Source organism: Pipistrellus hanaki (genome assembly GCF_964339955.1).
Source record: "Pipistrellus hanaki genome assembly, chromosome: 1".
NCBI classification, from domain to species: domain Eukaryota; kingdom Metazoa; phylum Chordata; class Mammalia; order Chiroptera; family Vespertilionidae; genus Pipistrellus; species Pipistrellus hanaki.
Window position 1 is genome coordinate 66,021,065 of NC_140503.1, and position 72,089 is coordinate 66,093,153.

A 72,089-nucleotide genomic window follows, 5' to 3' on the forward strand; every position below is an offset into this window, starting at 1 on the left:
GATCCAAACCAACAAAGAAAACACTCTCTGATTTATTAGTATCCCATTTTTGAATGTGTCAAGAAAATCCCCAACCCAAACGTCCTAATTTCCCTTTTGTTATTCTTGTTATGTATCCATTTCAAAGCATAGTTATCACCTCCCTTGGATTGTAAATCTCCTTGAGGGCAAGAGCCCATATCTGACCACTCATAGGTACCCACACAGTGATGGGAAAGCAGTGGAAGCTCTGAGGGGTCAATAAATACTTGTTGACTCACTGACTCTATAAATATAAATGGCAAAATAACCAGACATTCTGCTAGCACATGCTTTGCTCCCTCTTGGTAAGTAAGCCTGTCTCTTTGGTAGCATTGATTCTCTTAGGTCACCAGGGTTCCATTTAGGGAATTAGAGCTGCCATGTGCTAGCTGGTGCCCTGGTGGCCTGAACGAGTTTGAGTCTCCCCCGATGAAGGACATTTCCCCTGAGAGTGGCTCTGAATCTTGTTGAATGCTTAACCCAACCTTTATTTCCCCCCACAGCATTTTCCCTCTGAGACGAAAGATTCCTCTACCTTTAGGCCTCTTAGCCTTTTCACGAGGCAGAAACTCTCAAGTCAGAAACAAATAAAAATGCACTTTATTTGCCATTTTCTTGCTATTTTAATTTTTAAAAGAAAGCATCTCTCAATTACAGTGAATGCCAACAGGAAATTCACAATTTTCCTTGCAGCATTTTTTTTTTTTTTAATAAGTGAGCAGCTTTCCAACAGATCCAGCTGTCAACAGTGCCCTCCTACTGTTTAACTCACATTCAGAATTCATTTCCATGTGCACCACAATACAAAAAATGTTGAAAGCGTTAAAGCAGCATGTAGGACACTCTCTAGGTGTTTCTTCCTGGGGCCCAGGCTCCCAAAGCTTTTCTGTTTTGCCTAGTGCTCTCTACAAAACAATGACCCTTTGTGCAATTTTAGAAAACCTACAATGGGATAAAGTTAATGGATGATTTCGTTCCATCCAGCAGGGAATCTCTGTCTTGGATCCTGAGGAATCCGGTTTCTTTTGTTGTGCAGGGAGTTAAAATTGCAAGCAGAGTCTTAAGAAGTGGTTAGAGTCTCTGGACTCCAAAGATGCGAAATTCCCAATCCCCATGACAGAACTGAGATGCTTATGAATTTGAGAGATTTATGAACAGTTCTTATCGTGGCTTAAAACACAAGCCATCTGTAAGTTGTGAGAAAGGTAATGCCATGCTCTGATAATACCACTGCACCCTGATTACAAATGCCCTCAAAGTTCTTGCTTTTTTCTGCTTGCCTCATTTGGAAGTCATCCACACTGGCTGCAGAGCCAGAAGAATACAGCCACTCCCACTGGCACATCCTCTCTCATCCTGCTGGGGAATTATGCTACCTGCTTCCTCTACCTGAACATTTCCTTGGCTCCTGACCCAGTTTTAGTCCTCGGATACTGTGGTTCCTTGCTTTCTGACACTCTGCATTACTTCATTTGCACACTTGTTTCTTATCAGAATGGCCTGCCCCCTCCTTCTCCTTTGAGTCCTCAGCCACAGATGATGCTCTGTGGTTACCTCTCAACATCATTGATCTATTGAACTTCTTTGTGTTTAATCATTACTCATTATTGAGCACTTCCTGTGGGCCAGGCACTGTACTGGGTGCTTTTCATGTTGTTCTTATTTAATGTACGGATACAAAATTCCAGGCCCCTTGAAACATAGGAACTCCTCAGCCCCAAGGTGTCAGAGCAAGTGAGAGGCAGAGCCAGGAGTCAAAGCCCAATATTTCTGGAGCTAGAATTCATGTTTCAGCACAGTGCTGCATGGCCTATGGACACTTTCAAAACTGTGTTCTCTACTGTTTGCTCATTGAATGTACACACACACACACACACACACTCATGCATGTTCATGACCTGTATATCTGTATATGTAACAATATTTATCATTTTGCTATAGATAGCTATTAATGTGTTTATGTTCTTCTCTAAACTGCTAATTTCAGAGAGCAGAGATTCAATCTTATTTATCTTTATGTTCTTTCTCATATACTCAGAGCCTGGCACCAAGTAATTACTCAATAAGTGGTAATGATGATATTGGTTTGGTGGAGAAATTAATAGGAAATAAATTTTACTTTATAGAAGTTTATTCAAGTTTCCATCACTATTGTGGTATTATGGCTTGCAATTTTGGCACTCCTAAGAGGAATATTTACAGACTACTAGGGCAATTTACAATTATTCTCTCTTTATGAACAATAATAGCTAATCAATTGCATATTAAAATAAATGGTTGTATGACTAGGATGGTTAAAATATTTCTATATTGCAAAGACCAGTACAATAGAAACAAATAAATATCATTTTTAGCAGCACTTTTAGCAAATAATATGAAGTGAGTTTTTACTTCAGAAGGCAGTGCTGTTTATGAAAGTCAAGAGTCAGACCAATGTTTCTACCACCCATTTTCTCTGCCTTTTTGACTTGGCTTTGACTAGGTATTTGACATAAATGTTGATGAATTGTCTGAAGTGGATAATATAGTATTTATTTAAGAAGATACTACTATTAAGGCAAGGTGGCATGTAAGTTTAGTACAAAGGGCAATTGTATTTCTAATCCCAATCTCCTCTATGATTGTGCTCTCGGTCACAGGACATGACAGGACAGTGATGATGGCCAGTACAAACCATCCCTCCAGGGAAAAGCATGACAGTGAGGGAGTGTCACTGGCATGATTTTCATTTTTACAAAAGTCACAGACTTCTTTTTTTTTTTAAAACATATTTTATTGATTTTGTACAGAGAGGATGGGAGAGAGATAGAGAGTTAAAAACATCGATGAGAGAGAGTCATCAATCAGCTGCCTCCTGCACACCCCCTACTGGGGATATGCCCGCAACCAAGGTACATGCCCTTGACCGGAATCGAACCCGGGCCCCTTCAGTCCCCAAGCCAACGCTCTATCCATTGAGCCAAACCGGTTTCGGCAAAGAGTCACAGACTTCTTAAATGTACCATGAGGTGCCCATTTTATCTGAATTAGTATTCTTCCTAAATTTTTAGGTTGCTCTTTGTTCTAATTTCCATCTCCAGGTTTTCTCACTCTCTTGTTTTTTCATGCTAAATTTATGTGTAAAAAAAAGAGCCCCAAATCCAAAATAATAGATGGAGGATGGGAAAACGCAGGATGATTACTGAGAGGCTGCATCGTATATTATACAAAGACAGAGTCTCAGCGATTTATTTGGCTGTGTCTGGGTGCTTGCTTAGGGAGCTAGAGATCCAGTCTTTCATTCTATCAACAGCTCTTGCTGTCAATTAATTAGAATATATATTCCTATTTATTCAAGGCTGTGCGATGCCTTCTTTATGTACATTACAAAAATTTCCACGAAACTGCATCGGTCCTCAGTGGTAACATGCAACCCGCCCGGAATTTGACCATTTCTTTTCCAATCTACATATTGTATGCTTGCCAATCTATGCAGGTGCTTTTTGGATTGGAAAGATATTGCTGCTTTTAATGATATTTTAAAATGTTGGGAGTGTGGATTTAAACTTGATCTCTTTACAAACCTGGGTAAGTAAAACCCTTTGAACAGATCAGGAAAGGAGGCCAGCTGTGATTTGCCTATAATACGCAAACCAAATGGTTGTATTTCTTTCACAGTGCATCTTCCCCAGTGGATATAGCTATCACACAGAAAATAAGGCCCCGTGTCCACTTGTGAGATAATCTAGATGGTTTGAAAATAGAAGTGCTAAACCTATTATCTTCATCCTCAAATCTGATTTCTGAAGCTCAGCTAATGCCATTTCAACACTCTGTTGCTTCAGTTAGAACTCTTAAAGTCATCCTTGACTTATGTCCCTTATTTTCCATGTCCAATTGATCATCAGACCTGTCCGTTCTCCCTGAGAAGTGTCCTCTGGCTAAAGTCCTTTTTTATCATCCTCAGGGCCACTGGCTTAGACCCTCATCATTTTTGTTTGGAGTATTAATACAGCCTTCTATCTGAGTCCGCTGGCATCTGTCTTCCTCCCTTCAGGTCCATTCTTCACATAGACACCAGAATGATCTGCCCGAAAACAATTCTCATCAAGTTACCTCTCCTCTTAAAGACCTCAGCGGGAGTCCAGTTGTCCACAGGGTGAACTCTAATCTCCTGAGCTGGGCCTGCAAGGCTTTGGCAATTGGGCAGGGACTGGCTTCTCCAGTTACAGTTCTTGCTGTTTCCTGTGTGGCCTCTCCTCTCTGGCTCTATTCCTAAACACTCACATCAAGCTCATATTAATTAATTCTATTAATTGATGCCTTGCCTGTGTTGCTGGCCTGCTATTTAGGGTGTTTCTTTTTTCTTCACCACTTGACAAACTCCTATCTTTTAAAAATATGCCTCTCTCTCTCTCTCTCTCTCTCTCTCTCTCTCTCTCTCTCTCGCTCTCTCTCTCTCTCTCCTCATCCTGGGATATTTTTCCATAGATTTTTTTTTTTTTGTCAGAGAGACTGGAAGCGGGGGTGGGGGGGGAGAGAGAGAGAGAGAGAGAGAGAGAGAGAGAGAGAGAGAGAGAGAGAAATATTGATATGAGAGAGAAACATCAATCGGTTGCCTCCCACATGTGCCCCACCAGGGTCTAGGTATATGTGCCCTTGACCAAAATCAAACCTAAAACCCTCAGTCTATGGGCTTCTAACTACTGAATCAAACTGGCTAGGGCTAAATATCACCTCCTCTTGAAGTCTTTTCTGACACCGGCAAAGTGATTCTTACCCTGCTCTAGACTTCCTCATCATGCCAACGATACTTCTATTACAACATTTATTGCTCTGTATTTTACCTATGTGTTAGGTCTGATTATAAACTCTTTGAGGGGAGGACTCTCATACCTGATTCATATTTGAATTACCCAAATACAATAACATTTAATGAATGCTGCAGGAATGAATTAAATACTTTGTAGTGATTTGTAACCAAACCAAATGATATTTTTATTGTAAGTGCTTCTACAATAAATGATATATGCTTTCCAAAATATTCAATCTTCCGCAAAAACAAAGATAGACAAACAATAAAAAAGGCTCATTGGGCAGACCACTCAAAACCTCATGTGCTTTGTAATCACAGCACAAATCATAACAATCCTATGTGGTATCTGAGCTAAGTTGGGTCTCCCTGGCTGTCCTGAGTGTGGCTGGATATGAACACGATAGGTCTCAATAACAAACAGTAATAATAAAGAGGAGATGCTAAGAACACTTGGGTTAACTAAGGAGAGTTACTGAGATAATGCAAGCGGAAATGGAGTCTGAGCCTTTGGGGCCTTGCAACCTGCCACCAGCCTCCTGGGGGAGGGGAAGCACTTGTTTGGGGAGGCAGCCTGGAGTGCAAATGTTCATTTGCAATGTTCTGAGCATAGGCACTGCAGCCTTACAAGGGTTGCTGCAGCAAATCCAGCAGCGGCACTGGGGACCTCTTTCTTTCCTGCAGAAATTTATAATTGCCCCCTTGCTATATTATAGGTGTCTCTAATAACTTGCATATTAAAACAATTTGGCTTCCACATTGTGCTGACATTCCCTGCTTATTAATTATGTTCCCCTCTTTATCAATTACTTATAAGCTAAATCACATTGTAGACATGAGCAGTCTAGCACAGCAGACAGAGTTCATATATTTACATTGTTTAACTGTCTAATGCCTATACCCCACCTTTCCAATGAAATGCTGGAGCTAATTCTTTGAAGAGAAGATGCATGAAATACTGAAAGAATTTCACTTTTTTTCAGCTTTTGATATACATTTCTGAGTAGCAGATGCAATTTTTTCTGTTTTAGGCTCTGCCCATCTTTGGCTGCGCTATCGAAACTACACCTCTCTGTCTTTCTTCCCAAGTGGCTTCTGGGCAGTTTTGGCCAGCGGTAGACACAGGTGGAAGGCTGGGCAGTAGTAGAGGAGAAGCCAGATGTTTCTCTGCCCAGCTCTTTGCCCTGGCTGCCACTCTGGCAGTGGCTACCTTCTTTTTAGTTCTAGTTCTTGTGGGATTGCCCTCCTTCCAGGGTTCCAGTTCTCACCGGGTGATCCTCCGCTGGGATTCCTGTAGGAACATCACCTCCCCCACTTTGTCCCCTAGAGGTGGGAGACACTCCCTGATTTGCTTCATTGTTCCTCTGGCTTCAGCTCTCCCATGACAAGGTTACTATTTTCTTGTATTCAGTTTCCTTGGCATAAAAGCTCTAAAGTGTATTTCCCCGATTGTCCTCTGATAGGATGCTAAAAACAATACAAAGGAAAATCAGATCTACTACAGGCTCCCAATGCCTAACTTGTAGAATAGAATAAAAATCACCTTGTCTGTATCCGTCTGTAAGAAAGCCATGGCCACCTATAACCCCAATATGTCACTGGGACTGTTAAATGAGGTCCTGCTGATAATTCCTCAGATACCGTCAAGGCCCGCAAACTGCTTCCGGTGCCTTGACTGCGTACTTGGACTCTGACATTCTTATCCTGTGCAGGGGAGGCTAGGACGCTCTGTAGCTGATGGTACTTGAAGACCCAGCTCCAGCAACTGTGTCCAAGATTATGACATTTAATGACTCCTTCCCCAAATTTTCTTTTCAGTAGACAATTAACTGGGGAAAGGAATTCAAATATCTTGAAATTCCAATATTTCTTTTGCCTTTATTCCTGATCAATTTGTAAGAAATAATAACAAAAACTTTAATTAAACCTGAAAATGAGCAAGATCCAAATCCTTTGAAAATAGCTATAATAAAAAGTCCACCCCAATTAAAACGGGAATTGGCTCCATCGATATACCTTGTGCTAGTACCTCCTGCAAAAAGTGATTTTTTTGTTTGTTTATTTCCAGGAGAATAGGAGGATGGAATGTTCGTCATAACCCCTTCCCCCCAACATCTGCTATTGCAAGGAATCCAACTTTTATTGTTGAAAAGGGCACTGAAGCCCCAATCCTCCAGGCTGACAAAGGAAAGAATAATAAGGCAGCTTTTTTTTTAGTCAGGATTAAGTTGTGTTGGTTGATGAGTTTGGAAAGACAATATTATACTTGGCTTCTGAATAAATACTGCAGAGACCTCTTTTAAATTCTCTAGTAATTTTTTGTAATCCCTCACAAGTAGTAAGGGATTGCTGTGAGGCAGACAGGAGAGGAGCCCACAAATAAGACATCTGTTATTGTTATATCAATGATGATATATGCCCAACTCTGAAATAACAACGTTTAATAAGAAATGGAACCTTATCCAAAATGAGATCTCACTCACTTCCACGACTTCATTTGCTACATTAATAAGAGTAAACTGAAGTTTATAATTGAGTGATCTTATCTATTAGCATTAGTAATATATCACAAGTTTAGGGCTTTCTATTTTAGATGAATGGAATTTAAAATGTTGGAAAGTTCTGTGATAACATATAGTGTGCGTGGACAGATGAGGTTGGTGACACATTGAACACACAGGAATATATTAGGGCTATTCGCCTTCTGTTCTATATTTTTAAAGGAAATTTGCACCTCCCCCAATGTTTTGGTTTATTTATTACAAGTTTAAGATATTTTTACAATTTATTAAAACAAGCATGAAAGAATGTTGAGGTTTATAATGCTTTCATAAGATATTTAATATGATGGACCTTAATATTGAAAACGAATTCTAGAGAGATAATTTATTGCTTCAATCTAACACACTTTTTCAACATACAGGTGAAAAACAAATTCTGAACGTACAGGTGAAAATCAAATTCTGAACTCATATGTCACCATATGTTTGAAGAATTTTGGGGAACCCCAAAGTACAACTTTTGTGATCGAATAAGCAGTTATTTGCCAGCACCAGATTTATATGTTAATCAAAAGAATAGTAAACTGGCTCCTTTAAAATGCTTCCCAATGATATTTAGAATCTCTTGTTTTTTGCTTATCTTTCTACTGATTTCCTTTGACTCCTATACAAACAAACATCAGCTGAGCCCTTGATTTTGGAAGGGGGCACACTTTCCCCCGTCCTCCCCTGCCCCCCACCCCCATGCTCAGCCATGTAATACGCACAGAACAGGCCTTGCTCTGCTCTCCTGTGCATTTTCAGCTCAAACTCAGTTTCATCCTCTTCCAGCCTTTGCTGAAACTGGTGACTACTGAAGCCAAAGTTAGAATGTGTGAATTTGCTTAGAAAGTGGGTGTTAGAGCCAAGTAGGAAACAGCTAGACCTCTCAACATTTGCCTCCACTGACGGCAACAGACTTTTGGAACCTCCCTCTTTCTTGGGCTTCCATCACTCTTCTCTCTCAGCTCTTCTACAATACTTCTTTGGCTGATCTCTGACCTTACCTTCTCAGTTTACTATATTGACTCTCATTCCTCTTCCCTGTCTTTGATGTAGGGGTTTCCAGGTCCCTGTCCTGATCATCTTCTATATTCACTTATGATGCTTTACTTTTAAATATGTTTTTATTTATTTCAGAGAGAGAGAAGGAGAGATTGAAATATCCATGATGAAAGTGAGTCATTGATTGGCTGCGTCTTGCACACCCACTACTGGGGATAAAGCCCACAACCCAGGCATGTGCCCTAGTCCATGAATCAAATTGTGACTTCCTAGGTCATGGGTTGATGCTCAACCACTGAGCAACACTGACATGGCTACGATACTTTGAGCTGTAATTGAGGTATAATGTCCACATAAGAATTGTGTATGTATGTGTGAGGAGGGGTTGAGGGTTCATGAATATATATCCTATATAATAAAAGCCTAATATACCCTCTTCTTTGTAAAAAAATCAATAATATATATATATATATATATATATATATATATATATATATATATGTATATAATTTTTTAAAAAAGAAAAGGTGATTCCTCTACAGCTCATGTGCAGATGATCTCTGCATTGTGTCCACTGGGCTAGGGTCATGTCCCTTTGGCCCAGGGGGGGCACGCCCCCAAGGCTGGAAGCCAGCCAGTGTTTTGGCTGCCAGGCTGGAGGTGTGGACCAGGCTGCCACTTCGTGCTGGTGCATGCACAAGTGGCCACCCTATCCCTAGCTGCTTGGTGCTTGCGCCCAAAGGCCCAGAATGGCCAGGGGCGTCTGGGACCCTGGCAGTGCAGGGACTATGCACGGGTCTACAGGCTAGGAGCAGCCTGAGTCCCGAGGATGTTCCCGGGACCCAAGCTGCCTGGTGTCTTCATATGCAAATTAACCTGGTATCTTTGTCAGGTTAATTTGCATGCTCACTCCTGATTGGCTGGTGGGTGTCATGGAGGCACAGTCAATTTGCATCTTTTAAATTTTATTAGTGTAGAGTGTTTCTTAATTAATATTAAACAGTAATTAGCTTAACTTTTATTCAAGGCCTTTAACCATCACTGAGAAGATTCCAGATATATATGATATAAAGGTATCTGATTGCTCTTCAATAGAATCATTATCAATCTTTACCCTGTCCAGTCCTATTAGACCTATAGATATATGTTAGTGCTGAGACCTTTTATTTCTAAGCTCAGTCCTCCACAATCCCTGGGCTCAAATCTTGAGACTGAAAAAACATTAAGAGATTAACCTCACCAGGGAGTGAGATCTAGAATTAGTCCTGCTTCTGTACGATCTCTAAGACTTGCTATTCTAAGATTAGTTCTGGTCCTTATGCAGCCCCTAAAAGGAAGGCTTCCCTTCATTTTTCTGTGCACATCTAGTGACTACAAATAGATATCTTCATGGGCTTTCAGACAAGTGTGTCAGGACCCTGCTGGCACTGGCTTTCTGCCCTAGATTCCAGACTACTGGCAGGCATACCTTGCATACTTCTTGCCAGCCAACATTCCCAGGAACTAGACTTTGTCTTTGTTATCTGTATCTCCTGACAGGTTCTGATCCTCAAATGGACAAAACCTAAAAATGCAGAACTGTCTTACACTAAACCTGAGATGTCACTAAAGTCTGATATCATGCTTCAGTGATTGTCTTTATTGGCCAGATGAACCCTATGAATACGATCCTAATTTGCCCTGCTGGGTAGTTCCTTCAGTGGCCAGCTCTACTATAAGGTCAGTGTTCCAGCTTCAATATCAATCTGTTTCTCTCTTTTTTGCCCACAATCCACTGAAGTCTTAGTATGCTTCATAGTCCAGGCCACACACATTTGATAATTTTCCCTGATATCTTCAGGCTAGGTCAGTCTTAATGAGTCAAAATCATGAACTATTAAAAGAGGGTCTGATGACTCATATCCCCTCAAAAATAGTGCTTATTGAATATCTAATAGGTATTTCTCATTCAGTGTGAAGAGACACAACTAGAAGACCTTGTTTTTGTCCTGAATATGTTTACAATATAATTGGACACTCATATTTATTTGTGTATGTGCGTGCATGTGTGCGCGCATATGTGTGTGTGTGTGTGTGTGTGTGTGTGCATGCAATATAAATATTAAGTGAATTAACCCAACCAAAAGTGCCAGAAGAATTCAGATAAGATAGAGTCTGGTGCCCTCAGTTTACACACAGTGAAAGGGTTTCTAAGGCAAGGTTAAAACTCATGGGATCTAACAAAAGTTTATACTCACACGTTCACCTGGGCTCCCTCATGAGAATTTCAAGCTATGATGGGTGAGTACCACGAGACTTTCTAGTAATAGGTTTCCCAGTTAAGTTGGAATTTCAGGTAAACAAGTAAGTTTTAAAATATACTTACATATCAATTACAAATTATATTTGTTATTTACCTGAAATTCAAGTTTAACTGAACTTTAACTGGACATCCCTCCAACCCTCCAAATTCAACTCTATTAGTGCTGCGTAAATCACACCATATAGACAACTGCTCAAGTGTAAAGAATGTGCTCTTTGAGGCTAAAGGAAGTAAACTTTTATTAGCAAGCCACGTCTTGTCAGAACTGGAAAGAAGCTTAAAGGTCACCCCATCCTCATTTTATCAATGAGTAGACTAAAGATCTTACACTAACTCATGGTGCTTATAAAGAGGTAAGACTTGAAGTCAGAGTTCCATTGGCCTTTTTTAATGCCAAATCCATCGCAATTAGAGCGAGTGCAAAGTTTAGAAATCAACCTGAGGTTTGCGGGTGAAAGAAACATGGCTATCTTGTGTCTTTAGGGGCTGTATACATATTTTGGCCAAAATGAGGATTTTATGCTAATCTGGTTTCTGTGACAATGCTTTACATAGAATAAGCATACCATTAGGCTTGTTGATAATAATACATCTCTCTCTCACACACACTAGTATAATCATAAATACATGCACACATATTCCTTTTTAGGATTTGAGAAAATGTGTTGAAATCTCCCACATGAATTATTGGATATGCTTGGTAAATATAACATTAACTCAAGTCAAATAATTTTTTATATTCTTGGAGTTTATAGTAGCTAATAGAGAAACTAGGGCAGTATAACATCCAAATTAGGGTAAAGAAAATATTTAGAAGCTAGACTAGTCAAACTTGTTGCCACTAGCAACACATGGTTATTTAGCACGTGAAAGGTCTTTAGTCATGAGATGTGCTGTAATTAAAATTAGCACACTAGATTTCAGACTTAGATAAAAGTAAAAAATATCACAATAATTTTAACATTATTTGCATTTTAAATATGTTTGAGATATTGGATTAAATGAAATATACTATTAATATTTACCTGTTTTTTTAACTTTTTTATTATAGCTACTAAAACACTTAAAACTACAGAAGTGCATCAGATTATATTTCTATTATAAAGTAATGTTTCAAAGAATTCATTATTTGAATAGGAAAAAAATAGTTTAGGATACACACACACCACACACACACACACACACACACACACACATACACATCTTGCCTTCTTTCTAGGATAGTATTTAACTTATTTATTTGCTTCATGAAATTTTTAAAAATTGCTTTAGAAAGTGTGAACCATCATGAAAAGATAAATACCTTTATAATCATTGTTAAGAAAGAAAATAATTGGCTATTGGGATTTTCTTTTCAGAACTCAGCAAACATTTACTAGACGCAGGCTGCTTAGCTCTTTGGGGTAAGTCAATTAAATGCCTCGGTTTCCTCATCTGCAACAAGAGCTCTCTGAATGGGCAGGCCTGTTCCCATCACCCACGGGAACACAGGACTGCCAGAACAATGAATAATGTGGCCCCATTGTTGCTGACAGATGGGAATCATTCACTTCTCAGTGTATGTTTTTTGAAATGGTTTTGAGTTCACGCCCCGTCGGGGGCTGTTGCCATGGTCCTATGCTTTACGATGTTAGCCCCTTGCCCCTTACTCTGCCTTCCCAGGAAAGAGAGACTCGCTGCAAGTTTCACAATTGTAAAAATATTTTACTAGTCAGTGCCTTTGTAATTTCTTCTTGTATTTCCCATTAAACTTGGGTAATTCATAGATACAGATAATAAAAGCTATCAGATATAGGGGGAGGCACAGTCTGATTCCACTTCATTAGAAAGTGCCCTAGGAAAGTCTCCTGCGTGGGGAACTGCATTCTGAAACCCTCTCTTGTTCTAGCAATTGTTCAGTTTTTAAGCTCTTGCTTTTGGGCACGGAGGCTCTTTTGCATTTTTAGTTAGTGGCAAAAGCCAACATATCTTTTTTGTGATGTCAACTTATGCCCGGTAGAAGAAAATACAAATATTTTGGAGGGTGTTTTTTTTTTTTTCTTTCTTCTTTTTTTCCATTTCAACCTCATCGTTGTTCGTGCATCTGCACTCCACCTGACCTCTCTTGGTTCTGTTTTTAATTCTCCTCATATACCAGCTTTTAGTGGAGACTGTGTGCTTTAAGTAACGAAGGTCAAATTTCTGAGCCCTTGTATGCTCACCCAATGATTTCTAGCTCTCTTTAATCCTTCCCTACACCAACTGCTGCAGTAATGAGGGGCAAGGGGCGGCTGAGGATTGAGGTCATGAGCTTTCAGTTTGCAGTTATATATTTCTCTGGTGCTTAGGTGGAACAGCTCCTCTTAGTTTCCCAGAGGTGGGTGAAAAAGAAAGGAGAAAAGGAAAGAAATGACTGAAGCCCATCGTCATGTGTTGATATTGCCTGGGTGGGTCTTTTTCTGACACACTGTGCATCCTTGTTAGGGGAGGAGAAGAATCTCTCACAAGTCACAAGAGGACTGCATGTGAGTGTGTGTGTGTGTGCAGGGAATGCTGCTCCTTGGCCAGCCAGGAGAAGCTGCGGTCTCTGGCCCAGCATGTCAAAGTAGAGGGGACTCTCCGATGGACAAAAGAATCACTGAGCCTTCTGTTCACCTTGAAGGCATTTCTTCTGCCTACCACCTCTCAGGAGGTTTCATACCATCGTCTTTAAACCTCAACAAGTATGTATAAAGGCATCATTCTAAACATAGTTGTAATTATTCCACAGCTTTCATTATAAAATAGAACTAATTTAGATTGTATGTAAGAGTCCGTCCTAAAAATCTTAATGAAAACTAGACGTTGAATTACAGAGCCTGTATAAAGTTATTATAGTTTTAGATTATAATACTGAAGACTGCTGTTTTTGATGAAATGCAATGAAAGAACTTTGACATTATTGACAAAATACTATAAAAACGTTTTCTCCTCCTGCAGTAGACAAGTGGGAAAAAGAGAGAAAGAAAAAAATTGCTTCACTTTTTTTTCTGTTTGTTAATTTATTTTTTCATATGCACTCAACACATATTATTGAGTACCTTCTACATGCCAGGCATTCTATTAGATATGAAATGCTCTATCTAATGACAGCTATATATTGATACAAATCATTGAATAATTATTCAAACAATTCAGGCATGCTTTTAATCTGGTTAATTATTTGTTTGTTATTTTTTAAAATTTTCTTCTTGCTATATGGTATGCACGCTACTTAGTCTCATGGGCCCTTTGATATCTGTTCCAAATTTTACAGAATTTATATTTTATTAGGGGTTTATGAGACATGCATGGAGATCTGTAATACAAGAGTGCAAGTGGCATATACCACAGGTGCACAAATCAACTGTAAGGGAGGTGCAGGGACAGCAAAGATGATTTTCAGCAGGAAAGGCACCTCACAGGTTTCCAGGGGAGATCACCAGAGGAAATGACATTTAAGACAGACCTTGAGGAATCCTAACAGATGGAGAGGAGCAGGAACCAACAAAGACATTCTAGGAGGAGGGACTGGCTGAAGACATTGCCAACTCGGGACAGTGCATATGGAATGTGAAACCAAGCAGCGAGACATGAAACTTCATAGCCGAAGAACCTTGAATGCAAGGCCCAACGACTTGGCCTGTACTTTGTAGGCATCCTCAGAGGTAATGTGATGAAACGATGGGTCTCCACTTTTAGACTTCTTTAATCTTCTGGAGATCAAGTGGTGTTTGAGAAATGGCGAAGGGAGGCTTTCGTCAGAAAACACACGTCCAGGGCTTTGCAATCCTGCTTGCTTCTCAGTTTACCATCTGTTTTCTGGGCCCCATTCCCTTCCATGCTATCATGATTCTAAGTTTTATATAAATTAGTGCCTAAATCCTGGGAAAACATTCATATTAGTGAGTGAATGATAGCAAAGCCTCACTTTTAAAAAACTTTCCCCAAAGCAAACAGTTGTGCTTGCTTCGCACCACAACCTGTACCATTTGCATGCCAGAGAGGTCAATTTCACCCAGGTTGGCCAGGACTCTGAACTCATAAGATTCTCTGGGGTAGCTGGTGCTGGCGCGGGACAGCGCTCTTGGTAGAGGGATTCTTCGAAGACATCAAGTGCCCCCTGAAGCTATGGCATGACAAAGGAACTCCCCTAAATGGCTGGCAGTGACATGTAACAGGAGGAAATGGAAATAAGAAGAAAAAGGTAGGAGCAGACAGTGGTTCAGAGAGAGAAGATGTCCAGATTGTACAATCCCATTCCGTTGTATAACTTTCCGTGAAGATCTCTTCCGTATCTTATCCTGAAAAGCTTCCAGAGGAAGATATTTGGGGAATTAGTGTGTGTATGGCTCTAAGCATTTAAATTCAACATATATTAATTTTTAAAAATTACATTTAATAAATAAATACAGTCTTATAAAAATTCATTTAATTCCATAGTGTACTGAGTAACAAGTAGAAGTCCTCTTTCCTGTCCTGAGACTCTTCTTATCTCCCCCAAGTCTACACTACTCAGAGGTCACCACTGCTATCAGTTTTGGATTCTTCCCGACCTTTCTCCACACACTTACACACACACACACACACACACACACACACACACTCACACACACACACTCATGTGCGTGCCCACAAGCATACTCACACATTTCCACACTGTTTTACCTTATGCATAATACATGTTGTCCAAACCCTTGCTTTTAGAGAATATTCCTTATTACACACATGGATTTACCTTGTCACTTTTCATTGCTATATAGGTCTACATAATATAGATTCCTATAGTGCATCCATCATTCTTTCACTGATGAGCACTTAGGATATTTCCAGTTTTTTTTTTCACTATTAAAAAGAGGGCTACAAAGTCATGTTCCTCTCTCTTTGTACATGTATGGGAGTATTTCCTCAACTCAGATGCCTAAACATGAATTTTCTCAGTCAAAGAGTACCCATATAAAAGAAGACAATAATAGATACATTTATGTAAGATTTTAAAAAAATCATTATTCTTTAGCAAAGATCTAAATCCAGCTAAATCTTAAATCCAGGTATCTATTCTATCTAAACCATCCCCAAAGTCCTTAATTTACTTCAGTAATGCTTCACATCCATTCCAGAAGCAAAATGCTGCTTGTGATGAGCTATGCCAATCGCATGTATTTAGATTATATGCTCTGCTCCCTTGCCAATGCTGAAGAGGGGAGTATATTGTACTTTTGCCCATACAATCAGCATGGACTTAATAAAGCAGAGCATGGACGTCAGAGGTATGTAAGACAATTAGGTAGACAGCTGTCTTTGGGCAATATTGATTATTCAGAGCTCCATGATCAGGTGACAGAAAAGCTTGAAACGAAAGCCTTTATTTGAATGTCCACTATTACTGCTCTCTGGCATAGCTGTAAGCAATGGTATTTTACATTTCCTCTTCCTCACATGGTCCAAACACTCTGCATGGCAATATTAGGAAAGTCAGATATTTACAGGTTCCGCGGAGTAAATTGTCCAGAGTGCCCAATGTGCCTGGAAGGGTGAGCTTCCATCCAAAAGGCTGGATGGTCTTTAAATAAGCTGCCTCCAGTGTTGCGGGGAGTCAGCCCAAGTCCTGCCTCAGTTTTGAGATTGAACCTGATGGGAATATTCTCCAGGACTCAGCGTGAGTGGAATGCCGCCTCGTTCTGTTGGTCAGTGGCCTTTATAATGTGGACACAGGAAGGGGAGGGTCGGGCATCTGGGCTATGCAGGTGGAAACAATTAAGATTCAAAATGGATTTGGAAAACTGATTTGCTTTTCTCTTTATTTGCCACATAAAAAGTAGTTTTGGCTTCCTAAAATCTCTCAGCCACTCATTAAGTACATGTATTCATAGAACTCTTAATATTTTATTGTGCATGGCTTAAAAATCCACCTTATACAATGCATGGAATATGTACACATATTCCTCTCTAAACACACACATATAGAGTCAAATCTGTGTTTCACATGAAACATCTACTGTATGTTTCATTAGGGAGACAAGACCCATGTGTTTTGCAGAAGCTTTTAAAGCGGTTTCATTTATTTTATTAGCCTTTAATGAATGTAATTAGAACCCAAGTAATTAAATGCAATTGTGCTCAGTATGTTCCTGTTGTAAATTGCCCTAAACAATGTGCATCGTGTGAACAAATTTGTGGGATTAATCGAGGATAGATAATGTTTTTGGATAGTATTTCACACTAAACGGCCGCAGAGAGAAACAAAGGAGCTGGCGCAGTGTCATTAATCTTAGTCAACTGGCAGCTCTGGTGTAATTTGCATGACTTAGGCAGTGACACAGGATGAGGCTTGCTTGGGATGGGTGTTAGATCACTAGGATACGTATGTATTTATTCCCCTTTAGTCTCCTGATTTATAAGCAGAAAGAAGTTTGCATGTGGAAACGGATAAACACTGCGGTGCTAATGGAAGGAGTTGTAGATTACCCAAATTATTACTGGCAATATATACATTCTTTTGTTTTCATATTGAGTAGTTCTGTTTTATGGTTGTTAAAAAGGCATCTGTGAATCCCTGTCAAATAGAGAGGGGGAAAAAAGCAGATATATTGTGGCTGGATAGTGTGATACACACAGCAAAAAAAGTTTGACTCCCCCCCCTCCCTTCCATTTCTAATATATATATTGATTTATTGCTTCAGGAACCTATCCTTTTCAGGAGAGGCACTTTTGAATTGCATTAGAGGAAACCTTCAAACCCCACTTATGAAAATATCATTCGGAAATAAGCGCTTGGGAACATGGGTAGCAAATGCAAATGCTTTCTTTTTTCATCATAAGATGTAGAATGCAACTATGGATTACAGGAACAATTAGATAAGACAGTCTAAGGAAAGCACACAAATTGCACTCCAAATGTCATAACAGATGACAAATAAAAGGTAAATGAATCTGGGGAGTTTAGAGCTGCAATGGCCATGCCCTCCTGACCCAGCGGACATGCTAATCTAGGCCTGCACTAGTGTGTCTGACATTTATGAGCACATGGCCCGGGCCATTGTGTTCTTTTTCTTTTGATTGAGATGAAGTTGCCCTCAGAGTTACCTAGAAGGCAGCCAAATCGTCTCGAGGGCAGAACACACAGCTCCGTTGGCTTTGCAGGTGCAGTGCCACACGAAGACTAGATTTAAATATTCGAGTTGAAGACTTCTAAACAAAGACAGGAAGTAAGAAACGGATATGGATTTATTAAAAAACTACACTTCACAATATATTTCAGGTGAAACTTTAGTTTTTTCTTCTGTACACAGCTATTTTCTTTTGATAACAATATCTTCTAATTTTAAAAAAATTATAGAGTGTATCCTTCCGAGGTTCAATGAAAAACATAAACTTTAGTTTCTCTCACTAGAGAGAAACTTAGTGAGTTTTACCCTCAACTAAGAAGATTTCTCTTGCCTTAGTGGCTACACAGATTTGAATAAGATTTCCTGAACCACGGAAACTTAGCGTCTCTTTCTTTTAAATCGACATAGTGTGGTATGTGGTATGCATGTGTGTGTGTGTGCGTGCATAGAGTATGTTATTTTATGCTTTTATTCCATAAACTTTTAAAACAACAAAATAATTAAGGATTCATGAGCATAGCTAACTCTTATTAGCATGCCACTGACCTGCACAACCCAGTTCAACATATCAAGACCTAGGACAGCAGTATGTATGGGGAGGTCAGGTCTATCGATAGGGCATTAAAATGAGTCATTTTTAACACAGTGCCTAGAAGTGATTGAGTTACTTCCCAAACTAGCATGGCAGAACAGCTATAGTTAAAAAGATACAGGGCAATGTGTAAAGTGTAGATATAACACACATCAGTTGGAATGCAAAGAAACACAGAAATAGTTCAATGCTGAAGTCATGCTTAACATTCCAGACTGGTTGAACGTGGGGATGAGGGAGAGAAAAAAATCTTCCACTCTAATGTTTGTGGGAAGAAGTCCACTCTTTTCACCACAAATGTTATGGTCACTTGAGGACCATTTGCCTTAATAGATCAAAAGGCAGTTTTCCCAACCCTGGCAGATATATGATTCTAAAAAGGATAGAAACTGGTAGGTCCTCAGCTGGGCATCATCACTGATCATCACATGATTCAGCCAGTGCATTGCCTGAGTGATCATCACCATTTCTGTGTAATCTCTTGTCCGAGTCAAAACTACACACGTGGCAGAAGTAATTTGTCCAGAGCACAACGAGAGAATTTCTACTCAGTTGCGCAGAGTAAATGAAAGTAATTTACTGGAAGTCCTGGCCCAGCATTACTTTGGTATGCAGTCCAAGACATGATTAGAAGCACCCATATAGGCCAGATATGCCATTAATTGCTATGTCAAGTCTTCAATGGAATCGTGATTGATGCTGAGGGGCTGCAGAACCTGACTTCCCTCAGAGCATTCAGATTCCTTTTTGTACATATTGCAATATTCAACTTAAACATGCTACAGCCTTGTGTCTATTTTTGACTTAAATATTACTCACAGTTTTATGTCTTTACAACCTATAAGATGCTTCTGAAATTAAACTCCTGAAAGCTTTTACATAGACTATATATTCTTGGAAGAAAAAAGTTTTTTTTTTTTTTTAAATCAGAGTTTCATCTACACAATGACTCTTATTATGAAGACAAAAATGTAGATGCATTAGAGCTTTGAAGTATTGGTACTATAATCTCCTATTAAGATTCTGAGAAAAAAAAATAGAGCCTGAAAGAGTTCATGCATTATAAAGGTAAGAGAGATCCCAGTTGTAAAAGAAATCAGAAAATAATTGCTCTGAAATCTGCCTTTAAAAAAATACTTTTAATGATTTCTAAGAGGAAGGGAGGGATGAGAGAGAGAGAGAGAGAGAGAGAGAGAGAGAGAGAGAGAGAGAGAGAGAGAGAGAGAGAGAGAGAAACATCACTGATGAGAAAGAATCATTGATCAGTTGCCTCCTGCATGCCCTCTACTGAGGATTTATCCTGCAACCTGGGCATGTGCCCTTGACTAGAATCAAACCCGGAATGCAGGCCAACACTCTATCCACTGAGCCAAACCAGCCAGGGATGAAATCTGCATTTTATTACTGATAGTTTTTAAACTTTCTGCCCCTTCATGTTCCTATCTCTGAAATGGATAAAAATTACTTCAAAGGAATTTAGAAACATGCACACAAGGAGGGAAATACATTTATAGAGGCCAGGATTCAATGGAAAAGTCATATTTTTAGTTAACAGTTCTTGATTGGAAGCTCTTACTGTATCATGTTTGCTGGTGTATGGGGGAAGGTGCCCAGGACTGAGACTAAAATGGGTTTTATTAGCTTTGCTACATACAATATGTGTGGTCTTAAGTAATTTATTTACATCTCCTTATTCTTTTTAAAAGTATATATTTTATTGATTTTTTACAGGAGGAAGGAAGAGGGATAGAAAGTTAGAAACATTGATGAGAGAGAAACATAGATCAGCTGCCTCTTGCACACTCCCTACTGGGTATGTGCCCGAAACCAAGGTACATGCCGTTGGCTAGAATAGAACCTGGGACCCTTGACTCCTCAGGCCAACACTCTATCCACTGAGCCAAACTGGTTAGAGCTGCACGTTCTTATTCTTCATGAGGCATAGTAACTGATTCTAAACCAGATTTTTGTACAGAGCATTTTAGCTGAAGTTAGAGCCTGAAACTTAGACTCTGTACATGTTAAGGTGTGCTACTTCTTCCCCCACATATCTATTGCATTTAGAGCTTGAATTTTTCCAAGAGAAAGTGAGCAGTCTGTCGGTGAGGGAAGGCTATCCCTGGTGACTGAAGACTATTGACGTGCTCAGGGCACTCTTATCCACATAGCCATTCAGGGACCCAGGCTCCTTATACTTCATGACTCTGTTGTCTCCCAGCTCCTCATTACCATCTGCAAACTGGCTGCCAGAAAGAAAAACACCATGAAGGACCACACAGAGAGGTTGGTATGGACTAAGCCTTAAAGTGGTACATATCACTTCTCAAATTCCACTGATAAGGGTGTGGTCATGGGACCATACCCTAATTTCAAGGGAGGCTGTAAAATGTCTAACTATATGTTTTAAAAAAAGAAAGTGGATTTTAATGGATAGCAGAGATCCCTGCACTAAACAATATCTCTTCTCCTACATATCTACATACCTGCACTCATAGATTCACAGAGGGTGGAGTAGTCTTTTGAATAAAAAAAGGCTTTTGGATCTGAGCATTTTATTCTTAATCCCCAACTAAGCTTACAGATTATTAATAACATATTTAATAAATGGTGGAGGCTCAGATCAAGAACTGTCTTTCAGACAGGACAGTGGACTCCCTCAGAGAAAAACCTTTGTGAGGACCGCAGTCCAGACGCCAGGAGTTCTTGCTGTGAACTCAATGTTCCAGCCTTAACTGGAACAGCTCTTCCCATTCCCGCACACGCAGGCCTTGTCCTTGTGGCATGGCCTTCGCACCAGTTGGCTGGGTCTGGCTGGCTTTTGGCATCAGACATGAACTGCCTAGATTTAGTTCCCCCTCTGGGTGTAAAGTGCATGGGAAACAGGCTCAGGGGCTTGTAATTAGGAACATTTATGGACATTACCATCATTTGAAACTAATCACAGTAAGAGTTGGGTGCACATGCAACTTCATTAACCCTCGACTAACTGCAAAAATATAATAAAATTTTAACAGGCTGTTTTCAACACTGCTCTTTCAATGACATAAGATTTCTAAAATATCATTAAGCAATATCCTATAACTTCAGTGTGTGTCTATACTGAAAACTGTATAAAACTGATCATATATATTGTACATGAACCCTGTTTCAAAAGTTTGTTCTTGGCATGAGCATGAAGAGTAATAAATACCTGTACCTTTCATGACACATGGGAAGTGCTAAGAAAAAATAACTCTTTTATTGAGCAACTATTATGCACAAGTCACTTTAGGTATGTTCTCTTATGCAAGCCTCTAAGCAACCTGATGAAGTAGCTCTGAACACTCTCATTTTACAGATGAAGAAACAGGTTGTGATATTCAGTAAACGACACTAGGCACTAGAACTATGACACAACAGAGCCAGGATTCATTTCTGTCAATCAAAACCCAAAGTGTGCACTTGTAACTACAATGTGATAATGGGTTGTTGCAGCCAAGACTAGCTGCCCAGAGAAGCAGTCTGACTCTAGCAGATGCTATAGGAGGAACTGGGCAAGAGATCACGTTCTGTGAGATAACCCAGGCTAGAGAGGAAGAGGAGTGGCCATTGCCCCAAGCAGACAACATTGGATGGCAGAATGGTAAGTGACGATATGCAGGCATACTAGTGAAGACAGCAAACTCCTGAGCCTTTCTGAGTCTCATTCATAAAATGGGGTAATAGAACTACTTAACAGGTAGTGAAGGTTAAATGAATTCTAGGACAGTTCCTTGCACGCAAGACAACGATTCGTATTTACTGAACAATTGTTAAGCTCCCTTCAAGTTCGGTTAAAAAAAAAAAAATTATAACGCTCTTAAGAATTTAGAGTGAAGTTTGAGAGTTTGAAGGGGAGTCCTAGAAGCAGCATCGAAGTTGCATGAGGTCAGTTCTGCTCCAGAACTGTAATTTTAATAAAGACAAATTGGGTGGAGCTGCTGGGGTGGTGGATATGATGGTAGCCCAGCACCACTGGACAGAGGCAGCAACTGTGACTAGGTACATTCAGGTTGGATTTCTGCAGGAGACTTGCACATCGAAGAGCAAAGATAAGATCAAGCAAACACAGCAGGTTATGGCATTAGAAGCACCAGGGAGAGCTCCCAAGGTCCTTGTAATCTTGGAAGGCAGGAAACATTTGGAAGTACTTTCCGTTTACCCCTGGTCTTCTCTGGTTAGGCCTACTATTAAAGCACAGACCTTTTAGTTGATTAAGTACCCAGGTCTGTTAAGGAAGACTCAAGAGGAAGAAAACTGCATTGTCGTGAACTCAGGAACACTTAAGGCCTTTCTAAAATCGAATACCTATCATCTCCATGAACTTGAGCTTCGATGGCATTTACACACCCTATGATCTCGGTGAGAAACAATTGCTATTTTCATTGCTTCTGTATGGTATCTTCCTAGAGCATGAACAGGGGCCCAAGCAACATAAACATCGACAACCACTTCTTTCTCTCTTCCTTGTACTATGTATGCCCTTTGGAGCAAGTGGGCTGCCATGAACCCCCCCCCTCCCCCCCCCGAAAAACTAACTGAATACAGGGTCAGAGGCTTACCCGAGAATTTGTCTTAACTGAGGCAAATTTCAAACATAGTTGCTCAGAGAGAAAAGGATTCAAATGGTGGTTTCAGTTGCAGCTGATCTAGCTAAACCTATTTGACCTCTAATGCAGTTTCATGACCACTTCCTACTGAGCTTGTGTGCTGAGTTCCTTACCACCAAATTAGGGCTGCAGTGACAAAGGAACTCCCAGCCCTTCCCACCTGCCTCTAGAAAATAAGCAGCTCCCTTTGTATTTCTGCTGGTGGGGGTACATTTCCCCCACCTGGATTTTCTGGATGTGAAGGAAGGACTGATCCCCCATTCTTCCCTTCAGTATGGGAGAGCAAGTAAAAGAGACAGCCCTCAACAATTTTGTGGTGGTTATTGCTTAGTAAGGGCCAACCTGAAGTATGGAGCTCCTATTTGCAGGTCTACTTAAACTTTTACACAATGTAGGCCTGCCTTTATATATATATATTAGTGCTTTAGTCTTATACCAAAGGCATAAAATATATATAGTTTAACTTAAGTGTGTGTTTTTTTAAAAAAATATTTTTATTGAGTTCAGAGAGGAAGGGAGAGGGAGAGAGGGATAGAAACATCAATGATGAGAGAGAATCATTGATTGGCTGCCTCTCTGCACACCCCCTGCTAGGGATTGAGCCTGCAACCTGGGCATGTGCCCTGATCAGGAATCAAATCATGACCTTTTAGTTCATATGTCAATGCTCAATTACTGAGCCATGCCAGCCGGGCAGCACTACTATAATTTTAATAAAATAAATATATTTTAGAGATTCGAAGAAAAGCTTTTTTGTTGTTTGAGAAGAGGAGTTTTTTTTTGTTGTTGTTGTTGTCGTTTGTTTTTGTTTTTGAGTGGGTTCTTCTAAATTTGCAGAAGCTTGTCAACTATAAAAGAACACTGCATGCCCAGCAGTCCTTCCTTCTTACACCTTTCTCTTTTCTGGCCTTTGTAACATGCAGTTCAGATTTTCCTCTTACCGTGCAGGACATTCTATCTTGGATTTTCCCCCCCAAGCATATGCTCTTTTTATTAGGCCACTAAGTTTTGAAATTCCTCAAAATTGTCTCTAAAATTACCTCCTCTCCCCCCAACAACCCCTCATTGTACTTCTTCCTTATGACACCATTTCCCTCCCCTATGGCACCAAATGCTTTGTTATAATCAAATGTCTCTCACATTTGTATCTCCAGCTCAGACCTCTCTTCTGGGTCCAAAACCCAAATATCAAACTGCTGACTCAGCTTTCCTAAAGGTGTGTACCAAAATCACCTCAAACTCAGCACATTCAAGACAGTTCAGAATCCAGCCCTGCTCCTGGGCCTGTTCCTTCTCTAGTTTATCTTATCTTCATGAGCTTATAAACAGTGGACAAAAAAAGACCATAGGCCATCCTCACACCTCCACTTCCCTTGCCCTCCTCCTCCAATTTATCCCTGAGTCCTGTCAATGACCACCTACTTCTCTTCAAATACCTCACTTCTTTTCCTCTCTATTTTCATACTCCCCCCCCCCCAGCCCACCCCATCTAGTTCTGGTGTATACTCTGGCAGCCTGCATTTCCCACCAAATCCTATGTAATTATTTTTTCATGTTATAACCTGAATGACCTTTTCAACTCACACAACTTCTTGTCTTCACTCTGCTTGAAGCCATTTGGTGGTTTTTCACTGCTCTTGAGATGAAGATTAATATCCTTAACAGGGTTTATATATATACAGAAAGTGGGGGTATAAGATTAAAGCACTACTATATATATATATATATTTTAACTTAAGTGTGTGTTTTTAAAAAAATATTTTTATTGAGTTCAGAGAGGAAGAGAGAGGGAGAGAGAGATAGAAACATCAATGATGAGAGAGAATCCTCATCAATTTATCCCAACTCCTATATGTATCTGTGTGTGTGTGTGTGTGTGTGTGTGTGTGTGTATGTTTCAATTGCTTTTTTTAGAGAGGAAGGGAGAGGAATAGAAAGAAACATTGATGTGAAAGCAAAACATTGATTAGGTACTTCTTGCACACCCCCTACCAGGAATCAAACCTGCAACCTTTTGGTTCACAGAATGATGCCAAACCAACAGAGTCACACTGGCTAGACCTTAACACTCCTGTTTAAATAACACTTTTTCATGGAAGTCTCTGTAATACCCTAATCTAGATATAGCCTTTCTACACTGTAGTTGATGATAGACACCATATGCATTTGGCTCGAGTGTTTTGTTTCTAAGAAAGATAGACTAGGACTACATATAGCAATTGCTTAGCACATATCTATTGAGAGAGTAGAGTTTTGTCTGTTATATTGTGTTAGTCCTATAGATCAAGAGTGACCTTGTTCCTTCAAGACATTTTTTTTACTTAATTTCTCCCCTGGAATCACCTTTATTATATATTTTAATTGTTTCTGTATCTTAAATATTTTTTTCGAATTGAGAATTAAGGATTTAAAAAGAAAATTACAGGACTTTCTTTCAATTGGTGCATAAATGCACGTACACTTCAGTGTTTTTATTCAGCATTATCCCTGAAATGTTAGCCATCTCACCAGGGTTTCCCGTCAGCTATTATTTCACAGTTTTCTGAAACATCTTCCAACGGAAGTCCTATCCAAGTCAGTCATCACAAAAACATGATTGCATTCATCTTTCACCCACGATGCACTTCTTCAATTCATTCAACAGCTTCTAACACATTTACTCCTACCACAAACTGTGTGGGATTATCAGAGATAGTCACTTGAGCAAGTAAATTTCCAACTAGTCATTTTGTGCCCAACACCTTGAGAAAGTGGATGCTGCTTTTGTTGAAAGGCTGAAGGCATGTGGTGTGTGGTGACAGAATGTTCAGTTTTGTTTTAGACCTTGCCAGGCAGCAGATGGCATGGGTCATCATCAAATTTATCTTTGATTCTATTTCATTGTTTGCTAATATCACCACAATACTTGTGAAGTGGTTTTCCATTATGTTCATTTTTCTGTTTATTTTAAAATCTGTACAATGCTGACACAGAATGACAGTACTTTCCTGCATTTTCATGGTATAGCCCCACTCTGTTTTATTTTGTTTTCTCCTGTACAGACCTTGGAGATCATAGCTGCAAAGAAATTACCTTCTAATGGATACATTTCTTTCTATCTATCTATCATCTATCTATCAGGTGTCTCTTCTGCCTCCTATTTCCCTGATATTCATTTAGAGTAACCCTATTCTCTTGTTTTTTACTCCATATGGTTTGCCTAGAACTGACTATGTGCTCAGTTCTTAGAGTATATGGATGATCTAAGACAGTGATCTGCAAACTCATTATTCAACAGAACCAAATATCAACGGTACAATGATTGAAATTTCCTTTGAGAGCCAAATTTTGTAGAGGGCTGCCTGAGAAGGCACGTAGACATCCTTTAAATTGTCAGCTGAGCCCGAGGCATGGCAGAGTCTGTGTCCTGGTTACACCCTCCTGCCCCAAGAGGGATGGAGGTGTTATTCAGTTTCTGACTTACTTTTGTCCAGGTGTCAGCAGGGGCGGGTCTAGATATGTAAGTCCAGTAATGCTAGGGCCTAGTTAAGAATGCAAATAAGCTCCTTTGACCCTATAAATAAACCTGCTGCATGGCTCAGCTGCTCGCTGCCTCTCCATCAGAGAGGATGGCGCCCATCTAGCGCCCAGCTTGATGAATCTATTTCTGCCTCTTGGTTTCTTTCTTTCTTTAATTTCTTAATCCCCAGCTCCTCCACTCAGGAACCTGACTGTTTCCTTTTCTGTGATGGAGATGGACACGAAAAACAGAAACAGCCCCCCACAAATTTTTTAAAACTTCTTCTAATGCCATTCCTCAAAATAGACTCGCCCAAGCTATGGTATTTTGTGGAAGAGCCAAATTCAAGGGGTTAAAGAGCTGTGTGTGGCTCTCGAGCCACAGTTTGCCAACCACAGGTCTAAACTGTAGACTCATCCTTGATCACAAAAAGTGGTTCCTGCAGGTTAGAAAGCTCAATTCAGGAGAATAATGTTTAGGCCCAGAGTTTTTATAAAAAAAAAACAAACCTGTTTGGGGAAATAATGCTCTGTGGTGTGTGTGTGTGTGTGTGTGTGTGTGTGTGTGTGTGTGTTAAGAGGATAACGGAGTGGAGCAAATTTGGGTCTGGGACTGCTGAAGCAATCTTGTCACCACAGCTGCAGAGCTGGATTGCCTGAGGATGGAGCCAAAGCAGAAAGAGGCAAAGTGATAGTTGACTGGAATCCTGATTTAACATTCAAGGTCCTGGATCCAGTAGTACCTGAGACAGTTTTACTGCTGAACTTCTCAACATATGTTTTATTTTTTGGTTAAGTCAATTTGAATTTTTCATTCTCTCATTGTAACCAAAAGAGTCATGGTTAATGTATTATTATATTTTAATCAAGCTAGGGTGGTTCTTACCCCAAGGCAGTGGTCAGCAAACTCTTTAGTCAACAGAGCCAAATATTAACAATACAATGATTGAAATTTCTTTTGAGAGCCGAAAACCGACTTCTTCACATGGTCCACAAAGTTTCAATTGCACTGTACGTGCCAGCCCGCACATGGTATTTTGTGGAAGAGCCACACTTCAAGGGGCCAAAGAGCCGCATGTGGCTCGCGAGCTGCAGTTTGCCGACCACTGCCCTAAGACTATTGAGCAAGAAAATATGTTCTCATCGTCAAATGTGCCCTAAGAAATAGCAAGGCTCCTAGAAGATTGCCTACACCCAGCATGTGCTTGGCAGTGATGCTGACCCCAGATTGGCAAACATCACAACTACCATACCAGATGGCCTTTGTTGAAAAAACTATGATATCAAATGTTGGAATGTTACATTCTTATGCATTAAAGTAAACTCTCTTAATGACTGGTTTTCATATAATAGTATGGATTCGAAAGCTACAGTTATTGGTATCTAATGTGTCCCTAGAGTTTTAATTTGTTTAGTGTTATTTTACAATGATGTCCTTCTCTTCACTTCCTCCCCTTTGAGGCACCCTGATGTCATCTAGGTGTTCAGGGCATCACTGTTGGGCTCTCTGGGATGTCTAGGGCTGGTGCAGCTGAATCCATGAGTAGCCCATTGGTTTTGAGGAACACCACTTAAATAGCCACATTTTCTTAAAAGGAATTTTAGATCTTAAAAGGTATGATAACATTATAATACTCCTATACCATTCAAAAGGTGTCTTTTCATTCTGAATTTAAAAGTCTTACATGCTTGTTAAAGGGCATCTTATTCAAAATGAAAACTTAGTATATGTAATTCCTTTACCTAGAGGTACCCACAATTAAAATTCCTGCATGCTTTAATCCAGTCTTGTTTTCTATGAGTATGAAAGCACCTATATTTTACTACACATGCAATTTTTCTTGGTTTTACACTTATTTTAGTATAAATATTTTCCTGTGTCCCTACAAGCTATTCAGAATTGTAATGACTGTACAATCCTCTCCCTCCTCCCTCAAAGCTCCCCACTCAGCCCGGGGTTCCACATGTGCTTGGCCATTACCTGATGGTCGCACTCTGTTAGCTCTCAACTAATATTACTTAAGAGGTGGTTGCCCAACTTAGGTTCACACTTACTGTTTTCAGGTAATTAAATTTGTGTTCAGAATTTTGGAAAAGATAAGAGCTATTTATAAGAATTGCTTTCCTGCACAGTCATTTGTTAATAATTTATTTGGTTATATTTTTGAGTGCCTACTATGGGCATGCCATCTTGCTCCTAGACATATTTCACAGACCAAGAAAATTATGCTTTAGAAGATTTGTTTAATGATAGCTAAATTTCACACTTGCAAAATTACAAAAAGCTGTGTAAAGATTCAAGGGTCTTTGAAGCCATCTTTGGTTCCACTTACTTGTCATTATTTAATCAGAAAAGAGCCTTATTGGGACACATATGGTGTAAATAGTTCAAAAGATATTTGGATGTCTTTATGACAGAGGATTTTCTTACACTTCAACCCCTAAAATGTTGCATTTTATTTTTCCACAGCTATGTACTTTTCTTGGAAGGTGGTATGTCATTTTTTAAACCAGAAATTAACCATTTTTTCTCCTTTCATGGGATTTTTTTTTTTCTTTTAGATGGAATTCCTCTGGTTTGCAGTATACTGTGTTTGTAAAAGCAATATGCATGTTTTTAACTTGTCTCTTCTACTGATTTAAATGGAATTAAACTTTAAAAGCAGGTCCATACATACACAATTTGGAAATCTCAAAACAATGAATGAATTGGAAGTCCTGCATATTCCATCAAATGTTTGCTGAAGAGGCTTCACTGGGGAATGGGATAAGGACAGAAAACATTGGAGCACAGCTAAATACCTATTGAGCCACCCTGCATTATGGGAGGTAAGTGAAACTCATTTTATTTCCTATTAAAGGGGGCTTTATTTCCTCTTTGCTTATAAGCAGAAGTTACTTTGAATTTTAATTTTGGTTTGGGTGTGATACATTCTCAGACTAAAAATCAATATTTTCTCTCTCCTAAAAAGTTTCTTTTGCATACTATTTGAAGACTCTGGAATTACAGATGTAAAACTGGAAAATAAAAGGTGAGACAAGCCCTTAGTACCCAAGAGAATTTTAAGCACTTTGAGATTTTACTGTAAATAATTTGCTTCTTTTTCATCTGGTATCACTGAAACAAGGATGAAAGCACAAAAAACTTGACTGTACTGTCATTAAATTAACATTTGTTAGTAGATTGGAACGATATATTTTCTCATTCCCTTTCTTTCTTTTATTCTTTTAAATTTCTCTTGTATCTCCAACGGGCTATTTAAAATCGATTCATTTACAACCTCCTGTTAGAAAGTGTTGTCTTCAGACCCAAAGTCACTTTTATGCTCCATGCCACTCACCCGGCCTTTACTTAAAGATAAGACCTCTCTCTATTCATCTAGAAGCTGTACTTTGCCCTTGACATTACATTATTTATTGATTATCAATTAACTTTTAAGTTGCAGTTAAGCTTAAATCTCACCCTCCCAACCCCCTGAGCAGGAGAAATACAGCACACAGTGAACCCTCAAAGTAGAAGCTTCTCTGAGGGCAAGATACTCAGTTGCAGTATATCATCTGGGCCTTTTATGGCAGCTTTGGTTTGTGGACAAGTGTTCAATATGATTGGTCCAACTTAATTTATTATGCTGTAAAGTTTTCTTTCAACATTTTGAATGCTCTTCTTGATATCTAGGTTTTGAATGTTGGATTTCATGCAATCATTGAGGAATCTAAACTTATGGAATAGGTACTAGCTCTGGGTTCTGTGATGGCTTCTGTGTACTTTACCACTGGCTGGTTTTATGAATTTGTTCAAATCAATTAATTGTACTCTGTCTAATTTTGAACAGGAAAGCAGTATTATTCTATCTTTATAGAGACCTCAGGCCTTTCCTGAAGATCATAACCACCTTTATAGATTCACACTGTTACCTATCCCAATTTTATGCCTACTGTACATTTTCAGACTTTTAGCCTATTGGAGTGCTCTAAATTCACCATCTAAAATTAGTGGCAACTCAATTTGAAAAATTTTTCATCTGCCAACTGTGCCTCTTAACAGCAATGGAAGTAATAGCATAAATAAGTGTTAACTGCTATTAAATAATGAAGTCAGGATTTCTAGAGATACACTAATTCAGATACTCACTGTTAGACTCCAAAATCAAGTTCTTAATCTGCACTCTGCAACTACTAATGTATCAGGTGTATCTATTCATTTATAATTATAAAAGTAATTTTTTAAAGCAATTTTACTTCATTAGTTTCAAAAAGGATTTGAAGCAGCTATGATAGAACATCAGCATACAACATAGTTAAAAGTTAGGATAAAATAAGGGGTTATAAACAACAACAAAAATAGAGATGAAATTATTATAGTTAAAAATGGAACTTGCACTAAACTGATTATTATAACATAGTAGTAAATTTGGGAACACTCCTCATAAATGAGGCCAGAAAGGGAAATGTGATGGGTTATATGGCTATCATTTAATAAAAGGAAATATTTCCGTATTCCTCAGTAAGAGCAAACTTCAAACTTTGTTCTGATATTGAATTCCAACAACTGATGGCATGGATACTTTCTTCTCTCCCTTATTTGTTTATTCAATAGCTATTTATTAAATGCCTTTTATGGCCTCAGCATTATGCCTGTCACTGTAAACTCAGTGCTGAGCAAAATAGTTCTCTGCCCTTCTGGAGAGTACACTAGTGGAAAAAATAGCCATGAATCCTTACATTAGTGTGTAACTACAAAGGTAAATCTCTGTGATGTGGAAAGGAGTACAGTGCCATGAGAACACATAACAAATGAACATGACCTAGACTTGGGGTTTGGAGTAGCTTCCCTAAAGAATGGTAAGCAGTAGGTTTTAAATCTTGCTTTCTTTTTTTAAATATATATATATATATATATATATACACACACACACACATACATGAGAGGAAGGGAGAGGGAGAGAAAGATAGAAAGATCACTGTTGAGAGAGAATCATTGATGGGCTGCCTCCTGTGCACCCCACACTGGGGATTGAGCCCGCAACCTGGTCATGTGCCCTGACTGGGAATTAAACTGCAACCTCCTGGTTCATAGGTTGACACTCAACTACTGAGCTAGCCAGCCAGGTTGGTTCTTACTTTCAAAGTGTTCCTCATAGACTGACAGCACTGGCACCAGCTGGAGCCCCTGAGAGATGCAGCATCCCAGGCTCCAGCCTGGACCCATGGTTTCATAATCTTCTTCTGTGTTAACAAGACCCACAGATAATTCCTTTGAACAGTTGAGTTTGAGAGGCACTGATCGAGGGGAAGGGGTAGCCTACGTAGGACAAAGGGAACCATGTGTTAAAAGGATCTGTGATAGAAGGAGTGCTGAGGAACTGAAATAAAGCATGTCGCCTGAGCCTTTGTAGGTAGAGAAAGGGCAAGCAGTCATGAGAAGGTAGGTCATGGAGATCTAAGCATGCTGAGGCCGCTCAGCAGGGCTTTGCAGGCCTGAGAGATACGGGAATCCTTGATAGCTTTTATTTGTAAAGCAGAGGAAGAGGATAATTGGATTTTTATCTGGAAAACATGCCTCTGCAGTACAGAGAGCAGAGGGTCTTCAGGGTGAGAGCAGAGGGCCATTGAGGTGGCTGTTACAGTGTCTGGGTGAAGGAGGATTGCGAGAAGATAGTGAGAAGTAAAGATCTGTGAGATAGAGAAGAGATTAAGTGAGTTGGCTATGGTAATAGTTTTAATACGAGGATGATGGAGACTGAGGGGTTAAGGATTACTCTTGTTGAGGTAGGAAATTTCTAAAAGGCAAGTAGATTTGGAGGGGAAATAATCAGTTGGGTCTTAGAGATGTTGAATTTCAGATGCCTTTGAGGCAGAGGAGATATCAGAGATTGTTATAAAAGTGGGTTCTGACTGGTCTGGGTTGGAGATATAAAATTGGGAGCAAGATTGAGCAATATGTTGAATAATTAATTTAAGAAAGAGGCAAAAATAGTTTTTCATTGTTTTATCTCTTGTATTGAATTTCAACAACATGTTAATTTAATGACAACATTTTTATAGAATGCCACATTAATATAGTCCAGCTCCATTATTTTATATAATTTAAAGTAGATTTTGGAATAGATTTTAGATAATTTGAAAGGAAGTCAATATTTTTCAGACTTGCTCAAATATTGATTGTCTTAACCATACTTTGGCAGAAGTTGGATGGAACTCATTTAAAAATTGAATTCCATGGGCCTTATGCATGGATATTATATGTTGCCAATTGCCTTGTTCATAACAGATCCACAATTATATCTGAATTGATTATTGAACTTAGAGCTGTATACTTTACATATGAGGCTTGCAGATGGTAAAGCTGGCATTCTGTTATGAAAATGAATGAGTCTGATAAACCTTCTTACACAAATATAAGGTAGTCCTACCTCTATTCAGAGAAGGGCTGCAGAGGTGCATCTGAACTGTGCTAAAGCTAATTTCTAAAGTATTTGATTCTTCCCAAACACACGTACAAATATAAGTGGTATGGAAGATATAATTTGACTAGAAAATTTAAGTGTAGATTTTATCAATCAACTGAATTAGCTGTAAAAATATAAGTGTGGCTTTTATAGAATAAGTTTCCCAGCTGCAAAATATATGCCCAGGAAGCTTAATAAAAGAACTTACTGGGTGAAGGGAGAAGCTAGAATCAGTGAAAATTATATTAAAAAAAAATTAATAACTGGTATGGTAAGGGCACAAGCCAATAAGAAAAGATATCAGTCATATTGCTCAAGGTGTACTCTGGAGAACCTGTTGTTATAAAGGAATTACTTGAACTAACTTGGGGTGGATATTGGGGAATGAGAAGTCTGGGTGGTAGGAGCATGGTGGATCCTTGGAAAGTATAAGAGCAGTTAGTGGTTTATGACTATGAATAGTAGTATTTCATTATTTTAACAACCAACATGGCCTGTTCTATTACCTCCTGGCTGAATACCAGCCCTGCCTAGAACTGTGCATTAGAACAACAAGGTATAATGAAACCAGTACTCCTTCATTTAAGCATTGTTAATATTTTGCTATTATTTTTGACAGTGATGAACCAATAGGTCCATCTGTTTTTTAAGACCATACATAATAAATAATGTCATCAGTAATAGAAGAAATGACTCATTTTCATTGTCTTTGGCAGAAGAGCAATAACACCACACATCATAATGGATTTTTCTTATTTACAAGCAAGAAAGGAGGAGAAGGGGTAAAATATAGACCAGTTGAACACCATTATACTTGGAACATGGTCTTTCAAATAACGGTTCCAACCTCTTTTGATTCTGGAGTGGATTTTATAATACAAGTACTGAGAAAGCACGGAGTCAGGGCTCTTAGCTGAGATGACATGATTTGGAACATGAGGCAGCACAGCCTGAAGTGATCCTGCCTCAGTCTTTCCTGACCACCCACAATCCTGGAACTAAAATTCAGGCATTGAACAAGTCCATCTTCCTCTTACTGGATGCTGATGGATGTGCTGCTTGAACATCTCCCCCTTTTCCATCTTCTCTGTCCATCTTTCTGACTATATTCTGTGTTTCTGACCATGTATCTTACATAACATTGTGAATTAACCTCAGCTTTTGAACTGCACTTTACTTTAATAATTAAAATAGCCTCAGATGATTTCTTCCATGTGAGGGATAAGGCTTGGGTCTATCATTTGTGAAGCTTTCTTGGACCTGAGCAGTCTGACCACATTCACCAAGTCACTTTCCCTAGACTTTATCTTAAAAATTATCACTTTGCTATGACTTCTACCTTTGGGAAAATCCTATCTAATAAAAGAGTAGTATGCAGATTGACCATCACACCAACACACAATATGGCTGCCCCCATGTGGTCAAAGATCCTGCCCCCATGTGGACACAATATGGCCATCTGGGGAGAACAGTTGGGGAAGGGGGCACCAGGCCTGCAGGAGAGGGCAGTTAGGGGTGACCAGGCCTAAAGGGGAGGGCTGTTAGGGGTGACCAGGCCTGAAGAGTAGGGCAGTTAGGGGCAAACAGGCTGGCAGGGGAGCAGTTAGGCATCAATCAGGCTGGCAGGGGAGTGGTTAAGGGGTGATCAGGCTGGCAGGCAGAAGTGGTTAAGGGCAATCAGGAAGGGAGGCAGGTGAGCAGTTGGGAGCCAGCAGTCCTGGATTGTGAGAGGGATATCTGACTGTCCTGTTTTTAAAATTAGGATTTTAGGCAGTTGGATATCCCTGAAAGGGTCCCAGATTGGAGAGGGTGCAGGCTGGGCTGAGGATACCCCCCCATACATGAATTTTGTGCACCGATCCTCTAGTATTTATATAGTATTTATATAAACAATTCTGTGAAATTTTGCTCCACCCTTTAAACATGAGTTTAGTGCCAGAATTTAATGTTTGGATAAAGTGGCCATCCCTTCTAAAATGGTCAAATTTACCCACTCTGAAAAACTTTATTTTGACTGGTTTATATAAACAAAAATACATTAAATTATGACTTTCAAAAGCATATGTTGGTGAGTGGAATTACATAGGATTATCACATACATTGTAGTTTAGTGTTTATTTTGTGTGTTTAATGAGTGTTGTGGATTCCGTGATAATCTCAGGATAGAGGTTTGAAAAAATTCATATCCAATTTTTTACATTGAAAAAAATTTTATTATAGGAGTTATAAAAAATTCTTTATTGTTTAAAATATTACATATAATATTACATATGTCTCCTTTTCCCCCAATTGACCTCTCCCCAGCTACCCCCATCCCCAGCACATGCCCTCATCCCCTTAGTGTCTGTGTCCAATGGTTATGCTTATATGCATATATACATATACAAGTCCTTTGGTTGAACTCTTATGCCCCACCCCCAACCCTCCCCTGCCTTCCCTCTGAAGTTTGAAGGTCTGTTTGAAGCTTCTCTGACTCTGTCTCTGTATCTATTTTTTGTTCATTGGTTTATGTTGTCATTATATTCCACAAATGAGTGAAGTCAAGTGATATTTATCTTTCTCCAATTGGCTTATTTTGTTTGCATAATGTTCTCCATGTCCTTTCTTTTTTACAGAAGCATAGTATTCCATTATATAGATGTACCACAGTTTTTTAATCCACTCAGCTGCTGATGGGTACTTAGGCCATTTCCAAATCTTAGTTATTGTAAATTGTGCTGCTAATAACATAGGGGTGCATATAACCTTTGTGATTGGTGTTTCTGATTTCATGGGATATATTCCTAGAAGTGGGATTACTAGGTCAAATGGGAGTTCCATTTTTAATTTTTGAGGAAATTCCATACTGTCTTCCACAGTGTTTGCACCAGTCTGCATTCCTACCAGCAGTGCATTAGGGTTCCTTTTTATCCACATCTTGCCAGCACTTGTTGTTTGGCTGCAGCAATCTTGAGAAAGGAGAACAAAGTTAGAGGGATCACAATACCAGATATCTACCTATATTACAAAGCCACTGTTCTCAAAACTGTCTGGTACTGGCACAAGAACAGACATATAGACCAATGGAACAGAACAGAGAAACCAGAAATCAACCCAAGCCAGTATGCTCAATTATTTGACAAAGGATGCAATAGCATAAGTGGAGTCAAGACAGTCTCTTCAATAAATCATTTTGGGAAAATTGGACAGATACATGGGGAAAAAATGAAACTAGACCACCAACTTACACCATACACAAAAATAAACTCATAATGGATGAAGAACTTAAACATAAGATGGGAAATCATAAAAATGTGGGAAGGATCCATAGGCAGCAAAATATCAGACATATGTCATAGCAATATTTTTACTGATAAATCTCATAGGGAATGGAGACTAAGAAGAAAATAAACAAATGAGACTACATCAAAATGAAAAGCTTCTGCACAGCAAGAGAAACCATCAACAAAACAACAAGAAAGCCTGTTGCATGGAGAACATATTTGCCAATGTTATATCCAATCAGGGTCTAATCTCCAAAATTTATAGGGAACTCATACAACTTAACGAAAGAAAGATAAACAATCCAATAAAAAATGGGCAAAAGACCTAAATAGACACTTTTTGAAAGTGGACATACAGAAGGCCAAGAGACATAGGAAGCCATTCTCAAAGTGACTAATCATCTGAGAGATGCAAATCAAAATGACAATGAGGTACCATCTCACACCTGTCAGAATGGCTATCATCAACAAATTATTACAGGATTCTTGTGTTATTTTTTCTCCAGTCCATTTTATTCTCAATAATAGACATTGATGATCATACTTATCAAGTGCATTTATTTTGTCACAATCCTAAATTAATCAATGTTTTAATGTTAAAATCATCATTATCCTCATAATTTTAATTTCAAACTTAAAGGTTTTAGAAAATAGTTGCTGTGATTGAGACTTCCTTTGCTCTCCCAAGATAACACAAACTTAAAGGAGAGAATATTACTGTTTCTTGAGAACCAAGAGATGATGAGAAAATTTCATATGTAAAACTTAATCTTGGAAGGATTATTCTATTTGTATAGTATAAAGTAGAAAACGATGACCTTCAGGTATTCTCTAAATTGGCTTGAATTCCATCCTCATTCCCAAATGAATGGGAACAATTCTAAATATTTTATAAACACCTGTGGACCCTTTGTTGGAGGATTTTGTGAAAAGACATCCTCTCATGAAGGATATCTTTTATATAGCCAAATAGTCAACCTGGTGTGTGTGGCTTTAGAGAGAGAAAAAAAACCAAAAAACAAACAAAAACAAAAAAACCCCCAAAAAAACAAAAAACAAAAAACAAAATAACCAACTAACTCTTCCAAGGTATTGTTGTTTTAAAAGTGTGTAATTATGCATTGTTTCTCTTACTGTTGGAAATCTTTGAGATATACGCTAATCTATCACATCCTTAACTCTTGTCAGCTTTATAAAATCCTGTTTCACTTTCTAGATAATTCTTCCCTTTAAAACTTTCTTTCCTTTGTCTTCTAATAAATATTCCCTTTCTAAACCCATTTTCTTTTAAAATGAAAAGACTAAAAGACCTACTTTTGTAATTAAAAGTCATTTAAAAATAACCTCAGAAGATTGTTTCTAGATATCAAAACATCTTTATGGCCCCATTTCAATGGCAAGAAAGACAAGCGACTGGGATCCTGTACATTTTATTCTAGTCTACATTAATTACCTTCTATTAAAAAATGACAAAGACCTTTTGAAAGGGAATCTGGCACTCTTTCCACAGAAATGATGGCAGGCACCCTACTTTGCTGATTTCTTGACACTTCTAATTACCTGTATTCATTTGAAATCGTTTCCTTTGTAGAGAGTTATTGGCATGATTTTCTGAGAACAAGAAGAAAATGGAAAACATTTTAGCAAGTTAAGGGGGAAAAAAATCAACAGTATCATTGTTTGCCGCTTTTGTTGAAACTACCTACACGAGTCATTTGAGGGACATGAAGGTAAATGAAAGGTTATACTTTGCCCTGCACGTTGTTGCTGGTATTTGTAATGTCAATAACTGTAGAAGGTTGTCAGGAAATTGGAGAGATAAAGGTCAATAGCAATGACAAATATATCATTGTATGTGTTTGAATATGCAATATCAGCCTAATCTGCCAGTGGAGGCTTTTCGCCCTGGAAATATCAATCAGGTGCTGTATAAAACCCACCTATTGTTCTCTGGCCACCTAGAATGTAATGGGGAGCTCTGCAGATTGAAAACCCATCAGAGATTTTTTTTCTTTGGTGGAGTGGTATCATAAGTTATTGCTGAACGCACCTATAAATGCTCACTTCTTTTAAAGATGGAATTAACAAAAATGTATTAAAGATTATCCAGTTTCAAAGATTGCTTCATTGGTGGGAAAATAAAGCATTATTCTTTTCATAAAATGGGAAGACACAATTTAGCTTTGAATATCATTGCAATGAGGTCGGCTCCGGAATCTTTCAGTGTTGTAAGCTAAATTAAATATTAACTATGCCTTTCATACCATCTTGACAAAAAATTAGTTGGGCTAGTGGTAGACCCTTAGTCCAAGTCCTGCCTCCTGTTGATTTTGATGTGCTAGAAAGTGTGGTTATTTGTATTTAGTCATAAATTATTTACAAGTGAAATGCACAATAGGTAACTTAAACTGTGTTTCTACTAAGCACAGACTAGTTAAAACGCATTTTGTTGAAGCCAAACCAAAGTATTCAGATTCAGTAGACAAATGAATCTAACTTCCTTTTAGTAAATGGTGCTGAAGAAATCACTTAAAACCTTTTGGGAAATGAAAAGTAACAATAAAATAGCAAGAGATCTTTTAAAGGTATGTGCTTCAACTTGGTATTGAAGAACACCTGCAGGATATAAAGGCAGTGTGTTTGAAACCCAAAGAGATCATATTTTATGGATATGACTTTAATTTTTGCATCTGCTAGTATTCTCCATTAAAGTAAAATATTTTGAAAGTCTACTCTTCCTGAGACATTCTGCACTTTCTTGGGTATATTGACCCCTTTTCCTACCTCTGACCCAATGCATAAGTCATCTTTCTCCAATGCACACACAGACCACGTGGAAAGAGATAGGTTCCTGAAGAGTATACAGAGGGACAGGAAAAAGAGCCATAAACTCAGTCGAACCTTGAGGTGACAGAATTAGAGAAAAGGCCGAGGGGACCGGGAGGCCTGAAGGAGAAAAGAGATGGGAAAGAAAGAAATGATTCATGGAGGGGAAAATAAAGAAGGGCATCAGGAAGGTAAAATATAAACACACTTTAACACAATACACATAATTGTTACATAGGGAAATTGAGATTTACTGAACGAGAGAGAGAGAGAGAGAGAGAGAGAGAGAGAGAGAGAGAGAGAGAGAGAGAGAGAGAGAGAGAAGGAGGTTGTAGAGGTTGAGAGGTAAATGGATAATATTCATTTAGCTGACCAGAAGAGAAAGCCCTAAGCTGAGGGAAGGAAACAGAAATTGCAGAACCCCTGATGCTTTCCAGCCAAGGTGTCTATCCATTTAAGGAACCATGAATCTGAGCCTTCCTCTCCCCTTCCTCTGCCTGTGCCACAGAGTAGAACCTGTTAAGAAGCCATGGGCTTCGTCCCTTGCAGTGAATCCACAATATGTGTGTCCATTTCTTCTCACATTCAATATCCTATAGAGTACATTTTGAAAATTTTTACATTGAGTGTTTTTTCTTAAGCTCTTATTATTTCCAGAAAAATAATCATTTTAAAAATAATCAAATAAAAACCACCAATGACTTAAGTAGGATATTCTGAGATTGGATTATTTCATCTATCACTGGCTTCCCTTTGTGTTCAGATCATTTTTTTTTTATTACATTTCTGACCTTCAGATAAGACTCCTTTGTAAGTAAATAGTCTGGCTAAATTCACCATGTGCCAAGGGACAGCTATAGGACTGTCCCAAAGTGTTTATTTATTTTACTTTACATTGCTTTATAAATTGAAATTACATAAAAAGAAGTGGGCCTTTACTGTTCCCTGGTCTTCTTACTTGAGAATAGTATTTTCTTAATGAAGGTAACTACGGAGTTTAAGAAACGATATGCGTTAAACAATATGCTCATATGCATTAAACATGTGTTACATAGAGTTAACTTTTCTTTGCACTTCCAGCAACTTTAATGCGAGGGCTGGAAATGAACGTCCTGCATTGTCTACGCCCAAGTGTCTTCTTTTTATAGGCTAACATCTGGGTGAGAATAAAATTTCTAAGGTTATATTGTTTTCATTTTATTTCTTTCCCTTTCTCACTTTTCTGGGTAAAGGTTAGTTTGGAGATGAATGAATAATACAGTGCAAATAATTTCCTATTTCTTGTGATCTCTTTTAAAAAACATTTGTGATATAGCACAAATAAATAATTATTGTTTTGGACATAGTATTATTCTTTTATGTCAGATAACTGCTATTAAAAACCAGCTTATTAAATCATAATTTTCTATTAAGTCACATAATTTGGCAATTTTCACAGTACATTATTTGGGTAATAACAAAACTACATATTAATTTTTCCTTTTCTATTCTCTTTGTTCATTGTTATTACTAATCATTTTAGTTATCAACAACCCACCATGGAAATGACACAAAATTTGCAGAATTATTTCATAGCTTTTTTTTCTCTAGAATAACAATTTAATATAATTTCTAAGTGTAATAACATACTATACAAGGTGAATGTGCTGAAAGATAACTGTAATTCACAAGTGTTAGGGATGGGAGAGATTAGATATAATTTTATTCATATCTATCTTCCCTATCTCTCTATGTAGACAGATATAGTATTAGACATGACTGAGTGTGCAGTTGTGAGGAAAATCACAAATCTCAGGTCTTTTCTGAGGTAAAAAAAGGGTGAAGGCCAGATGCTTCCAGTATTCCAGTATTCTTATGTATCTTATGTTTCCTCTCTTTCTCTCTCTCTCTCTCTCTCTCCTTGCCAACTGTCTTCCTGTTTGAAAGAAAAAATGATCTAGCTTTTAGTGTAATATATAATTTGTTCAGATGTTGTTCCTCCTTAAAATGCACTAATTTTATTTATTTAGTCTGCTCAAGAAAATTAAATGCACACAGAATGATTTAAATTATTTTTGCATTATAAATACATTGTTGAGATTTTGATAACTATCCATGATATTGTGATCTAAATTTAAACAGAGAGAAAAAAACAAAGAAAGAAGCAAAAGTTAGAGAAGCAAGTAGAAAAATAGCGTGAGGATTATTGATAAAAAGTAAAAGCAATTAACTGGTGAAGAGAAAAAAAAAACCTTCAAGTATATAAAAGGAAAAGCTTGTTCAGTCATAAGAAAGAAAGAAAGAAAAAAAAAAAGACAGCAAAAGGCCATAGTGGATCACAAGCTAATTAGGGTTAAAAACAGAGTTCTGTTGTTCAAAGACAAAGTACTGATAGTCACTGATGAATTTAGGGAACATAAATAGTAATCTATATTATATGCATTATTAATCAGTTGCTTGTTATCATACTGTGTCCTTTAGGATCCTACTACTTAAGCTGAGTGTGCAGAATTTGGAATAGGTCCAGAGGAAGCAGCAAAACAACGGAAAGGTTGGGAAACAGTCCCAATGAAACAAGGGTAAAGGAACTGGCCTTGTTTAGTCTGGAGAAGAAAAGACTTGGAGGGAATTAATAGCAGTCTTCAAGTTCATGAAGGAACACAGTCCTTTGCAGGTAGAGGTGAACAGCTGGTCTCTGTTTCCTCTGAGGATAGTATAAGGCAGCAGGGTCTTAAATGGGGTAGATGGGATTTAGGCAAGATGTTAGGAAGATCAGGGGAAGTGCAAGGAGAATTTAGAATGCATGAGGGAATTGGTATTATTATTTTTTTGGAGTCATTTAGTCCAAATTGCAGAATAAAAAGAGAGAATACAATCTATAAAGCAGGAACCTATGGAGGAAAGGAGACAAAGAATGAGTAGTTGTGATCGAGGGATAAAGGCAATCTGGGATGAAAAAAATACTAAATTCTGGAAGTGTGTATGGAATCAAAATACTGGACTAGAAGGGAAAAATATATTACAGAAAAGGGAGATTAAAAAGATAAAAACAAAACTATGAAAATGTGAGGGTATGACATGCATTTGAAATGAATGTACAATGTGAAATAACAATTTGTTTTGATGTTGAGAAAAACATTTTAAGTATTCATGTGTATTATATATACTAAATACTAGTTATTTAAACAAATTCTGTTAGACTGATATTCTTGAATTCTGAAAATAGGTCCACCAAAGAGATTTGCCATGTTTTATGTCAAGTTTTATAAAGTTAGTCAATCATTAAATATGAGAAAATAAACTAAATAATTTCTTTAATCTTATCCAAATCTTATTCTTTTGATCTTATGACATATGGGAAAATTGTGACTCTTTGCCAGGTAAAAGACAATACATATATACCACACAAAGCAAGAATAAAAAATGCATAAAATTCAAGCAGCTATGTTATAACCCATAAAAATATTGTAAAAGTCATCAACCTCATTACAGGAAATATTGAGTATTATGCAGATCAAACAATGGAAGGCATCCATGAATTTAAGAAATTTAGAGTGTAAAGTTCATTGCCATTTGATACATTCTAGGTAAATCACCTAGGAATAGAGAATCTATAGAACTTAAAATGATGCTTACATCCATAAATACAGAAGTATAAATTACCATTTCAGCAAGTGGAATAATTAAAGAATGTGCATTAGCTTTTAAAGTAATTATAGAAGTTAAAATTTCCAGTCTTCTTGAACTAGGATTATAACTTAAATCAATAATCAAAATTGTGTTTAAAGATTTACAAACACAAGGTGGGGCAAAAGTAGACTTATAGTTGTTCATATAGAAAATAATACAATGATTCATAAATAATAATACAAGAATAAACCAAGTTTTGCATACTCACAGCTATAAATCTACTTTTGCCCCACTCTGTATATTACATTGTGGGTCTGGTTAAGCTGCTTTATTTCTAGATTACTTGGTTAATCTGATCAATTTTCTAGTTACTTTTATTTCTTCAGATAGTCATTATCCTTCCTCAGAAATGGAATGGATTAATGTTTAGTTCTGTTGAACAAATTTTCACTACTTCACAGCTGTATTTTGTCATTGAGAGGTTTAGTCTCATGTGTCTTGCAATGCACTCTTTTCCCCCCTGATGTTTCTTCACTCTCAAATGCAGAAAGTAGAATAGTCAATATGTGAATGTATTTTGTCAAGATGATAGTTATGTATATTTTATAACATTCTGATATACTTATTTTAGCAATCTAAAAATAAATCCCTGCAAATATATATTTTTACTGCTTTTTAAAAAATATAGTTACAAACACTTTACTTGTAAAAGATTTAGGTTTGTAAACGCATCTTAGTTCCTCTCTCTCTCCACAAAGAAAAGCCTTTTGTTCTGGTCTCTCTGGCACTCCCTTATTTTGTGACTTTCTGCTGTCCCCTAGTGGCATGTTAATCTTCTTGACTACCGTGTGATCTCCTCTGGAACCAATTCTCTACTCTTCTGTGCTTTTGGTGTGACTCTCATTAGCAGACATTTAAAATACTATTAAACAACCCATGAGCTGCCTTTTAGAAGCAATAACCTTGTTCTTTAGCCCAAACAATTTTCCATTTATGAATTCTTACTCAAGTAAACATGTCTAGGGAAAGTGTGCTATCTATATATATATTATGTTATCTCACTACAATAAACATTTCAGGTTTTCAGAATTTTAACACAAAACTGATGAAAGCAAAATGTTATCAGTTTTGACTAGTATATACATAACATACAGTAGCTAAAATGTAATTTGTGACAGGTCAGACTATTTATGTCAATGGGTTTACAAACAAAAATTGTACTATTCCTTTTTCTTTGCTTTTCAAAACTGTGGTAGTTTACTATAATTGTAATGTTTTCTCTTTTTATGATGATTTTTTTCTATGACATATTTAGAAATACACATGAAACTATGTACTTAAAGCAAGAGATATAATTCATTTATGTAAAATATTTTGCATCAACATATACCATGTTGATTAAAAAAAGAAACATGTTCTTAATATTTTCTGAATTTAAATTTCTTTCTATATGAATCAGAATTTTTTTTTTTAAAATTTAAAGATAGATTGGTTATTTTATCTTCCTTTTCTGTTTTGTGTACTGAGATACAATTTTCAACTGTAATATTGGGCTGGTAAGTTTTTTCTTTTTATTACAGCATTTTGTTTTTCTAAATTAGTCATTTTAAAATGCATGCAATAAGAATGGAATGTAAGAATTTGTAAAAAAAAAAAAATCCACAATATTTCAGGTATTTTTATATTTAATTTGAACTTGAAGAATTACTACAAAGCTGGCTTACACAATTCCTGTAAAAGATGGCTAAAAACAAGCTAAGAAGAATTTGCAGGAAAGAATGGTCTGGTGAAATCTGGCCCATTAACAGAAAGAGCATTGCAGAAATCTGAGATGTATAGTGAACTAATGATTTCTTGGCACTGTCTTATTTGGCACCTATCATGGTTTTGACAATTATCACATGAATAGCAACACTTTTTTCTTTTTGAACTTGGGGTGGGGGGTGGGAAGGGCTCGGGGGGGGGGGGGGGGGGAAGGAGGCCCAAAGCCCTGGAAACTCCCATTTCTTAGTAATTCCAGTATAGAGTTTGAGCATGTAGAAGAAAAGAACTAAGCTGTAAGGTTTTGTTAAACGATGAGATTCTTGTTTCTTCAAAGAAATGTTCGTCTAGTTTTTGAACTGCCTCTCTTCTAAAAGGTCAGATTGCTGCCCAATTTAGTCATTTTGTCTGTTTATACATGCCTCCATTGGGATAAGATATCCAAAAACAAAGCCTTAGATTGCAATCAATCTTGGCTTAAGTGCAATGCCATCTAACCAATCCAAGAAATTCTACAGACCATCATGTGGAAAGGGAAGAGGAAGAGTCTAAACCTCCTAAACTGTTTATCAGGAGAAAAGATAAACCACCTTTCTTAAACCACCTTAACATGTGAGAGACCCATGCTCCCCTCCTTCAATTTTGCCCTGACACACAATTTCTCACATTCATATTACATGGGTTTTCTAAAAATACATCCCACATCAAACATGAATTACAATAGCTATTTTTCACATTGAAATGTCTGATTTTTTTTTTAAAGTTATCTATTCAGGTTGTAAATGTTCTAAAAAATGTTCTCTTGGAGTTATTTTTAAAACTCATGATATGTTGGATAATAAATATTATTGCTCTACCACTGAAAACACTGGAAACAACATATTTGACAGGCTAATAGGAATGAGAATTCCATTTGAAATTTTGATTTCATTTTAGATGAATGGGACTCTCAAAAATCTTAGTTCTAATGAACACACAGGCACATTTCTTTGCTATTGTAGATTCTATTCGGCTAATTATCTTGTATATTATTTGGAAAATTAAAAAAGGGAAAAATTGCCTTTTAAAAAATTAAATCCAGAGACAGTCCTAATAAATCTTCTCTCATGTTATATAGCATTATCAGTGGCCTATTCTCTACAAATTAGTTTTTCCAAAACAAATAATAAAGCCAAGCAGTTCTACTTTTTACAACTCCGGAGACTATCTAAACAAAATGAGCAGATTTATAGGGCTATTTTTAGTGTGTGTCACTTGCATTACAGTTTACATTTGCTTTCGAGCCTTATTTGACATTCTTGGTAGAAAAATACAGGCAGAACACTCATTAAGAGTCTTAATAAAGGACAGTCTCCATAGGGTAGTTACGGAAATAACCAAAGTCAAGGCATGTATAAGAATGTTCTTTTGGACCTGACTTAATGTCCTGCTGCTCTATTTCATTTGTCTAAAAAAGTAAAGTCCGGGATCAACATGCAGATTTAATGTTCTGTTTAAAAAATTTCTATGCGTGGGATTAGCTTACCAATAATAAGTGAAGTAAAAGCACATTTTCTGATGGTGGGAATTGTCACACAGCAACAGGTAAGCGCTGCCATGTCTAAATAACTATTTTTTTTTTTCATCAATGGTATATTCACATGAAAGTGAAAATTAACTGGAGAAGCCTAGGACAATGTTGTGATTTTCTGCAAACCATCCTTCCGTGAATAAAAATGCATGGAAAAAACCTTATGTAATGTTATGAAAGATGTCACCACACGTAGATTTATGGAAAATACCGTGTTATATTTCATGTCATATTTCAAAATATAGATGCGAGGATTAAATATTTGCATCTCGTCTAAGCCAAGTTTCTCCAGCAGCTTGCTCTGGGTGAGAAAGGCCAGTGCCTTCCACGGTGAGAGGAGCCCCTTTCAATTGCATATACAAACAGGGATGAAGAACTCACCTCCTTCTGTTTACTCAGAAAAGATATTTTATCAAGAGGAAAATATCAGGAGATAAAAGCAGATACATATTTAACCACTTGGTCACGTCTTTTTCTCCTATGGAGAGGGAAGCGCTTTCATAAGGTTAGACGGGACAGGAAACCTGATTTGACACCCTGCTTGGTGACTTGTGGTGCTTTCTTAGTAATCGTGTTCATGTAAAACTCCCCAGTAAGGAAATTCCTTAGCTGCAGACATCATTCAGCTGAGCCTTATAAATAGAGCTCACATTCAAAGGTAAGAAAACAGACACGAATGTTACACCAACCACCCCTGATAAGATATGTTTTTCAAAGCAAAAACATGTCTACAAAGTGTTGTGGTATGGAAATCTCCGATTAAACACTTAAGAAAACACACGTTCCCACACAGCAGCCTCTTTATTTGCATGAAATAATTCCTGAGAACAACAGAAAAGTAACTTTGGCACAACTGTGGGGCCTTATTAAAATTTGGTCTACCACATTTAAAGCTGAAAAAGAGATTTCTATAAAATCATGGCCAGACAGATTGCTCACTATAGAACTTGAATAAAGCTGAAAAGTGAAAATGATACATTTGGACTGACTGTAATAGTCACGTAACTGCTGAAAAAATACAAATGAAGGACTTTCAGAGATTTCAAATAGTGTGCTACAGAAGAGTCATCTAAGAAGGTAGTTTTATAGCTTGATGAGTGTTTTTAACGAGTTAAAGATGTTACGACAGCTACCTCAAAACCACTTGTAAACAATGCCCCTGATTCAAAGGTTGTCACAGAGGGTTTTTTTTTTTTTTTTTTTTTTTTTAATGTGAAGCTTTTAATCATTCTATTCCTAAGGCTTTGTAGTGTAAAAGAGTTGCATTTCTATAATAAATTTATCAATTACTAATTACTTTGGTGGTGAGTGCCTAATTTGGTTTCTATATCAAATAGGGCCAGTTTTGATTTCTTCTAGAACTGGTTTATCTTGGCATATTTAACGTATGAATTAAGCCCAGATATCTTTCAAAATTCAAAATAGCTGTACTTATTCCTGCCAAAATAATAAAAAGAAATTTATTGCTGTAATCTCAATTTATGGCTTAGTTAGTCAGAATGAAAATATGACCTCTCTAGGAATCCCCGCTGCCCCTTAAATTCCAGTTTGCTTTACAATGGGTTTGCGTGCTGGTGAAATTGGTGCAGCTAACACTTACTATGTTGATTTGAAAATAAGATGCTTTTGACTTTAAAATAATATTTAAATGAGAAAAGAAGAAAAATCCGAGTCTCTTTAAATAAATTATTTTGCTCCTTGTAACTTTAAATAATCACAACTAACAAACAAAAGATAAACCAAGTCATACGATAAATTTATTGCAAGAAGGGACAGATGAGGCATTTTTCAAAATTAAATTGCTATGACAAGCAGTTGCGAGGCAGCCTGCTTTCTCAATTTTTGGTGTGTGGGAGAAGATTAAAAGTACTATAATAGAAAATGCATACTCACAGCAACTAAAATCTCTAAAGATATTCAAATTCTTTTTTTTATCAAATACACATACAATGTGTTTTATAACTTTGGTGATTTTTACTTTCCAATTTTGGTGGACTCATTACAACCTCAACTTTAAGTATTATGTATTTTTTTCCATAAAGCATTCTTCAAATGGTAGTTATTTATGTGAATAATAGCAGTGTAAAAATATGACTTTCCTCCTTATTCCATTATTAAAATGGAATGTGACCATTAGCTGGGGCTGAGGTTTAGTAGCAACATTTTGAAAAATAGCCTAAATAAATCGATGTCAAATTAATCAAGAAAGGACTATTTTGTTACTTTCAAAATAACAGGATGTTTAGCTATGAATAATCATTACGAGAAAAATCAAAGGTTGTATTTTGAAAAATTAGCATACCATGTACCTCTTTAGAGTGCTAAAAAGATCCAGTACTCCACTTGCAATTATGAAAAATCGTGATTAAGGAACTGTTCACGAACATAATAGAGTCATATGATTGACCATGAATTTAGAAGCAGATGATGCAATAATAGACAAAACTGTGGCTAACATAGAGTGCCTGTCTCTCTCCTATAATTTGGAAAAAGTCTTTCTGAACCAGACTCCTCTCTGTAAAGGTGCCTCACTTTCGAAGCAAAGTTTACTTTCCCCAAACTTCTCCTGGTGCTTTCACTTTGTTCCTAAAGTCAGAGACAAAGAATATTTTCTCAGGCATTGACTTTTTTTTTTTTTTTTTTTTTTTTTTTTTTTTTTACCCTCTGTGGTTGATAAGAATTTATTATTTAGAGGTCTTGCAGGTTGAAGTGCATATAAAAAATCAGTCTTGATTTCCAAAAAAACATTTACAGTAATGCAGAAGGAATTTCAATCATTTTATCGTGGGGTTCATATCATCTAGGTATACTTTTAATTAAACACGGCTCCATCAATAAGCAAATAATAGAAGGTAGCCGAGAAGCAGTTGATCTAAATCATGACAGTTGCTCATTTATCTTTGTCCTAACTAGACAATAGGAAATGACACTACGCCGTTGTTTTCTATGCATTAAGATTTCCTTCTTAAACAAATGCAATTGAGGCGGTTTGTTTTCCGACAGCCCAGCGCACCCTGCCAGGGGCCAGAGTTTTGTCTCGTCTTCATCCAGAGGAGGATTAATCTTGGTGATGGTGCAAACAAAATGTATGTCTGGGGTCAGAGTGCAGGCTGCCTTTTGGGATCTGCATTACATTAATGTCATTTTTGGGTTCCTGACGTTAATCAAAACCAACACCATAAAGCGTCACTTAGCTAATTTGTGTATTATTGTCAATGTTACCATTAATTATGCGTTTGTGAGGAAAAAGAGGATTAATGAGATGTCACAGGTAATTTACAGCGATCAGGCTCCCCAGGATATTAAGGAAACACTAGCTGGGGTAAGATTACCGTGCGATCCTAATAGTATGCAAGAAGCCAAAGACCTTGCTGAGGGACCACACTGATATTGTTCATCATTACAGAAAATCCCTCTTCACTAGAGTAGTTCCTGACTTTTAAATGCCTCACTCGAATTGCACGCTTGTTTTCATCTGAAGTGTTAGGCTCTAGTGTATTCCTTGTGAGGCTTCTGTTTAGGTGTGTCTCTCTCCAAGTTCTGAGATAAGCTGTTGTTTTTCTTGAAAGGTAGGCAAGTCCCAGAGGATTAATTCTTCCCTGTGCCCCGGGAACTCTGGTTCACACTGGAATATCTCTATGAAAGCATTTTAGGCGGTTTGAGTGTTTGCATTTAAATCAAGTTCGAGAAAAAGATCTCTTAAATCACCTCATTTTTTCCAGCTTATTCCTCACGTAGAGCCATGTAAATAAAGAGCTTTTACTTTCTGTCACCCGATTTCTGAAGTTACTCAGTGAAGAGAGACTGCGTAACCTAATGTGAGAGGTGTATCAACACCACACGCATGGGGACAGAAGCACTGAGTGTATGCAGTCCTCTACAGCGTCCAAAAGGCCTTGTCCAAAGAGGGAGGCTGGGCCTCCGCTTGCCTCTGTTGCCCATTTGCTGTGTTGTGTGCTGACTAAGGGAAATGCTCAAAGAACCACCTGGAGCTCCCACAGGGGAACTCAGAGCGCTTGGTTCAACCTGTGATTGAGAGTCAAGCCTGGATTTGGTGCTCACGAGGAGCCCTAAGCCTAGTAGGGGAGATTCTGACAGCCAGAGTTGAGGAAGGAGCTAGAGTTAGGAACCAGGAAGTAGTTTAAAAGAATCAGGAGACAGGAAGATGGGACCTGTTGAGAAAGCAGTGAACTGAATCTATGATCTTTATCTATTCAATGGATATTTGTCGACCCCTCATCATGCAAAAGACATCATGACAGGAATAGGGTGATATACACTGGGGAGAAAACTAGATGCAATACCAGAGAATTCAGAGCGCAGGGCCATGGTGGCTCAATCAACTTGTTTGTGAAATGATCATGGTGCTGTAGGGTGGAACATAGGTTGGAGGAGGCACAGAGTGGTTTTTGGAAGATCCTGTAGAAGGAGGCTGTTTGGGGAGACCATCTGCTATTTTAATTTGCATTTTCATTGACCCATTTTAGTTTTGTCTTAGTCTTATTTTTATTTATTTGAGGAATTATAGTATCCGATAAAATATAGAACTATGTATTGTTTTCATACACATACAGGTATCCCAAAATATGTATACACATTTAAAAGCTGATAGCTCAGATTGATGTTTCTTTCTTTTCAGACTTAACCCAATGGAATTGATATTTATTCAGTCTGTATACATTTGGGGGAACACCCTGTATATGCAATTGAGGTTTAAATCCCAACTCTGGGAAACTTTGAACAAGTTATTTAACCTTTCTATGTGTCTGTATCTTCATCTGTGAAATGGAGATAATAAAATTTACCCAAAATAGGTGTGAGGATTAAATGAAATAATAAGTCTGACTCTTAGCATAAGACTCAGAAAGTGTTTACTAGTAACAAGTCAATGGTTTTTAGCCTTAATTTGTATCAGTGTCATCTGAAACTTAAAAACAAAAACAACAACAACAACAAAAAAAAAACAGTGTTCTGTACCATACTCCAAAACTGTCATTCTGAATCTTTGAGTATGATCTCAGTGTATAGTCTGTATGAAAATTGGTGCAATCAAGATTCAATATTTAGCCCTGATCTGATGGTTCAATTGGTTGGAGTGTTGTCCCATACACCAAAAATATTGCGGGTTTGATTCCTGCCAAGGCACCTACCTAAGTTGTAGATTTGATCCAAGGTTGGACCTCATAGGAAAGGAAGCCTATTGATGTTTCTCTTTCTCTCCTTCCCTCTTCCTCTCTCTCTCTCTCTCTCTCTCTCTCTCTCTCTCTCTCTCTCTCTCAAAAACAATAAAAACATGTCCTTGGGTTAAGATTAACAAAATATTCAATATTTATTATTTGTTATTAACAATTATTATTAATATATATAGTGAAACTTACAAATGATTTTTATCTGATGTCTTGGTCTAGAGACTGTATATGTGGGATCAAGAATATTTTATCAAGTACTTATACATATGATTATAGTGTTTGAAGCCATACAATTTGAATTGTGGTATATACAAATCTATGAAATACTGCTATGCTGCAATTACTGTTTTTGTGTATATGTGTGAGTTCATGTATAGATCTATTTCCCTGGGGTGTGTGCTGAAGTTTGAAATGGCTAGTGCTGTATGAAAGTGGTATGCAAGAAAAATTGTCCATGTACTAGAGTAAGGTCAAACCACAAGTGAGCTAAACTTCACCATCTATTAACAAATGAAAATAAAACATTTATTACACTGTCCACTCTTGCTTTTCTATGTTTATGGTATATTCCAAGGAGATTTACCTGTTGGGATAAAATTTCAGAAGCAGAGGTTGAAAAGCAGGGGAAAGTTTAAATAAAAGTGTTTTATTATTGATTTGGTTGTTGCTGGGGCTGACCATATAGATTGTGGAAATAATATAGTTTACTTCTTTTCTTTTTATTGGCTCTACAAAGTAATAGCTTAGCATAGCTATTAGTTTATCTTGTAACTAACCTTTGAACTACTTCCTGAGTTGGTTATTTTCCAGAAAACAGTATACTCAATAGAATAAACTGAATGATTTTTAATAATGTTAAATGCGCTGGAGGAGAATATCCTAAAGGAAATATCTGCTTCTCCTCTGTTCTATGATATTTTATAGATTTGAAATTTCTTACTTTATTATTGTGGTCCTTATAGTGACAAAACTCATGCTCTGACTAGAATTAGGAATCTATCTATCCATATATAGAGTTTCTTGTGTCCTGAAATTAAATGGCTAGTATACTTACTCTATTCACCATAATGGAATAGTGTGAAAGAAATGATTTATCAAAATATTCCGGCCCGGACCTGTGTGGCTTATTTGGTTGGGCATCGTCCTATTCATGCAAAGGTCACTGGTGCGATTCTTGCTTATAGCATATGCCTGAGTTGCTGGTTTGATAGGAAGCAACCAATTGATTTTTCTCTCTTACATTGGTGTTTCTCTTTCTCCCTCTAAAATCAATAGAAACATTTAAAAAATAAAATAAAATATTCTGGACTAATAATGGTTTTCAAGGTTTTAGATGTAATATGTGAAAGACTAGCCATTCTATTTAAAAAAAATGTAAATGATGATATGTGGGACTGTGTATAAGATCCATTAAAATTATTATTCAAGGCATCAGAAAGAGGAGTTGCCAGAGGGACTGGGATGGGGGAGAAAGGGGTTCTAATATATGGCAACAGGAGAAGATTTGACTTCGGGTGGTGGGCACATGGTGCAATATAAAGATCTTATAACATAGAAACCCACACCTGACGCTTATGTTCATGTTGACCAGTGTCACCCCAATAAATTTAATTAAAAAATAAAATAAAATAGAGGAGACCCAGCTTTCCCCAGAAGATCATGTTTGAGATCCTTTGGAGGCTGGGGAGGAATCTCCCAGAGGAGCCCCTTCCCCTCGCTCAGAGCCAACAACCTTTGGGGGAAGGCTTGGTGCTGCTCTGCACACTCAAGCATCACGTAAAATCATTGTAATAAAAAATGTGAATTAAGTATAGATTCAATTTTGGGGATAACAGGATAAACTACCATCCCGACCATATATATGTAACTTCATTTCCCACTCATTTCAACAATTTTTAAACAGAAATTTTCAGTCCCCTTTGCTTGTCTAATTTGAGACACTGTTAATATTTTTAAATGCATGCCTGTTAAGATGAATCTCCAAACAGAGAAAATAAAAGTAAAAAACTTTTTGTAAAAAAAAAAAAAAAGACATCAGAAATGTGTATATGTCATAGTCTTTCATTTTATATAATGGCATTACAGAGACCAGAGACCCTGATGAATCATTATGGACCTATATTGTCAATGAAACATCAACAAACCCATAAATGTGCTTATGAAGTATAGTCACACATGATTAATATTTCCAAAAGAAGAATCCTCTCAATGTAAGTCCACCAAAAAAAAAGTGTGTTCTCAGGTATAGTACCTTGAAAAATAATGCATCTATATTTTCCTCTTTGAGATTCACAATGTCCATTGACTTCTGAAATGTTCTTATTATAAATAAAATTTTAAAATTTGAAAGTCATTTATCCCCACGGAAACATTAACATTGCTCAGAGTTTCTGTTCCATACAACACACTACGTTTCTATGGAAAATTATGATGTAGTAGATATTTTCTTTATCCACCAGCTGGGCCAAAAGCAGCCCAGTGGGAGATGGGAATTATTAGAAAGTGTGTCCATTGGAGCCAGCTTGATGAAGAATAACCAGAGAGAACCCAAGGCTGTGCTGATTGTCAGATGTGTGGGGCCAAAATGGGAGGATCAAAAATGTAAAAAAAATCTAGAAGTATTGAGAATACAGAATTAAGTGTGGTAAACAGGAGTAACCCAATTACTGAAAATTAAAATGCAAGAAAGTAGTGGAGGTCCTTTTTGATGTATGTCTATTACAGAGTCTGGAGGTTGAGAGGAAGAAAACTTCATGGCTTAGCTGATAGACCCTCACTGCACAAAGATTGAGAAAAATACATAAGAATGTCATGGTCTGTACATCAATTTCAGTATTTTACATTTTAAGTAGACTGGGGAGATGGTAGCCACTGAGCAGTTAGAGGACCTTGAAATATTCTCCAATACCTTCTGAGAACATGACCAAAAATTTAAAAATTGGTGGTGCTTCTGTTGCCATTTCCAGAGTTAATGCTTATCAGTATTAATCAACTAGTCTTCAGAGTTATACTAGGAAATAATAAGGGACATGAGGCCTTTTGCCAAATATGCCAACCAGAAAACTTTATCTCAAAGGGTCAAAAGATAGCAATTAAAATAATCTAATGTTTATTCATGAACTTCTATGTACTGGGAACAATATTCTTGAAGCACACATGGCCAGGGTAATTGAGGATTTTCAACAGCTTTAGCCAATGGCCCAACTTCATTGAGGTCACTAGAAAAAGAGGGTTTTCAAACAATAAATAGCTGTTATTTCCACTACGAGAAAAAGTTCTAAGGTTAAGGACATGATCTGGGCCTAATTTATCTTTGCATAACCCAAATTTAATATTTCCAGCACAAAAGCAAAAGCTCAATAAATGTTTGTGTAGGTGAATGAACATTCAATTTATAAGGGGATCTGAAGTATTACAATTAGATGTAGGAAAGGCAAAATAAGTATAGTAAGAATATTCTGAGACTATGTTTTAAACCAAATAACAAAATTGTGGTGACTAGGTATACATGCAGTTAGATAGGTCAGCTTGATAGCTTGATGTGTTTTTGTCAAACATTTGCATTTCTTTTCTTTTTATTTTTTTTTAAACTGACCTCAATTCTGAGAGACTGAAGCAATATAATATCCTATGAATAGTGATTACAACAACACATTAAAGAACAACATTAATGAGTTCATAATGTATATAAAGACTATTTTTAATGTGATCTTTTCTGTATAGACAACAATATAACTAAATAAATTTTTTATATTGCACAAAGATTAAGAAAAATACACGAATTCCATCATTGGAAATGGAAAAAAGCAATAAAGCAAATATTTCCATATCCTTCATGCTTCAAGATGACAATGTGTGAGTAGGGATGAAAAGACTATCAAGTATATATATTCACTTTTTAATTCTGTAATCTGATCATGCAGCAATCTTTCTGTATCTCAGGAACCTGGGATGGAAGTATTTTATGTGTGAACTGCATTTGAATGGAGACAGAGATAATAAGAACATCTATACTAATAATAGAGGAATATGTAAATTGTCTGGGATGCCGTCACAGTAACAGTAATGACCAAAACAGCAGGATGCATGGAGTGACCTGGCCAGCAGGTGGTTAGTGAGGGACAACCAAATGACTGAACAGCAGGCTGTGTAGGGCTACCAGGTTGGCAGGGAGGTCAGTTGGGGGTGACAAGGCCAACAGGGGGGGATAGTTGGGGTGACCAGGCCAGCAGGGAGGGCAGTAGGGGGCCACCAGGCCATTGGGGGGGGGCAGTTAGGGGCGACCAGGTCAGTGGAAGAGGAAGTTGGGGGTGACCAGGCCAGCAGGTGGGGGCAGTTGGGGGCAACCAGGCTGGCAGGGGGTGCAGTTAGGGGTGACCAGGCCAGCAGGCAGGTTAGCAGTTAGGAGCCAGCAGTCCCGTATTGTAAGAGGGGTGTCCCCTGAGGGGTTCTGTAATGAAAAGGGTGCAGGCTGGGCTGAGGGGACCCCTCCCGTGCACAAATTTCATGCACTGGACCTCTAGTCTAAAACATAAAAAGCTAGCGTAGCAAATATGTATAAGATCCTTGGACCTTCTCTCCATCTTTGAGGAGTTGGAATCACTGATATTTTCTTGCCTTATGTAAATTTTCCTCTGCTTTTGTCACTTATTCCTTTTTTGTTCCCCAGTCTGAATACCAGCCAGTCCTCATCTTCCTTTAGATTTTTTTTTTTAATTCAAATCAGCAGTTCTGAATCTGATTTCTAATAGCTCCCTTATTTGACAGTTCAGTTTTGTCTTTCTACCATGAATTGAACTCAAATTTGATTAACCCCACAGTGACGTTTCAGTGAGGCTATAGTTCCTTTTCCTGAAAAGACTCCCTCACCTGCCTGTAAAATATGTTTCAGGAACAAAGATGGAGAAACTACATTGAAGTATCCTTTTCTTCTCTTGTTTCTCCCTGTCACAATTCTTCCCCTGGTCTTCCTCCCTTTTCCGTTCTCCTTCTCACTCCCACTCATCTCCTCCTCTTCCTTCCTCTCATTTTTCTTCAAATCACTGGGGCTCTAACTCATTAAATTTTAGGGTCCTTAATTTATCAAAGTGAATAAATGTATTCTAAAATTAGTTGGGTTAGTTCATAAATCAAGACATAAAAGATGAACACAAGGGAGGAAGTGGTAACTGAGAAACTGATGGGATTCTGAATATTATTTTTTCTTTTCTCTTCTGTTTTCTATATTCAGCTGTCCCTTTCTGCATCTAGACCTTTATGCATGTATAATTAACTGCACTACTTTTCAAGTCATAGTTTAAAAGTCATTCTATCTTCTAGACTTAGACTTCTATATGATCTTATTATACTCTATAGATAGAATGTCTCAGATTTAATTAGTAATCTAGATGTAGATAAAACACAGGGATTAAATGCAATCATCTAGAAATTTTGTACAATTTCTAGGCAATTAGAAATGTGTGACTAGTCCCTTCCACACAGGAAGATGCTGTGTGAGGCAGCCTGTGAAATGGCTCCCTGCATTCCTTTCCTATGGACTCCCTGCCCTGTGCAATATGCCACCACTCACCCTGTGTGTGGGCTGGATATTGTGACTTGCTCCTCAAGAACGGAATACTACAAAAGTGATGAAATGTGTCACTTCTGAATTTAGGTTACAAAAGGACTGCATGATATCTGTCCTCCTCCTCCTCCTCCTCCTCCTCCTCCTCCTCCTCTTCCTCCTCCTCCTCCTCCTCCTCCTCCTTTTCCTCCTCCTCCTCTTCCTCCTCCTCCTTCTCCTCCTCCTCATCCTCATCCTCCTCTTCCTCCTCCTCCTCCTCTTCCTCCTCCTCCTCCTCTTCCTCTTCCTCCTTCTCTTCCTCCTCCTCCTCCTCCTCCTCCTCCTCCTCCTCCTCCTCCTCCTCCTCCTCCTTCTCATCCTCTTTCTCTACCCTCTCCCTTCTCTGCCCTTGCCCAGAGGGAAGCAAACTTCCATACTACGAGTAACCCTATACACAAAACAGTACAGCAAAGAACTCATGTTTCACGCCATTGGCTGGTAAAAGACCTGATGCCCACCAGCCCTGGGAATGAGCGTGAAAGGAGATTTCCACCCTAGCTCAGCCTTTAGTAGCAATGTCTGCTGACTGATTATAACATTGTGAGAAAACTTGGGCTACCCCAAGTTTGGGTTTCTGACCACAGAATCACTGAGATAATGTCAGTTCTTTTAAGCCACTAAATTTTGAGTTTTGGGATAAATTTTATTACAGTCATTGATATAGTAGAATAGATTTTAGTATCTCGAAGTGGGGTGATGCTATGATTTAGTAGTGGGTTGAGACTGAAAGGATTTTGAGAAGTGTGTTAGGGAAAGTCTAAATTTCCTTGAATATCCAGGCCAATTTCAAGTGTATCACCTATAAATTATGTTCAACAAGAAAACAGAAAGTAGCTGAAACCGGTTTGGCTCAGTGGTAGAGCATCGGTCTGCAGACTGAAAGGTCCCAGGTTCGATTCCATTCAGGGGCATGTACGTTGGTTGTGGGCACATCCCCGGTAGGGGGTGTGCAAGAGGCAGCTGGTCGATGTTTCTCTCTCATCGACATTTCTAGCTCTCTAAATCTCTCCCTTCCTCTCTGTAAAAAATCAATAACATATATTAAAAAAAAATTAAAAAAAGAAAACTGAAAGCTTTCATAATAATAATAACACATGTAACACAATACATTTGATGATGTTCTCCCCCAAAATGCTGAGAATAAGGGGCCTTCAAATTGTGGATATCCAGGCTAGTGATTTAATATATTGGTAATCTTTTGTATGCATAACGTTCATTCTTCTCAGACATGTACACCACACACAATAGATGTGTATGGTGATTTGATGTGGACAGGATGCTCTTCTATAGCTTTTTATGAGCTTCTGATTCTTCCCATTAACTTTTTATAGATATCTTGCTCGATTCTGTGCCTGTGAATAAATGATACAGTTTCTCTTTTCTCTAAGGGAGGCAATGTATGACCACCCCACTTCAAATCTTGATTCCATTTACTAAGTAATAATTTCTACTACAAATACATTCTTAGGTTATGCATAATTTTTTTTAATATAGCTGATCTTAATGCAAAGGTAAATTTTCTTTGCAAAGTCTTGAACTAAATCCAGTTAGGGTTTTGCTTTACATTAGTGGGGGGAAATTTTTTTGTTTATAACCTAAAGGAATTCTTACTTATGGGTAATGAAGAAAAGGATATTCATGGTTTATGTGCCTACAGACATGGAGTTGAGACAGCTAAGAGTAATATTGTATTGCTTTATACATGGTATTTCTTTGTAAGTAATCATAATTAAACCTTTTATGTGTTATCAGATAATATGCATATATATATATGAAATTTAGTGGCCCAGTGCACAAAATTTATGCATTTATGCACAGGGTGGGGTGTCCCTCAGCTTGGCCTGCACTCTTTCCAATCTGGATATCCCTCTCACAATCCAGGACTGCTGGCTCCTAACTGCTCACCTGCCTGCCTCCCTGATCACCCCTAACCACTCTGCCTGCTGACCTGCTTGCCCCCAACTTCCCCCTCCACCAACTTTCTCGCCCCCACCCAACTGCCCCCCCTTTCCAGCCTGATTGCCCCCAACTGCCTCTTCATGATCAACCTGCCTGCCCTCAATTGCCCCCCTGCTGGCCTTCTCACCCCCAACTGTGCCTCCTTACAGGCCTGATCACCTCCAACTGCCCTTCCCTCCTGGCCTGATCACCCCTAACTGCCTTTGTCATGATTTTGTCTGGAAGGATGTCCGGAAGTTCTCCCACCTAATTAGCACATTATACTTTTATTATTTAGTATAGATAGAGGCCCAGTGGACAGTGCTATTGCCTTTCAACATCTCATGGAATCAATGCCAAGAAGAATCGCTGCAGTATTGAAGGCAAAAGGTGGCCCAATGAAGTACTGATGGGGTGGTCATAATAATCTGGCCACTCAGTGTATATTATTCTTGGCATTGACTTCACGAGATGTTGAAAGATGATGCGAGGGATCTGACACTATGCTTGATGAATAGCACTGTCCAGTTTTGTGAGATTTGATGGTTGTGGAACCAGCTGCCTGATGGTTCTTTTAACTTTGTCCCACTAATGCTCAATTGGATTGAGATCTATGATTGTGGGGGCCACCTAAGCAAGGTAAAGTCTCCCTTATGTTCAATTCGAACTTCTGCACAATATGAGCACCATGGCATGGCGCATTGTCTTGTTGGAATAAGCCATCTCTATTGGGGTACACCATCAATATGATAGGATAAACTTGATCAGCAACAATATTTACTGTAGGTATGTTGTGCTACTCAGACATCGTGGCACATGAATTAAAGGGCCCAAATCATGCCAGGAAAACATGCCCCAAACCATAACACTGCCCCCACCAGCTTGAAGGGTTGTACTCATGCATGTGAGGTGCATGCTTTCATGCTGTTTCCGTGAAATTCTCCCTCTGCCATCTGCATGATGCAACTGGAAATGCGATTTATGGGACCACATGATTTTTTTTCCAATGCTCGACTGTCCAATCCTTGTGTTCCTGTGCAAATTGGAGACATTTTATTTTGGTAACTTCAGATAGCAAAAGTGTTCGAACAGGCCTCCGGCTTCCATTTCCCATACAATGCAGTGTACCGCTAATTTGCCTACAAATGTCAGGTGGTCATAATAATCTGGCCACTCAGTGTATATAGATATGCATAAGCCATGAACACAGACAACAGTGTGGTAAATACCTCGGGGCCTGGCAGATGTGGGGTGGAGTGAGTCAATGGGAGAAAAAGAGACACCTGTAATACTTTCAACTATAATAAGATATACTAGGATATATATATATATATATATATATATATATATATATATATATATATATGGAATTTCTCATTTCATCATACTGGGCAAAAAGAAAATATAAGTCCAATCCATCTAAACTTTAAAATAAGGTTTTGTCTAAATTTGGATATTTGGATAAGACATTTATTTGTTATGACTTCTTCTTTTCCATGTCACATGAGAAACAGGATCTTTGTAAATTCTTCAATTAAGTCCCAATGGTAAAAAGAGGCAAATATAAGAAAATATGATTGTTTAGCAGGATGTAAGCGACTTAGTAGAAAAGTAGTCCTGCTTCCAGAGTCAATCATTTCAGCTTCCATCACCACCAAAGACTTACATATACACTTTAAAAATTACCTTTATTCACTTTAATACTTTTGTGGAACACATTCCAATTATATCCTTTAAATTCTACTTATAGATATACCCCATTTTGCCCAATTAATGTGATTTTGATAGACTGCATATAGGCCATAATTCTGTCTACCAAATAATATTTTAAATGCATGAAGGAACTACCTAGTAAGTATTTTGTTAATTTTTTTTCTGAATTATGCATAATTATCCTCTAATTTATATCTTCTGCGAATCTAGGATTCCTTGTATAATGTCTTTGTGAATGAGCACACATGCACTTGAGATACAGAACTTAGAGATGCTCTAGGATAGCATGCTGCAAGGGAAATAGTGATTTCCTTAGACACCTATGTGTGATTTTAGTGGCAAAAGTTGTACATTTTCATTGAATGTCATATACAACTTCATGAGTATCTTTTTCCAGTTCATAAATGCTGCTGATTTGCAACTTCTAGGATGCTACAATTTCCCCATAAACCTCTCTTCTTAGAAGAAACACAGCTCCATCAAAACAAGTCTTTGAAAATATTGACCCAGCAGTAATAAACAACACTCCTCAAATGTGCTGTCTATATATAAAAATAATCTCTTGAGGGGCAACACCAGTTTTATTTTTACTCATTAGGCTTTGCACTTTTGCCAACACTAGTAAATGATGTGGTCAATCTAGCTCATAAAAGTAAAGAGCTTTTTTAAAAAAAAAATCTGAGGAAATGATCTATATTCCTTTCCCTGGTTATTCAGATAGATAAAAATATCATCTTTTCAAAAACTGCTCCCAGCAGACAAGGAGATGTTTATATTTGGCACCGTGGATGAGGATCTATAGTTAAGTAAATGGAAATAGACCAGATCAAATTATGTTGCCTTTAGCAAATAATAGCAATGTTAGCCCCTTGGTACTGAACAGGTTGTTCAATACATTTATGAATTTGTGTTATTTAAAATAAGAATTCAAAGAGCATAGTAAACATTTTGGCTCGAGTGGGAAATGGATTGCTGCTACAACCAGGATGGAGGGCAAATGTGAAGCTTGAGCAATGCAGCTATAGCTGGAGGTGGCCATGGACCTAGTGAGTCTGCTAAGAGCAATGGCACATTGACTGTCTTTGGAAAATCAATCTGCCAACTGATCCACACCGTTAAAACAAAAGAAACTGACTCAAGAACAGACAGCAGGAGTAATCTTAATAGGAATTAAGCACAAATAATACAAATTACCACAAATGAACAATTTCTAATGCTTTATTTTACATGAATATGTGCTATTTTAGTTATGGATAGCCGAAAAATTCTTCGCCTTTTCTCATTATCCATAAAAATACTTCAGTTGTTCTGTGTATTTTTTCACCCATTTCTTTATTGCCCATTTTTTCTTCTCTTTCATCTTTTTTTCTCCTGTTTCTTTCTTTCTTCAGTACTAAACAGAGAAAACAAATGATATGCTGATTTCAGAACTAGACTTCCCGAGTGAAGAATAACAGGAAAATACATAGTAATATGAAGGCACAAGCACCATAAAAGATCTAGGGACTGATTTTATAATTTGGCTTCAAGTATATGGCAGATTAGCTGACTTAACTTCCTAACTAAACTCACTCTTTCACAAAAGAGTTTCACCATTTATTACCTATGAAATAGTGTCTTAATAGTCTCTTTATCTTTCTTACCAGTCTGTACTTCCCACAACTGTCTGTATTTTCATCATATTCCTCACCATCTTAAAATCCTAATTTCAATACAATTTCTCATTGATAGATTGATTGATTCATTCACATATCCTGTGATGAATATATTATTTCTTTCTGCCTATAGGAGGAAATAAAAACCATTACTGAAGTAAATATAGTTATCACCCTCTAGTACATCTTAGCTTCCTCTTTCATGTAGTGTGATGGCTATCTTCTTTTCCTTTATTTTTATTTTTTTATTGTTAGTCCTCATCTGAAGATATATTTTCCCATTGATTTTTAGAGAGAGTGAAAGGGGAGAGGGAGGGAGGGAGGAAAAGAGAGAGAGAATTAATTGATTGGTTCCCACATCACCTAGACTGGGGCCAGGGATCAAACCTGCAACCCAGTTATGAGACCATGACTGGGAATTGAACCCATGACTCTTCAGTGGTCGGGCCAAAGTTCTAACTACTGAACCCTTCTGGCCAAGGCCATCTGTTCATTTCTTATTTAATCTTTGAATTAACTCAGGTATATTATCCTCTGTGAAGCCTTTTCTTACTCATTGCTCACCTTGGAAGACTGTTGTTTCTTGCTCCTGAAATTTTAATATATACAAGTATATCTTGTTATTGTTGAAAGTATTGCAAATGTCCTCTTTTTCCCCACATTGACTCCCTTCACCCCACACCTGCCATGACCCAAGACTTTTACCACACTGTTGTCTGTGTTCATGGGTTATGCATATCTATATATACAAAAGGCTAATATATTCAGTGTCCCCTTGGGAGTTCTACCTTGAGACTGGAAATTCCATCACTCTCTGTGATGTGCACTGAACACCAGGGGGTGATGTGGAATGAAGGAAGGCTCCTGTTGGCAGATGGAAGCTGGTGAAGGGAGGCCTCCAGCCAGCAGCCAGAAGGAAGGCCCTGACTGGTAGTCAGAAGGCCCCAATTGACCCTGATCACCATCCAGGCCTAGGGACCCTACCTGTGTACAAATTTCATGCACTGGGCCTATGGAATGCATATAAGTGCTTTAGTTAATCTCTCCTCATTTCTCCTCACCCCCATCTCACCTTTCCTCTGAGATTTGTCAGTCTGTTCCATGCATCTATGTCTCTGAATCTATTTTGTTTATCAATTTATTTTTTTCATTAGATTCCACAAGAGAAATATGTGATATTTCTCTTTCTCTGACTGGCTTATTTCCCTTAGCATAATATTCTCCAGGTTCCTCCATGCTGCCTCAAAGGGTAATATATATATTGTATAGCTGCATAGTATTCCATGGTGTAAATGTACTACAGCCTTTTTATCCACTCATCTACTGGTGGGCACTTGGGCTGTTTCTAGATCTTAGCTGTTATAAATAGCACTGCTAAGAGCATAAGAGTGCATTTTTCTTTCTGATTGGTGTTTTGGGTTTCATAGAATATATTTCTCAAAATTGAATCACTGGTCAAATGACTGTTCCATTTTTTAATTTTTTTTTTAAGGAAACTACATGTTGTTTTCCATAGTGGCTGCATCAGTCTGCATTTCCACCAGCAGTGTACTAGGGTTCCCTTTTCTTCACATCCTTGCCAGTACTTGTTATTGTTGATTTGTTGATGGTACCCTTTTTGACAAATGTGAGGTGATAGCTCATTGTCATTTTAATTTGCATCTCTCTGATGATTAGTGACTTTGAGCACTTTTTCATATGTCCCTTGGCCATCTGTATGTCCACTTTGAAGAAGTGTCTATTTATGTCCTTTGCCCATTTTTTAATTGAATTGTCTTCTTTTTGTTAAATTGTGTGAGTTCCTTATATCTTTTGGATATTAACTTTTTATCAATGTGTCATTGCCAAATATGTTCTCTTATACAGTGAACTCCCTTTTCATTTTGTTGAAGGTTTCTTTTGCCATGCAGAGCTTTTTATTTTTATGTAGCCTCACTTGTTTATTTATTTTTTTATTTTTCCCTTGTCCTAGGAGATCTATCAGCAAACATATTGCTATGAGAGATGTCTGAGATTTTGCTGCCTATGGTTTATTCTAGGATTTTTATGGTTTCACGACTTACATTTAAGTCTTTTTTCCATTTTATCCACCTTGTATATGCTGAAAGTTGGTGGTCTAGTTTTATTTATTTGCATGTATCACTTCAATTTTCTCAACACCATTTATTGAAGAGACTGTCTTGACTCCATTGTATGCTCTTGCCTCTTTTATAAAATATTAATTGAGTGTAATGGCTTGGGTCAATTTCTAGGTTCTCTGTTCTGTTCCATTGATCTATATACCTGTTCTTTTGCCAGTACCAGACTTTTTTGATTACAGTGGCAAAATAGTAAAACTGATATCTAGTATTGTGATACCTCCAACTTTGTTCTTCTTTCTCAAGATTGCTGCAGCTAATCCAGGGTATTTTTTGGTTCCATATAAATTTTTGGAGTATTTGTTGTAGATCTGTGAAATATGCCATTGGTAGTTTAATAAGGACTGCATTGAATCTATAGATTGCTTTGGGTAGTATGGATATTTTAATGATGTTATTTCTACCAATCCATGGACATGACATATTGTTACACTTGTTTATATCTTCCTGTGTCTCTGTTTTCAATGTCCTGTAGTTTTCTGTGTATAAGTTTTTTACCTCCTTGGTTAAGTTTATTCCTAAGTATCTTATTTTTTGTTGTTGTTGCAATGATAAATGAGATTTCTTTTTTAGTTTCTCTTTTTGACAGTTCATTATTGGTGTATGAAAATGCCATAGATTTCTGGATGTTAACTTTGTGTCCTTTATTATGCTTCTTTTAAAATCCCCACTTACCCTGTGTGTAATGTAGTTATTTTATTTTGATTGGTTTTTAAAATAAATAATTTCCATTATAAGATTAATACATGCTTCTTGTAGCATTTTTAGAAAATGCAGAAAAGTTGAATAAAGAAAAACTAGTTTTATCATTAATAACTGTTATTAATATTTTGATATATTTTCATCTAGATTTTTTCTATGCATACATTTTATAATTTACTCTATCATTTTAAGGTTAAAAAGAGAGATTTAATAAATTTTAGTTTATATTTTCTGCTTTGGCTTACTTATCTTTCCTTATTTTAAATTTTGCAATATATATATTTTTAATATCCAATCTTTATATAAAATTGAAATTTATTTAATCTCACTTGAGGATATGTTTGTTTGTTTTTTTAATTTTGAGAGAGAGAGAGAGAGAGAGAGAGAGAGAGAGAGAGAGAGAGAGAGAGAGAGAGAGAGAAATACATCAATCCATTGCCTCCCAAACATGCCCTGATTGGATCTTGAACCCACAACTTAGCCAGGAATTGGGCCTGCAACCTCTTATTGCATGGAGGCAATGCTCCAACCAACTGAGCCACCCAGCTAGGGGTAGACAATAAAATTTATTTTCAATCCAAATTAATTTTAGGTTATAATATCCAAAGAGCTAAATGGTACCTCTAAAATATATTTAATTTTTGTATTGTCTGGATTATACTACATTTTTTTAAAATATTTTTTTATTGATTTCAGAGAAAAAGGGAGAGGGGGAGAGAGATAGAAACATTAATGATGAGAGAGAATCATTGATTGGCTACCTTCTGAACACCCTATACTTGAGATTGAACCCATAACCCAGGCATATGCCCTGACTAGGAATTGAACCATGACCTCCTGGTTCATAGGTTGAAGCTCAACCACTGAGCCACCATGGCTGAGCTACTTACATTTTTTGGTTCTTAGTGCAAGACATGTTTTCATGTCTATTTTATAGATGAAGAAACCAAAACTCTGAGAAATTAATCACTTGTTCAAGGTCAAACAAGTTGTGGTGATAAAATGAGACTCAAATTTTATTCTAATGCCAGTAGTTGTGGTTTCTGGTTCACTAGGAAAGCCAAAGGTAGGATTAATCTTATTTTGTTATTTTTTAAAACTTTATTTTGATTCTTGCCAGATCTTTCTTTCTGATCAAATATAGAGAGATTTTGTTAAGTTTTCATTAGTCTCACTTACTGCAGATTAGCTAATAGTCCCAGAAAAATGCCAGTGGCTCTGGTGGCAACAGCAGCAACATTAAGCCCAGCTAATTGGCCACTATGCCTGTTAGAGGTGACAGCGAAGCATCAACCAGGTTTTCAATGGCAGCAATGATTCAAGCTGCCAGCAGGAAGCTCCTCCTAGGTTCTCATCAGATTTATGAGTAATGCCATCACTTTTTATTTTGTAGCTTTCCTGTTCCATTTGGAAAGCAAAGTTAGTGCCATGTAAGTGGGGTCTTGCTGCAAGGAATTTGAGGATATCAAGGACTCTGGACATTGTGACAGTTTCCCTTTAAGTTATAATAGGAACCCTAAGCAAGTTGTGTGAATCCTCCTCTGGGTAGCATGGAAAAGCCCCTTTTAATTTTGTCAGGCTCATTTCTTTTATTTAAATTTTTAAAATTTTAATCATTTTTTAATTTTTCAAGAATAGTTGGTATACAATATTATATTAGTTTTAGGTATACACCCAAGTGATTAGACATTATGAAACTTATTAAGTAACTAGAGACCCAGTGCACAAAATTCATACTTGGGGGTGGGGGTGTCCCTCAGCTCAGCCTGCACTCTATCCAATCCAGGATCCCTCAGGGGATGTCCGACTGCCTCTCACAATCCGGGATTGCTGGCTTCTAACCACTCACCACCCTACCTGCCTGATTGCTCCTAACCCCTCTGCCTGCCTACCTGATTGCTCCTAACCACTCTGCCTTGCCCCACACCGGGGACCCAGGATTTCCTCCTCCGGCCAGTCGCAGGTACCCAGGACCTGGGCCAGCTTTGCCTAAGCTGGCCACAGCTGCAAGGGACTGTGTGGGTGGGTTTGCCTGGGCCGCAGCCACAGGCATCTGGGACCGGGGTAGGCGGTTTGTCCCTCTCCTGGGCTATGGGCACTGGTGCAGCTGCTGGTGCCTGGGACCACACGATAGGTGGCTTGTCCCCTCCCAGGCCCCATTCCTCTCTTGTGAGCTCATTTGTGCCTGGATGGTCCCCATGCCTCTCCCTCGTGTTGAGTGTCTGAGTGGTGTCTGAGGCACAAGGGCACAAGAGCATGATGACTATTTGCATATTAGCTCTTCATTATATAGGATCATCCTGAAAAGTCTCATGGCCATCTGATACCTTACATAGTAGAAAGCTCTTATGATGAGCTACATGTGGATACACACACACACCCACACACACATACACAAAAGGTGATGGTGGTAACAGGGACTGTCATGGTCATCTTACAATATTTAAAGTGTTATGTGGAAAAGAAACATGGTTTCAAAGGATTGAACTCAGACCAACACAGTGGAAATTACTGAATGGAGATTTCTAATTAATATAGAATCACTAAGATATTAGCTTAGTTGGCTCTTTATTTCTGGATATATTAAAGCAGAGTCTGAATGATCATGTATCAGAACTATTTTATAAGGGAGATTAATGTTGAATGAAAGTTTTTATTTGATACTCTGTATTTAAAGCTCTGGAGTTCTTTTAACTCCAAGTTTTCATAATTCAATTATATTTTATCTTCTTTAATTGTTAATTGTTTTTTCATGTTCTTCACACATCTTAAGAAGAGCAATTTTACTTCTGTGCTTTATTTCAATGTACACACTTATTATTAGAACCAAGTGACAACGGTTCTCTTCAGCTTCACAGCTAGAAACTTGAAGATTATTGCAGCCTGGGTTTCAAGTGCCCATTGCAAACAAGTCTGTGTTTTGGATGAACTGGTAAGAGGGATATTGTCCAAAGAAATCAAATATGATCTCCTTTCCAGGAGATAGGGCAGGTGGTGCGTCCGAGGCCTGGTCTGGGCAATGATTTGGAATTTGGAGCCAAAAGAGGCGGAGACAATTAGTAGAGGCAAATCTTAGGGATTTCCAAGGTCAGTACACAAGGTAAACAGTCTGAGAACAGTTGCCAAAACCAAATGGAACAAAACAAGGAGGATGAACCAATTCTCAAAGCCAAGAGGGTAGAAAGCAAGAGCAGATGATTTCTGAAATGGCTAGAGCAGTGAAGTAAAGGCGAGAGTGGAACAATTCTCCAGTCTGGATTTCAGATTATGCCATTTCCAGAGCCTCAGTGAGCGTGGCAATAGCCAGGAAAGATCGACACCAAACCTCACACTAAATTGATATCCTTGGCTAACTAATTAATTTATTTAAAAATGTTTAATGAATGCATCTTATGAGAAAATTACTTTACTAACTACAAAGGAAAATTTAAAAAAAGACTGGTCATGAATCTTGTTTCCAAAGAGCTTACTTTCTAAGGAGTGGGAAGATGGATAGACATACAATAAAAAGTAGAAAAACATGTCATACATAAATTAAGTGGTAAGAGAAAATAGACTTATTTATTGCCTGGTTAGATAAATATGTAAGCAGGCAAATATGAGAGGAAGAATGAAAATAATTCAGGAAGAAAACTTTTCCAAAATTTCCCAAAAGACATTTCACCACTCTTAAATTTCTAGCTCAGCACAATTCTACTCTCCAATTGAATGGAATTTATGAGAGCAAATACACAAAAAGGGAATTAGTGTTAGGATGTCACTGGCAATCCACCAGCCACCTCATGCCCTCTCCATGAAGTCACTGTGGATCAGAGTGGTTGAAGAACGTGCTCAAATCACACAGCAGCTCTATTTGTCTGAATTGTACTTGTCTCATTCATAGTTATTCACAGGGAATGATTGATTATTGGTGTGAGTCTGCATTAAATTTTTGTTAAAAATATTTATCCTCATTGAATTGCACATGAATGAGCTTGATAAATCTGTTGTTGTTCAATAGCTGAAAGCAGTAAGTCTGATACACTTGCTCAAATTGATGCATGAAAATTTATACAATTCTCAAGCCCTGTGATGGTTGACTGATGTATACATTAACACTTTTGGCTTCCGTATTATTTTTTCGGGCACTTCCTCAGAATGTAGTATCGGGGCATGCTTCATTACAAATATCGTACCTATCTAATCAAACACTGTGTGGATCATGCCAGCCATCTTCTTTATACTGTCTTTAGACCTAGTCATTGAAGGTTTTTCTACTATAACTTAATAAAAGCTCTACATGACCTTGAAGCCTGCATTCATCTATGATTCTCTCCTACATTTATTTTTAAGAATCATTGAGGAAATTAAAAAATGTAAAACATGATCCACCTATGGATGTGCGTTGGTTTTAATTCAACAATATATAATTATAGTTATACATTCTTTGTAATGAACTTAGAGGACAAGTAGCACCATTTTTCTTGAATTTATGTGAGAAATCTCACACACAGAAAAGTCAATGTGTTAAAGATAGAAACACTGAAAGATGCAGCTGCAGATTAAATTCAATTTTTTTTCTAGAAGTTCCTTCTTTTCCAATAAGTATGGAATTTATAAAAGTTCAATAAAGATAGAAATTCTTTGTAGCCTTCATTTTAGTTAGCATCAATAACTATTTGCAGAACCAGCGAGGTATTAAAGGAAAAAAGGTTATTAATATTATGGCTATATATGCCAATTCAAAATAATCTTGTGACTAAAGTTTTTTTTTTTCCTTTCAATAATTTTCTTAGACATCACTTCAATATTCAAAAACATATGGTGTTTACAATTTTACCCACAGGCTATTTTGCCAAAATGATTTCACTGATGGGCAATCATAGGATTTTCAGAATAGATTTTAATTTCTTAATTTTATTTTCTCCACCTCTTTTCTGACTTTTAACTCTGCTACTATTACATCATCCATTTGCCAAGATGATGTGTTTATTATGTTATAGCAGCAAAACTGCATTTCCTTTAATAACACATGTAAAGCAGAAGTTATTTAATTATACATATAAGTACATAAACACATGTATACATATTATGCATATACGTGCAACTACTTGTTATATATATATGTAAATATATATACAGTACATTTATAAATCTATAAACTAATACTTATTCAAGGATAGAGGACCAATTTTACTTAGTGTAAAGGTCTAGCAAAACATCTTGGCTATGACAACTAGTTATAACAATGGGGAAGTTTATTAATGCAGTAGTTACATTTTCATATACTTTGAGCAATAGGACATCTGCATTATCAGTCCCAGAGCATTTCAATCAGTTAATGGCTATGGAGTGATTGCTTTGCTGACAATTGGGAAGTAGTAATTTCTAGCTATGCTTTTGTAAGCATGAACCATGTCAGACACTTGAAATACATCTTCATTATTTTTTATATTCTGCCATCTCTGCAAGTTGGGCTTTGCTGGGAACTGAGTCACGTGGAAGAAAAGCCATTTGTCCAACATCAACATTTATGAAGTACTGGACTAGAATTTGATCTGTTTGGCTCCAAAGATCCAATAAAGGAGCCTGGGACTGACAAACTTGTAATGGTGTATAGTGGTGATCTGTTAAGAAAGAATGCTGTTAATTTCTATTAGACCACTCTTGGCTATTAGAGTGCTGCTCTAGCCTATTAGTGATGAGAGGATTGGAAGTTCATGTTCACTTGCATTAATGCATTCTATCCAATAGCCAATAAAGTGTAGTTGCTAAGAGCACTAGTTCTGGAATCACTCAGATCTAGATTGGGGTTCAGGTTATATTGAATTTCCGTTATACAATCATGGACATATTACCTTCTTTACATTCCAATTTTTCTCATCAGTAAGATAGACTTAATAGCATCTAACAAGTAGGATTATTGAACTTTATTGAGATAATGCCTGTGAAATCTGCTGTAAATGTTGCTTATCAAACATTAAGTACTCAATAGTGTAATGTTATAAACACACACATAGATAAATGTACACTTAAAACAGGATCATGTTTATAAATAATTTTATCATTTGATAATCTTTGCATTGTCTCACAGTATTTTTCAATATTAATAAATATTCTTCACACCAATCTATATTACATTTGATTTGATTCTTTCTCTACTTTTGCACACTGACTCAGTTTCTTGTGTCACTATAATATTAAAACATTGCAGAAATTATTGCTTAAATCTCTGATTTCGAATAAATTTCCTAGACATAGAATTAGTGGTTCCAATGGTAGGAGAAACTTGGTCTCTCAAGATGTTTTCTCTCAAGAAAATCAGCATATTCCAAGTAGAAGCATATGAGAGTGGATTTAAAAAATAATTTTAATATAATTGAAGAAAAAGATTAAAAAGTGAGTCTCACAATTAACTGAATTTTAGAAGCTATGCCCAATATATTCAAGAACTAAACAGTCACTGTGAAAAAGTCAGAGCAATTGATATAGGCCACAATTTCAATATAATGTTCTTTCCTGGGGAAGACCTATTGAGGTACACATTAAAAAAGCAGCCCAGCCAGCACGGGTCAGTGGTTGAGCACCGACCTCTGAACCAGGAGATCACAGTTCAATTCCTATTCAGGGCACATGCCGGGATTGGGGGCTCAATCCTCAGTGTGAGGTGGGCAAGAGGCAGCCAAGCAATGATTCTCCCTCATCATTGAAGTTTTTGAAGTTTTATCTCTCTCTCCCTCTCCCTTCTTGTCCTAAATCAATAAAAATATATTAATAAAAGCATTGTAGAACTATGCTGAAGAATTTTTCACATGATTTTGTTCATTTTAGGAGGCTTAGGTGGCACACATTTTCTGTGACATGGAAGAAAGCAAATAGGCATGGAAGTGTGACCCTTTGCTTTTGGTAAAAGAAAAAAAAAACCACACACACAAAACCAACAACTTAGTATTTCAATAGCAAGTGGCTGAACACAAACCACAGCTATGGAGTTAAAAAAATTTTCCTTCACTCTGTAGAAAAAAATTCTGATATCTCATTTGGATGTTTTCTTTTTTTATTGCAGTATTATGCAAGGAAAGTGGTACTTAAAAAGCCATAATCCATTGCTAAAGGCGTTAGTTTTCTCTTACAGTTCAGGTGCAAATGCAGTGTGCTATGGAAGGCAAGTTACATTCTCTAAAGTATCTTCCAATAAACGGTAGAATCGT